Genomic DNA, 72,089 nt, shown 5'->3' on the forward strand with positions numbered 1-72,089 from the left:
GCCACGTGGCAGGCTGGGGTTGGCCACCCAGGGACTATTTAGGTCGTGAGCGGGCTTTCCCCAGGGTCAGAAGATTGTTCAAGGTTCCTGAGTAAACTGCTGAAAGAAGAGCTCGGTGTTGTGTCTTCCTTGCTGGTCGAGGCGGTCGTGACAATATTTGATTACACTGTGTAAAGATATGTCACTGTGATCAGGTTAATTTAAAGCTAATCGACCAATAGCTAAGCGGGAGGCACAGCAGGGACTTCTGGACAGAGAGCTCTGGGAAGGACGGCAGAGTTGCCAGCCAGATAAGGAGGGAGCAGGATGGGCAGTACAGAGATGAGGTGATAAAGCCACAAGGCAGAAAGTGAATTAATAGAAATTGGCTAGTTCAAATTGTAAGAGCTAGAGAAACAAGCCTAAGCTGTCGGCCAAGTTTTCATAGTTAATAATAAGTCTCCATGTCATTACTGGGGAGCCAACACTCCCAAAGAAAAAGTCTGACTACACATATACATATAATTAGAAATAAATTAAAGGTATGGAGAGGTGGCTCAGAGGTTAAGAGCACTTGCTTCAGAGGACCCATGTTTGGTTCCTTGCACCCTCACCAAGAAGCACACAATGGCCTGTAATGCCCTCGGGACTCCCGCGCTCCCTGGATCCTAGATTTGGTTACCAAAGATCCACTCTACTGTCCCAGCCCCTGCATCCTGCCTCATCGACCACCCTTCTGATGTGCCCCTGGCCCCAACTCCTGGGGACTTCAGCTGCTCAGTCATAGCCCACACCAGTCAGAAGAACTGGCACAGGCCAAGCAAGCCAGAAAAACAGATAGGTGAAGTCAGGCAGAGACTCCTTGCTGGACCAGAGACCCATCAGCCACCCAGAATCACAGATAGGCAGCACACCAGAGGACCTCTTCGACTCACTCAGTGCCCTCAGTCCCCACTCCCCTCCTCATCACCATATCCCATTGCCCAACTGGGGCAGAGACCCCCTGCTGCACCAAAGGCCAAGCTAGGTGCCAGAAAGCCAGCCCCCAGTTTGGACAGAGACTTCCTACTGGATCAGAGGTCATACTGCCACCAGAAATCCAGGCCACAATGCTGGAGTCCAGCCTCAGCTTGAGTTCAGGTCCTGAGACTGGGAAGGGGCTTCGGCACAAGGAAAACTTCTCACCGCCAAGTGGGTTGCACTCAAGTGGCCCCGAATAGGTCAGGCCATCTTTATTTATACTTAACAGGGTTTTTCCTACCAGGGCTACACAAACAGCTCTATTATTGGCTTCTATTTTTTACTTTAATAAATACATCACAATTTAAGGAATACATGGTAATCATTATAAAAAAAAACCCCATTGTTCCCCTTTATGCTTCCCACCCCCAAGTAACCTTATTCTAGACTTAGAGTTCAGTATTTTTTCAGGCTTAGTTAACTATCAAGCTAGACACATCCTGCTCTGACAACACTTATGTCAGCTGTCAGCTACTTGCGGTTACAAAGTTAAAAGGTAATGGACATGGGTACAATGCTTTAAGGACAATATTCAAAGCCAGACAAGTCTTTCATGTCTGCAAGATATATTTTTAGACAGTTCCCTTTTCTACAAGAGGGTCCAATGTCTCAATTTCTCTGTAAAAGGCAGACTTGGACAAAGCATTCATTTTTCATCTCATTTTACCATATTTCTTCCATCAATATAAACTATCCATCCCCTATTTTGTATTGTATTTTTCCCTCTTGGAACATACCAGATCCTGCCAATGATTCTATGCTTGGTGTCCAGGGAAGTTACTCTCAACAGGTGGCACCACAAGTATTCCCGAGGCTTTCTCCCTAGTCTGTGTATGCATGCCCTGCTCTCCTTTCCCAAACTGTGAGACATGGTTAATGTTCCAAGTGTTGTGTTCTCATATGTACCTAACTATCTCTATTGAGTCAGAAAAATTTCCAGGGCTGGGAGTTGTAGTTAGTAATTCCAGATAAAAGATTTAAGAAGCATTCACACCCTGCTGGATCTTATGGGAAAATATTTGAAAAGGAACAGAATTTCCAGGGAAAATTACAGCTGTTGCATGTTCAACTGAAAAAGTAAAACTAAGAAAACCGCCCAAAGAATCATCAATATAATGAGAGAGAAAAGAGTCTGTAAACTGCAAATTCCTTTGCTGTCCTATGGACGACCAGTCCTTGCCAAGTGAGAATCCATTTCCACAGGTGCCTTGCCCTGAGGACACCCATTGGGCAGGTGACGTCATATGCTGACCTGAGACTAAGCTGCAAGGCTCCCAACATCTCTCCCTTTTTTATTTTTTAAATAATGAAGCAGACGTTACAGGTCACGTCACACAAGGCAGAATTCAAATGTTTGCTGATGACTAGAAAAAGAATAACAAGGATCAACATAATCCTACTGTAATGTCCAGATTAACAACAAAAGTCCTAAAATCCTCAGCAGAAACACAAGACTGGATAGAGGAAGGGAAAGAGGCCGCAGAGTGAGCGTGTGATATAGTAGACATCTGATGGTGTTAATCATGACTATTAATATCTAATCAGAACTATTTCAAATTCCCTTAATATGTGCCTAAATCTACTTCCAAGTAAAATCAGTGTCATTATATTGCAAGAGTAACATAAATCCATTTATATGCTACATGACAAGAGACCATGAGTCTGACTTTTATATTTTGAATTTGAGTGCCCATGCATAATGTGGCCTCTTCTAAAACATTAACCCTACCCATAAATCTTTATCTATACCTTCCTGTGTCACAAGCATCAATGTTGATAAAGTATTAATATAATCACTGTATGTACTTGCTGTACCAGAGCAGTAGTAGATGCTGCCCCAGAAGCCACATAGATATCAGGGCAGTAATGCCCCAAATCAAAGCTGCAACAAGTCGCTTTGGAAGAGAAAAAGCTTGAGAAATAGTCTCCAGTACATCAAACCAAGGCAAAGATAAGTTTACAGGCAGCAAAACAAAAAGAGGTTGTCTAACAATTAGGAAACGCATCTTGACTCAGGAGTGATATCTGTTGAGAAGTAGACAGGCAAGGCATCTGCATGTCCTGTATAGTTTAGAAGACCAGAAATCTTACAATGAACAAAAACACTTATATCTCCCCTCATCAACCTAGAGTCATTAACCATCACTCTCATTTCCTCAAAATCCCAAGTTGCAGGGTGAAACAGAGGTAACCCTGTGACATACGTGTCCAGAACTGTCCCTGAGCAGCACATATTGGTAATAAAGACAGTAGTATCTGCATGCAGAGTAGAGTAATCATAGCCAAAATCGGAGAGGGAGGAGTGACTTCACCACCTTGATCAAGGCCGTCTGGGGCTAGGGAACAAGCAGGCAACAATCTTTTGTTTTTAATTGGAAGTCTGCTGGAACAGATGTATGTTAAGGGCAGGAAACAAAGTTTTGTTTGGAAAGACTTTGGGGGGGGAAATTTTCCTCAGGTGTACATTTGAAATTTCCAGGTCCACAGTCCTGGTACCTGGGGGAGAGGGTGTCTCAAAATCAGGGAAGGGAAAAGAGGTTCTATCCTCCCAGGGGTAGGCAGGTGGGGACAGTTTGTTGATTGGCAATACTTATCTGGAGTCCATTTTGACCCCCAGGAGACGGATCCAAGTCGATTTCCTGAAACTCATAAGAACCTTTTCCTTTCTTTTTTTAAAAAAAAAGGCAAAAGTTTTAGCATATTAGCATTATCATTGTTTGCAGTCTGTACTGAAATTCACATTGTAGAGAAGGCAGTAGATTCATGTCTTTGAATCAGCAAAAGTTTGTGAACGTAAAATAATTTTGGTTAAAAGCTTTAACATTTTTTTCTAGAAGACTGGGTGTGTATATAGATCAGACAAATGTTTTTAGTACATTGAGAAGCATTTTTAACTCCATATTTAGAAAACAACCAAAGGGAAATTTAAAATATTAAGCTTGTGACTCTAATAAGAAGTAGTCAGTGTTTGCCAGAGTTAGATTAATAGATTACCAGAATTTATTGGCTAATGTTAAAACACTGAACTTTTGAAGTTTTAATATAACAGTAGCATAGTGAGAGAAAGAAATCTAAAACATTTTTATACACCTTAAGCCATCTTGTTATATCCTTATAAATTATAGTCATATACCTCAAACACCTTTTTAGACCTTCACCACCCAAGCCTTCATGTCCTTAGATCTCCATAACTTGTATCTACATACTAAGTTTTTTTTTTTTTTTTTTTTTTTTTTTTTACCTCAAACAGTTTTTAGATCCATATAGCTTATGTTTATATCTTTAGACCTTGTATAAGGTCTCCATCTGGAATACCAGTATGGCTTTCATAAGTAAAAGTAAACAAACCAGGGTGTACAAGGGAGAGACAAGTGGTTAGAGCAGGAAGGGAGGAAAAAGCTGGAGAGATGAATCAGTAAAATTGTCCCAAGTGCTGGGATTAAAGTAGGGCTTGGGGATCATCCACTGGAATTTCCAGTTTAGTGTCGGGGGCTGTCATAGCACCATAGACACTGTCAGCAAGTCTTTCTTGTTAATGTCAGCCAAGCAGCCCTTCCAAGCCATTTCCCAGACCCATAAGCATTTCATGAGTTAACTCTTTTCTTTCCCCAAGGAATCACCCTGTGATGGGCCTGACACACGGCATCTTGGGAGCAAATCCTATTGGCCCCTTTTTATGTTTTTTTTGGGGGGTGCATCGTGTGGAGTGACTTACGGCATGGTATCACAGGCAGTGCCAATCAGAGCTATGCTCCTTTGCTGCCTCCTTCTTAGATCCTGAATGAGATAAAAGCAAAAAAGAAACTTACAAAAGAGATGTGAAGTTTACAGGAGTGAGAGACAAAAAAAAAGCTTAAATTATTTATTTATTTATTTAAGAAAACATTTTAAGGTCTAAAAGGATATTTTTAGGTTGGTAATACAAGATATAATAGAAGATGGTTTAGGTATAAAACTTTGGACTCATCAAGATAGGATAGATAATACAGTATTTTCTCTGAAATTGTCAAATACAAAATGGACTGGACAATGTGATTGTAATTCTTACTTGGTAATTATTCTTATTATATATAGTTTTACTGTGTTAGAATTGAACCCTTTCTTTTTTTTTTAGACAAAAAGGGGGAAATGTTGTGGAACTGTAAAGATGTGTCTCTGCCTAAGGCGCCTTCCGATTGGTTTAATAAAGAGCTGAATGGCCAATAGCTACACAGGAATTTTGGAATTCCCAGGAAGAGAGAGGAAGAGGAGGATGAATCTATGCCCGTGGACTTTCACCAGCCGACTCAGAGCAAGTCAGATGTGCTGTACTGAAAAAAGGTAAATGCCACATAGTAGAACATAGATTAATAGAAATAGGTTAATTTAAGTTATGAGTTAGTTGGAGGAAAGCCTAAGCTAAGGCCAAGTTTTTATAATTAATAAGAAGTCTCTGTGTCATTATTTTGGGGGCTGCCAATCCAAGAAAAGTCTGCCTACAAGAAATGGAGAAGGACATTTCATACTCATCAAAAGAAAAACCCACCAAGATGACATTTCAATAACTATGCCCCAAATGCAAGGGCACCCACATTTGTAAAAGAAACATTACTAAAGCTTAAACCACACACCAGACCTCACACACTAATGGTGGGAGATTTCAGCACCCCCCTCTAACCAGTGGACAGGTCATCCGGACAAAAGCTAAACAGAGAAATAATAGAGCTAACAGACATTATGAATCAAATGGATCTAAAAAATACCTAGAAAACATTTCACCCAAACACAAAAGAATACCCCTTCTTCTCAGCACCTCTTGGAGCATTCTCCAAGTTGACCTCGCACTCAGTCACAACTGCTTTAAGTCTCAGCAGTTAAACATCGTACGTCACAACCACCATTCATTCTTCCTCTGGTTCAACGGATTAGAATCAATGTACAGTTCCTCATATGAACAGGCTAAAGAAGGAAAGTCACAGGATCACATCCATGGATCCAGAGAAGCATTTGACAACATTTGACTCTCAGCAAAGTCAGACCAGAGGAGAACTTCTTCAATTCGCTAAAGAGTGTCTGTAAAGAACATACAGCTAGCAGATGTGAGAGAGAAAATTCACAGAGAAGAACAGATCAGAAACAGTGCAGAAAGGAGAGTGGGTGGAATACTTTACATGCTAAGAAAGAAGAAAACATCTACCTTGGAAAAACTATGCTTCAAGTTACAAGTGAAAGTCTGCTTCAACTTTTAGTGGCCACACCCCCAGCATTGGCTCAGAGAAACATGAAGAAAACAAGAAGGAAAAGATGAGCAAAGCCATCACTGTCAGAAAAAAATCTGTGTGTTAATATGATGATGTCTAAGTTCACACTTAGTCCCAGAGCTAGGCTTGGAAGCCAGTAATTCTGAACTCCCAAGTTTGCCCTCTTAATCTGATGCCATTGAAATGAGCTTTTTATATTGAAAGACAAGGATGATACAGATAATTGCCTGAATGTTCCACATCCACCCTCGAATGTCCCCAATCATTTTAGTGTATCACTACTCACTATATAATTAAATGCAATTAAGGATAAAAATAGATCGCATTTCTGTTTAAAAAAAAAAACTCATGACATTTCTCCTCCAAATCACATAGTATGTTTATGGATTTCAAATGTACCACATTAAAATGCCCCGACCTGATCAGGTATTCTAGCCTGATCAGAGAGATGTTCACAACGCTTGTAAGAATAAGGGAGCTACAGATAATTTTCCCTTCTGTATTTTGATCGAGGGGCTCACTATGTATCCTGGGGTGACCCTCAACTTTCTCTGTCACCTAGGCTGGCATTGAATTTGAGATCCTGTGTCAGCCTCCTGAGTCCTGTGACACCACACCCAGCTGAGAAATATTTCTTCTATATAGAACCTTAAATTTTTTATGAGAAATACTCTTCCCATGTAGAAGGTTAATTTTCCACACAGAAACATCCTGAATAGAAACCCATTCTGCAGTATATAAACTGTCTGGCTTTTAATAATATTAAGATTAAGATAATATTAAATTTTCTTTAACACTGCCTCAGTGTTTACAGTTGTCCTATGATTTTGTTGTTGTTTTAGTTTTCTTTTGGTTTTTTTCTTTTTATTATTAAAAAAATTTCTATTCATTTTACGTACCAATCACAGATCCCCTCTCCTCCCTCCTCCCCAACCCACCCCCCATTCCCACCTCCTCTAAGGCAAGGTCTCCCATGGGGAATCAGCACAGGTTGGTACATTCAGATGAGGCAGGTCCAAGTCCCTCCCACAACCACGGCTGTGCAAAGGTGTCCCACCATAGGCAGTGGGCTCCAAAAAGCCAGCTCGTGGACTAGGGAGTCCAGATTCCCCTGCCTGGGGCCTCCTATACAGTTCATCAACTCTCTCGGCTATCCAGAGGGCCTAGTCCAATCCTATTGGGGGCTCCACGGCTATTGGTCCACAGTTCGTGGGTTTCCACTAGTTTGGCTGGCCATCTCTGTACATTTTCCCATCATGATCTCTGTACGGTTTCCCGTCGTGATCTCCATGATCTCCATGTCCCTTGCTCATAGAATCCCTCCTCTCTCTCATCGATTGGACTCCTGGAGCTCGGCCTGGCTCCCTGCTATGGATCTCTGACAGTGTTTCTTTGTATACCCTGGCTGTCCAGGAACTCAGAGATCTGCTTGTCTCTGCCACCCGAGTGCTGCGATGAAAGGCGTGTGCCACCATGTCCGGCTTGTCCTAAACTTTTGATAAAGCTGGGAAAGAATTCTCTTCTCCAAATTCATCTCCATTTTAATGTTTTGCCGATCTTAAATCCTGGTTATTCAGTGGTGTCCTTTATTCCAGATGCTGAAATGCGACATTTTTCTATAGCACAGCAATTCAGCTAATAGCAGCCCCAAGTTATTTTACAGGCTGGAAATGTAGTTAATCATAGCAGGCATTCTTTTACTAGTATGCACAAAGCCCTGGGTTCCCTCCCCATTAGGGGCAGCAACAACAACAAAAGTCATTTTGCATTTGTCAAAGCGTTTCTTCAAGTGAGTTTGGACCTCACCTCAGAGTCCTGCAGATTAGATTTAAATGGATGTGAAAGACTAAAATTAAGTAACCATCGGTGTACCCAGTTATCCTGTCTACATAGGGAGGGCTCTCAACACTCCCAGTCCCTTCTAGGGATAAATTAATTTATCCGAAGTGCTGGTGGCAGAGCTGGTACTAAACACCGCGTTGACTAAAGCAGTCGAGTTTCCGGGGCTTTTCCCGGCAGGAAAGCTGTGGAACCCGCCGGGGCTGCAATTGCACCGGCACCTGCCTTTCCGGGTGGCTGCCAGACTGCCGGAGTTCAGGGGCGTTTAAGGCAAGTTCCCCGGGAAAGCGACACCCGGGCCAACTCCGGTCTCCGCAACAAGTCGCCGGGGAGCCGCCCCACGCGGTGGAACGGGAAGTGGGTTCGGAGCGGGGCTTGGGGTCAGCGCTGCGGCTGCGGGCTGGCCGGGGTGGCGGGGACCGGCCCGGGCGGCGGGCGAGCGGGGCGGGGCGGGGCGGGGCGGGGCGGGGCCGGTCCCGCCGCCGCTGCTGCCTCCGCCGCCGCCGCGAGCCCCAACCTGCCCGGCCGACCTGGCGGCGCAGTCTCGCGGGATCGCCCAGCTCTCGCTCCCCGCGCGGCCCCGGAGGCGGTCGAGGCCCGGAGGCTGCCCCCCTCCCCACCCCACTTCACCCCGCCCGGGTCGCGTGAGGTGGCGGGGCCGCGCGACGCCGAGGGAGAGCCGCCCGAGGTGAGGCGCTCCGGGCCCGACGGGGCGAGCGGGCGAGCGGCGGCTGGCGCCGCAGGTGCGTCCCCTCCGGTCCCCGCAGGCCCCGGGACGCCGCTGCTCCGCTGCAGGCCGGGGACAGGTGCCCGGGCACGGGGCAGCGGGTTCAGGGGAGTCCCCACCCCGGGAGCTGCCGACGGAAGGTTTGCACTGGGTGGAAGGCGGCGTGGGGAGGGCACGGGGTGGGCGCACCGCAGGGACCGCGCCGAGGTGAACCAGCCCAAGGGGATGGGTGGCATTGTGGAGTCTCCACCCTTCCTCGGGGACCCGGGTCAACCCCGCCAGGCAGATGGGCCTTTTGGGGAAACAGGAAAAGCGTATCCGCAGAAGACTGCTATTGCAGGGTGCTGAGTTGAAGAGCTCTGGGGCTTAGGGCTGCCACTGGGCTTCAGTTTCCCCCATACAGCGAGATGACCGAGTCTGCACGCCTCTCTGCCTTACTTCTAACCACCCACGTCCCCTTTCTCACCTCCAACCTGCTCATCCCACGTCTCTTGCCCGGCGTTTCATCCTAAACCTCCCAACAGCACTTCTCCAGAATTGAAGCCTCCTTAGCGAAATGATAACATTCCATGCCAAGGCAGGTGGGAACGGAGCTTGCGAGGGTGGAAATTTCCCGTCATTTCCCCCAGCGTCGGTCACCTAGAATGAAGTTTGGCGTAAATTTCAGTGTGTGGCAAATGTGGCTGATAACACACTTGGGGGTTGTTTTTACAGCAGTTGACCCAGAACTCATTTTCAGGAAACGGCTTCCTTCAGAATGGTCAAAATAATGGAATGAGGCATTTGGACGTTTTCTCTCTGAGCGAGAGTCTTCTGATGATGCAGGGAGTTGAAGATTTAATCCAAGCCATGTGGTAAAGTCGGGGATCTGAAGAAAATGGAAATGCCCCCGTTTCTGTGGCTGTGCCTTTTCCTACCCATGGTAAGAGGACACAGCCTGTTCACCTGTGAGCCGATCACTGTGCCCAGATGTATGAAAATGGCCTACAACATGACCTTCTTCCCTAACCTGATGGGCCATTACGACCAGGGAATCGCCGCTGAGAAAATGGAGGTCAGTGGTTCTTAGGCCTTTATCGAAAATTGCTTTATACATAGGTTTTTTTTTTTTCCAACTATTATTTTATCTTTTCTTTTTTTTAAAAAAACAAATCATGTTTTTAAAATTGCTTTTGAAAATTGAATCCCACCCCACTGTCATATTTTGTGTACAATTGGGGCTTCAAGTTAATTCGCTTAAAAGAAAGTTAGTTCACAATAAACAGTGATTACAGATGATTAAAATAGTTTGCTTTTCTGAGTTTTGAATGGTTGCGTCTCTAAAATGGTGAATTCTTTTAATGGTTAACTGAGTGTATAATCTGTATTGCTTGAGCTAAAACTGAAGAAATTTGCGTGTCTTTTAAAAAGTACTTGCCATTTGGTTTAGTTTTTTCCAAAGCAAATAAATTATTGGGACGCTTTGGCATTAAAGATAATGTTTTACTGAAAAGTGACTTTTTCAGGCACGGCATTTGAGTATGTGCTTTTTGGGTTGTTTTTTTTTTTTTTTTTCCTTCCTTAAGTTCCTTGTGAGAAGAAACCCTACTGGTCATGGTTAAGAACACAGTGACAGGAAAGATGGCCTTAGGTGCCTCAGTTACCTGCCTGTCTCTGGTTTAGAGATATGCAGATGTCTCAGGAGGTGTGGGAAGAAAGAGCTACCTGTGGAGGCAGGAACCTGCCCTGCCACACAGATCTGTGAGGTTGATAAGTTTCATGAAGGAAAAAAGAGACAAGTGTGTTGTTTTTGTAATCTCTCTGGAAAAGCTGAAGGCAGTAAAGGGTTTTCCTCAGGCTGTCTCTGAGAGACGGACCCCTAGAAATGTCATCTAGATAGGACTTTTTGAAGTGGCTGCGTTTTGCTCTTGCAGCTTTGAAGGTCTTCCATTGTTATCTGATTGCCTCATTCCAGAGTCCTGTCTGGGTAGGACACTTTTTAAATACTAAGATAGCATTTTAAAAGATTTACAAGTTACAGTATTGTGATCTTTCAGGGGTTTCCAAACCGATGCTAACTCTCCTTCCCGTTCGCCAGATGTGGAGGGGTCGCTGAGGACTGATTGCTGCCCCTCCCAAATGCATCCTCAAAACATCTCAAATGTTCTCCCACTCAGCTACATTCTCCACCCTGTGAGGTGTTCTTTTGAACACTCCCCAAAGGACTCGGGGACACTTCCATTGGTTAATCAGAGCCATGAGTGTGTAGTGGGAATACCATCAAGCGATAATTACAGCCTTTGTTCTTGCTTTCTCTGATGATAATGTTTTACAACCCATTTTTCAGTGAGTTGTTTCAAGCCTTTATTTTAATCTGGCTTCTTCTCTGTGTTTAGCTATGTACATTTTAAGTCTGAATGCTGACAGTGACTTATAAATTCCTAACATTTACCCTGAGTTCTTTCATGTTGGATGCCAGGGAAGGCCAGAAGGACACACTGCTATTTTAAAGGCCTTTTGAAGACAGTAACAAGTGGTTTCTGTTACATGCACTTTTATAAAAACAAGTGTTTGTTTTCTACCTTAAAAAGTTGTTGTTTTCCTCACCTAACTTCTTTCCCAGATAGTTTTAGTCTGGACCGCCTCAAGAAGGGTTTTTGCTCTTTATTCGAGTACTGACATTATGGTCTCTTCCTGTATGCTCTCCACAATACCAAGCATTCCTGGCTTTGGGGCTGTCCAGGTTTCCTGTTACATTTCCAGTGAATTAGTTTTAAGATATGGACTGAAGAATTTCATGGTAGCCTCTTGTTCCTTCCTTCTTTTCTCACCTTTTTGCAAAGACTTTATTTTGAGACAGAATCTTGCTTCGTTGCCCAGTCTGGTCTTGAACCGTCTCTGTAGGCCAGGCAGGCCTTAAACTTAAAAACCCTGCTCCCTTCTCCTCCCAGTGGCAGAGGTTAGAAGTCTGCCACTAGGACAGGGTTTCTTTTGTTTTTAGTGAACAGGGTGTTCTTGTGTTTTCCACACTGGCCTAGAACTTGCTGTCTATCCTGGGCTGGTTTTGAGTTCGTGATCCTCCTGCCTCCATGTTCTGAATTCTGGGATATAGGCACTTATCACCATGCCTACCTCAGATGTACTTTCTTAGCTCCCAAGAATTCCATGTTCAGTTAAGAGATCTATTTTATTTCTCTCTTTTAAAAATTAATTTATTATTATATGTGTGTATATGCACGGTGTATATATATATTACATTTTTAGTAATATGTTACCTAGGCTGTATCTTACTCACTTTCCATGTGAATTACTTATATATTTGTGTGTGGCATGAAGAGGCCAGACAGAGGAGTATATTGGGTGTCTTTATTGCTTCCTATCATATTGTCTTGAGATACGGTCTGTGACTGTACTGGAATCTTAATATTTTGGTTAGGCTGTCTGGCCAGCAGGCCTTTGGGATCTACCTGTCTCTGCCCCTATTGCTGGCATTACAGGCATGTACAGCCATGCTCAGCTTTTTATTTGGGTGCTGGGAATTAGAACTTAGGTTTCCATGCTCGCAACTCTTACTGCTTGTGGTGGTTTGAAAGAGAAAGGTTTTTTTGTTTGTTTGTTTGTTTGTTTGTTTGTTTTTTAAGAGATAGGCTTATATGTGTGAATACTTGGTCCCCAGTTGGTAAAACTATTTGGGAAGGATTAGGAGGTGTGGCCTTGCTTGGAGGAGGTATGTCACTGTGGGTGGGCTTTGAGGTTTCAGAAAACTGGCACCTTTCTCAGTATCTCGTGGATCAGTATGTTGGCTCTCAGCTACTGCCTTGCCTGCCTGCCTGTCATCATGCTCCCACCATAATGGTCATGGACTCTAACCTCTAACCATTAGCCCCAAATAAACTGTTTCTTCTATTAGTTGCCTTGGTCATGGTGTTTTATCACAGCAATAAAAAAATATCTAAGACACTCCTTGCGCCATCTCGCCAGACTCTGAATGTGAATTAAAATATTTTTCATGGCCCGGCAGTGGTGGTGCAAGCCTTTAATCCCAGGACTTGGGAGGCAGAGCCAGGCGGATCTCTGTGAGATCGAGGCCAGCCTGGTCTACAGAGCGAGATCCAGGACAGGCACCAAAACTACACAGAGAAACCCTGTAAAAAAAATTTATTAAAAAAAAATTACTATTTTTGAACTATGTGTATGTGCATATGTTTGTGTGAAAGTATTGCATGTGAGGGTAGGTACCCCCAGAGACCAGAAGAAGACATCAGATCCCCTGGAGTTGGAATTACAGGCAGTGGTGAGCTACTAGCCATGGGTCCTGGGAACTGAGCTGCGGTCCTCTAGGAGAGGCAGTAAACACTTTTTACTACTGAGCTATCTCTCCAGCTCCACCCTACCCCATCATGTAGATTTTGTTGTTGTTTTTGACACTACATGGCTTTTTCTGTTTTAGAACTTGCTATGTTGACCAGGCTAGCCTCTAACTCATAGAGATCCACCCACCTCTGCCTCTGGAGTGCTGGTATTGAAGGCGTGGACCACCATACCCCACTCTATATGAAATTTTAGTCAAATTTATCACAAGTCAAAATGATCTTACAGGGATATCATGGCTCTTCAATTTTGCTTCAGAAATTGCTTGAAATAAGAGATTTCAGTTTTTCTTCCTCATTTTATTAGCTAAGCATAAAATGATGTGTATTTCAAAGAGTTAAGTTATGACTCTGAATAGTAACTTGGCTTTGTAATAAAAGGATGTTGTGCAATTAAACTCTCCCTGGTGGGAAAACAAATGGCGGTTGGTTTTCCATTATGCTTCTCTTGTTTTCTATCAAGAGCATCGTTTCAGAACTTAGGAGGTTGACATCCTGTGAGAAGCTGATTTCATACGCTAGGACTGAGGTTGGTCTAGGGAAAATGGAAACAGGAATATTGTATTATTCTTTGTTGAAGTCCAGTGTGAAGCCGAGTCATGTGTTGTGTTTAGACCAGCATGTGGCCATTCTGCTTTTAAACAGTTTAAAGGAAGTAAGCCACAAAAAACCATCCTTTCAATTTGTTAGTATGTACTATTAAAGTGTCGATATTCAATTAAAAATAAAAAGAATGCACAGATACTGGATCAACAGACTTCTAGGAAAAAAATGTTTCTGTGTAGAGGGACTTTTTCAGACTTTTGCTTTTTTGTGCTTTTAGAGGAATCCAGTGGACTCTGTCCTGATATCATTTACCACCTTCCTTCATTCTTATACCCAAGTCTGTAAAGGAGAGCAGATGTTTAGTGTGGCCCCACTACTTTGCTTTAGGGTGTACGAGGTAAAACAACTGTGGCTCTCCCTCGAGTACTATAGGGTCATAGAGGGGAAATAAATAAACACCTGAGAGTTTCTCTGTCAGAAGTGTCGTAGCTGCTGTTTTAAGCAGAGACCCACAGCTCACCTTCCTTGGGATGTTGTAGACACAGGGAAAGTCCCCCGACTGCTTCTGGGTTTACTGAGTAAGGGTAGACCCAGTGTGAACAGAAGGCTCGGTGACTAGGCACAGAGCTCCTTTTTGTTTCTTGGCCCCCTGAGCCTAGGCTGCTGTCAGTCATGCCTCTGAAGAGCCCGTGCACAAAGGGAAGACTATGGTGATTATTTTCTTTCCTTGAGAATGGAGAATGCAGGTAATAATATGTTTTATTTCTCCATTTTGTGTATTTATAATGTATTCGTTAATATTTATTGATTATATACCTGAATGCATGGTTTTCTCAGAATTAGCTTTCCATGTTGGATATTACCTCTCCAATATCAGCCAGTAGTATGTACATTTTTCCAGTTTTCCAAAGGAAATACATTAAATGGTATAATGCTCCCTGCCAAGAAATATTTTTCAGATCCGTATGGAAACATTATGCATTTTTAATTTCTATTGTTTTAAAGCTTCACTTTACAATTTTTAAAGAAGCTGACTAGCCTGAGATTGAACTCTTTGATAAAAGCAAGTAAAGCATTTGTAACACAGCAATACGTAATAGATTGATTGTCTTAAAGAATTCACTCTAGGCCAGGCATGCTGGTACACACCTTTAATACTAGCACAGGGGATGCAGAAGCAGGAGGATTTGAGTTCGAGGTCAGCCTGGTCTACAAATCAAGTTCCAGGACAGCCAGAGCTACACAGAGAAACCCTGTCTCGAAAAACAAACAAAACAAACCACAAGAATTTTCTGTGACTTTTATAACCACCTTGACAGTGTTTCCATTTAATTAGCATTTTGGGACCTTCAAGAGTCCATTGTTCCTTTTCTCACTAAGGTCTGTCACTTTCTTTATCAGTCTCTCTGCAGATTTCTTGATTGTCCCTCAGTTCCCATCACCATCCCTAGACATCAGCTTTCTTTCTGGCGCCCTTTAAAGCAGAAGTGAAGCCTTCTTCATTCTGTGGGCGCTCCGAGTGTGACCAGGAGTAGAGAGCATACCTTCTGAAATGAAGATCAGATGCTTGGCTGCTGCCAACAGGATGCTGATCCGTGCGTCAGTAAAAGGACAAGGTATTCTTCAGCACTGACCGCGACAGCCAGGCAAAGCAGTGCCTCAGGACTGCCTGCCTAGGCTTCAAGGAAGTCAGACACTTCCTTTCGCTAGGCACCTCAGTTAAAACTTCTAGCCCACACTGTTCAGAACTTCTAGTACTGAACTCCAGGCCCTTTCCTTGTATACTTCACGGTGACTAGCAGGTATCCATCCATTCAACAAATTGAGTACATAGATCAGTAAATAACCAGAGACACCAGTCATACAATAATAAATCAGAGTGATCTCTGTGCTCTCATGGAGCATCAAAGAAATATAAAACAATCTACCTGGTTTTGTCTTACTATTTTCCATTATAGTTTTCAGTAAAGGTTTATATTCTTAGATTGCTTTCTGCCCACAGCTGCTCATTAAGCAAAATACACATTTAGAACTATTTTATTTTATTTTGGTTTTTCGAGACAGGGTTTCTCTGGCCTGGAACTTTGTAGACCAGGCTGGCCTCGAACTCACAGAGATCCACCTGCCTCTGCCTCCCGAGTGCTGGGATTAAAGGCATGCGCCACCACCGCCCGGCTAGAACTATTTTAATATTATTTTGATCTGATCATTGATTCATTTCTGTTATATGATTTTGATTATTTGCACTCTGTTTTTTTGTTGTTGTTGTTTTGTTTTTGTTTTTGTTTTTGTTTTTTGCCAGAGCTGAGGACTGAACCAAGGGCCTTGCACTTGCTAGGCAAGCACTCTACCACTGAGCTAAATCCCCAACCCAATTATTTGCACTCTGTAAAGGGGCTTCCTTGGGTTTTTTTCTCTCTCTTCCTAAGATAAGGCATCTGGACTAGTGAGGCAGGAAGGAATTGACTAGTATAGTGGTGAGCAACTTATTTAACAGACAGATGAGAAGTGGAGCCCAAGCTCCAATAAAATAAGCTTCACCCGAGTCGCTGGTGGAGGAGGAGTCTACCAGAAGAACTGCACATCGAGTTCATTGAGGGCAGATGCTTACTGGAAGGCTTACCTGACAGTACATAGCTGCGTGGTCCATCTGGATGTAGTGCCATATTAAGGGCCTACGACTCTTTGCTTCTCTGCTTTTGGCATCTTGACCACTCAGCAATAGCCAGGTCAACCTCAAGAGGAAGTCATACTATTGAATTTAGATACCCCTGCCTGCCACTATGACCCCGTTGTTCCAGAGCCTGACAATCAAATCTTGAAATAATGAGAAAAAACAAAACAAAACAAAGACCCGATTCTCATCCAGAGTGGATATTTAGTCTACATGGCTAAGAGTTTCCTCTGCATTGAAACCTTTTGGCTTCTATTCACACACTGTCAAACCACTGGATATTATAGGTTCCTTTTGGAAAAATGTGCTTACATACTGCTTTTCCAGATTTCTAGTCACAAGTTCTCCTATCTTCCTCTTTAAAATAACTATGTGGGGCCAGCGAGAGGGCTCAGCAAGTAAAGGTGACTGCCACTCAGCCTGATCAGAGCGGGTCCCTGGGACCTACATGGTACAAGGAGAAAACCAACTCAGAAGTTGTCCTCTGGCCTCCACATGTGCGCAGTGGCATTTGTCTCACACACACACACACACACACACACACACACACACACACGCTAAATTAAAACAAATTCTCTTTTAAAACTACCCCTATCTGGTTATGCTATTCGTCATTCTGTTACTGTACCTTCTCCCCTCAGACTACCTTCGGTAATATGGATAAGACACAACAGTTAAAATTCTCTTTACTTAGGGCTCTGTCGGATATAGTAGTTCACTCTTGGCTGGGCCGGCTTGTCTCTGGCAGGGAAATTGAGATGCAGACTGAAGAACTGACTTAAGGCAGTGGTTCTCATCTGAAGAGGTTATCAATAGATCTCTGGTCCCAACCCCAGTTCCCTAATCAGTAGATCTGAGATGGATGGCAAATCTGCATTTCTAAGAAGTTCATGGGAGTTGCTGGTGCCATTGATCTACTCTTTGAGAATTCCTTTCTAAGGCAAGTTAGCCTGGATGCACCACTGGCCCTCCCTTCTGTATGTGCTCAAGAGCACTGGCCAGGTTAGAGCTGCATACAAGTACCATGGCAACCCTGATTTGTTGTAGTGAGGAAACTACATCAGGAAAAGAACCTTACCCATGCACTTAGGGTTGCTTAAGATAACTTACTAAGAACACATCTAGTTTCACTAGGATGTTAAAATGGGCAAGTAGTAGGAAATACTAGTTTTATGGTGTCACTAATCTCAGAAAGCCCTATTGATCTACATTATTGATTTTTTTCTTTTAATTTTCTATCACGATAGAGAAAAGACCTCTTACTAGCTTGTGTTTGGCTCTTCTTCCCATGGTATTGTTTGTAGAAAACCAAGATATTGATTGTACTTTTGCTAGATACAGCTATTTAAGGCATACACATAGAGGTTTTACAGGTGACAGTGGGCTGGCTTTGTCCAGCCTTCAAAAACCCTGTTTCAGAAGCTACCATGCCAAATCTAGATTCTCTGAGAAACAAGCCCATATTATTGTTGTTACTTTTTGGCTCTTTTGGGAGCCCACCACCCAGCTCCCAAATAAACCACACAAAGTCTTATTCTTATTTATGAATGCCCAGCCTTACCTTGGCTTGTTTCTAGACAGCTTTTCTTAACTTAAATTACCCTATCTACCTTTTGCCTCTAAGCTTTTATCTTACTCTATTCTATATACCTTTCTTTACTTCTTTCTCTGTGGCTGGCTGTGTAGCTGGGTGGCTGTTCCCTGGAGTCCTCCTCTCCTCCTTTTTTCATTCTTTGATCTTTCTCCTCCCAGATTTCTCCTCCTATTTATCCTCTCTACCTGCCAGCCCCACCTACCATTCCTTTCTCCTGCCTTGCTATTGGCCATTCAGCTCTTTATCAGACCTTCGGTGTTCTAGGCAGGCAAAGTAAAACAACTTCACAGAGTTAAACAAATGCAACATAAAAGAATGCAACATCTTTGCATCATTTAACAAATGTTCCACAGCATAAACAAATGTAACACTTCTTCAATTAATATTCCACAACACATATTGGTATATAAAATTGTGTTCCTTTTTTCTACCTTTCTCTGGACCCTCAGAGGTAAACAGTGTTTTGCAACTAATTTTAGCTTTTTGTTTTCAGATTTTGTTTTGATTTGACCCTCACAGATTATGCCAGAGTGGAACTCTTGGTTGAAGCATTAAAGAGTGATGGGGATGGAGCAGAGGCAGTTTACTTTCTTCTTACAAAGTAAAACTTGCCAAGAAAGAAGATCGTACCTCAGAGGCTGTGGGTTTAGAGTACTGCATGGAAAGCAGTCTGGCCTTGTCACCATCCTCATTGGAACTCTGGGTCTCACTGCTTCCTAACCCTATCACTATGTGATTTCTGTGAAAGAAAGGCACACCCAACTGACAGAACTTGACACCCTGCAGGATCAACTGTGTATTCCGTTTCCAGCCTCTTCAGCTCTCAGTACTTTATTAGTTTCGTGTTTAGAGTCAAGAAATGAGAGTGCTATCCTGCTGTTCTCTAACTAAACGCGCCCTTAGAGCCTGTACTCCACACCACCATCTTCATGGTCTTCATTCCGATGTTTAGTTCTCTGATGGCAACTAGTCCGTTGATTCAGAAAGATCTAATATCTTTCCTCCATCGGATGGATCTTTCTCAGGTGACTCAGGATCCAAGAGATTGCAAGACTAATTCGGTTTGTCATTTATGCCCCATATGTTGCCAGATTTTCATCTCTAAATGGTAATAGGATGCTTACTGCTTTTGGCCTCCAGTTAGGCTGGAAAATCATTTCTAGAATTTGTTCCATTTACTGAGATCATTTATAGTCCATTCTTTGCGGAATTTCCATTCTAGTTAGTCATTTTGGCTGGTTTTAGGGGGGAAAATGGATGGAGCTTCAACACCGTATAGATTCCATGAGGCTGCTGGCAAGTCAGATTCAGATTTTTGGGGTCAGGGAGCGAAAGGAGCCAGAACATAGGTAAGATCATGCCAGAGGATGTTTGTCACCATGCCAGGCTTTTGGCACGACAGCGATGGTTGATCTCACCTCATCTGTTCCTCTCTTTTGCCCAGTTCCTTCCCAAGAGTCATAGACCTAAGGCACCCAAATGGCCAGGCCTGTGAGTTTGTTGCCAGAATGCCTCTCTGCACCCTCCTTAGCTTCCCTAACATCTCCCCTGCTTTGAGGTCCCCAGAGTGGAGCTGCTGAATAGTTGGAGAGTAAGTGTGGAGACTAGAGCTCATGCTAGACAGAGTTGCCTACCAAAAGCCCATGTAGTTGTTTCAGAGTTTAGCTTTGCTGCTCATGTCTCTGTTGCTTTTCATAAACTCTTGAGCTATCATGAATGTCCTTAGAGGTCATCTAGGAATCTTCTCTCATTTCACTCTGAGAATACCTTGAGACTCAGAGACAGAAAATTGTCCAGGAAGGTGACAACAGGTAGTTAAACAGTATGTAGAATTTAGTAAGAATTAAAGTACTGGTAGTATATCCTATCTGTTAAAAGATCATATAAAGCAGTCCTCTGTTCTTGTTCTCAGAAGGCTTTATTTTATTTTAGCTGGTTTTATTTTTGTTTTTTCAGAACGGAATAGAGGTGAATTCCCTTTCGCTTGCCCTCTCCTTCCTGGTTTCTGCCAGTGTTAATAGTAGCAGCTCTGTCCAGGGTTTCAGCTGAGGATTGTACTTTTCATTTCTCTGAGCGTTAAAACTTCAGTTATCAGGACTACTTATGTATTTCTTGGTTTTTTGAGCCAGGGTTTCTCTGTGTAGCCCTGGTTGTCCCAGAACTCTCTTTGTAGACCAGGCTGGCCTCAAACTCACAGAGATCTGCCTGCCTCTGCCTCTCAAGTGTTCTCAGGTTAAAGGTGTGTGCCACCACTGCTCAGCTGGACTGTTTTAATTGTTATTAAATGCTAGACCCTCAGAAGTATCGGTGATACTCTTTGTTACTGTGTGACTTTCTTTAAGAATGCAGTAGAGAAATGAAAAATGCATGAGAGAGACCATGAAGACACAGGATGGCTGGCAGAGATGGGTATTTCACCAAGCAGGAAAAACAAATTAACGAGGCTGTGGAGTTTGACTGTTTCCTCAGTTCAGAAGTTTACATGGCACTTCCTGTGCAAGTACACATAATTACAGCATGGAATTCAGAGTATAAAACTGAAGGACATGTGGAATATCACAGGTCAGGTTTTTAGTATTTGCATCTAAAGGTTTGGTTTCCAAAAATGGAGCATGAAAAATGTTGATTCCTAATGAGATTTTTACTTCAAAAGCCTGAGAAAATACTCTCATCCTGTTCATGCTGTCAAGTGACTGCTCTGTTGAGTTCACTAGCAGGCTGACCCATTGTTTGAAGTAGTGCTTGTTTCTAAATTATTTGTTCCAAAATTACCTGTGCACATTCAGGAAGTCTGCACAATATTTGTAGTGATAAACATAACTTGAGGTTTTTGATGTGTGACCTATGAATTTGTGTTGTTGTAGATTTCCAGTCCTCTTCTAAGATATTCCTCCTCCTTCCTTGTTGGATTGAGGCATTTTTTACTTGTCTTGTGGCTTGAGAGTGTGATTTTCAGCAAAAACTGGGGTCATGATCCAGAGGAAAGACTCTGGGTCACATGGGCTACAATCCCTCCTGTTGCTCACAACTCTGTCACTACCCAAGGTTACGTCACCTTTCAGAGCCAGACCCTTCATCTGCAAGGCTGTTTCACAGGGTTATTGTGGTGCCTGAAAAAGATCACTATAAGATTTGATAATTATAAGATTTATAATATTATAGTAACAGTAGCAGTGAGTCTGGAATAAGAACATTTAGACTCTAATCCAGCATAGATTTGGGAATTTCCAAAATAATTTGCACTAAGAAGTTGGCACATTCTCTTTGTGATCCGAAGGCTTGGCCCAGCTCAGTGGTTGTGGGTCTGTGATGTCGGGGTGCTGTGAGGTCACTGTAGAAGGAAGCCCAGAGAAGCTTCTCAGCGGGGAGGGTTTCCTTCTGGGCCAGAGCAGCTGAGCCTTTGTTTGTTTGGTAGGTCAGGCTTTTTGTACTTCCCACTTAACCGTTTATTGGCTAGTTGAGGTGTACATAGATGTTTTGAGAATCACTGACTCAAAGATCCTTGCAGGCCCCCAAGACTAAGTCCTTTATCTGTTAGTCTGATCAATTTGCAAGTTGGTGGCTCTATTAGATCTGATCCAAAGATGTGTTCTCTTTGTCCTGCACAGTGTAAATTAAAGTGCCAAGAGTCAAGATTTGGGAGATTTCTCACCTAAAAACTGAGGTTCTCTTTTTGTATATGCAAAACTGATGTGTCTGACAATTCTGTGCTCATATCTCCAAGGAAAGGTCTGCTGGATCTAGGTGGCAGCCGCTGTCAGCCATTCCCCTGTCTCACACACCTTTAACTGATGAGCCTGACCTTCAGACAGAATTTCCGTTTTCAGTGTCTGACTTAGTCTCTTTTCTGTATATAAATATCAGTGTTGCTGTGGTAGGCAAACTATTTGTGTCAGGGCTCTCTAGAGGAATAGAACTCATAGAATGAATATGTATTAAAAGTAGATTCATTAGGTTGGCTTACATATGGCATACTGGGTAGTCCAACATTGGCTAGCTGGATGCTGGAGAGGCTGAGAGACCAGAAGCTGCTCAGTACACACATCTTGCTATGGTTGTCCTGTAAGAAAGTTGTAGAGCGGCCAGGCGGTGGTGGCACAGAGGTAGAGCCAGGCAGATCTCTGTGAGTTTGAGGTCAGCCTGGTCTACAGAGCCAGATCAAGGACAGGCACCAAAACTACACAGAGAAACCCTGTCTCGGAAAACAAAACAAAAAACAAAAACAAAAAAAGAAAGTTGTAGAGCAAACGTGTGTGTGTGTGTGTGTGTGTGTGTGTGTGTGTGTGTGTGTGTGAGAGAGAGAGACTTTCATCTTGCCATTGAGCTGGGCATCAGTTTTTAAATGTTGGCCATCAGCTCATTGTGGCAGTTGTGAAGTGGTTTCTCTGTTGGAACACAATACTGTACCCTTGCGTTCTTCCTACTGAAGAATCTGGTTATCAGACTTTACTTAAGGACCCTGTCATTTTCATAACAACTGTTTTGAAGTCTTTTGCTCCAGCTGTGTTGGACTGTCTAGGGCCAGCAATGGTGGGGTTGCTGGGCTCTATGGAGATGTGTTGTTCTGGCTGTTATTGTGCTTTATATGCTGGTGTCTGGACACCTGGGATTGGAAAGACTGTAATTCTAAGTGTTGGTATCTTGTCTTTGTTGGGTGGAAGTTTTGTTCCTTGGTTTCCTTTCTAGTTCTTAAGAGAGTGTGGTAGACTGTGTGTTACCTGTAGGAAAAATCTGGGGTCCTGATTGGTATGGGCACTGGGGGTTCCAGGTAAAATGTGTTTCTGGATATTGGGACCTGGGGCTGAGGAATGGGGAGGGGCTGGGGGCAATAGAGGGGTTTCACAAGAGAGAGAAAGGCAGGGTGTTCCACCAGGATCTGCTCAATTAGTCCACTGGGTATGCAGGCAGAAAGTGGGGGGTGCTACAGCAGAACGTTTGCTAAAGAGCTAGGGATGAGACTGGGGATTGGACTTTGAGGGATGGAGGGAGAGGTGAAGATCTGCAGTTAGCTTACTTGCTGCTCCGGCAGGAGTGGCCTGTGGGTTCCCAGAGGGTGCCTTCTGGAGTTGGGGGCTGGAAAAAGTCAATGAGTGGGGCATGGGAGTTAGGAGGGGAAGACCTGTTGGATCCACTGGAGATGGGGGAGGGCTGCAGGAGGTGTTCTATGCAGAGCTGGGGGTGAGACTGGGAGATTTGATTTGGAGGAGCAGAAGGTGAGGCCAAGGTCGCAGTCAGCCTACCTGCTTCCCTGGCCAGACACTCAAAACTATTATATTAGAATTAGACTTGTTGAGGACAGTATAAACAAAGAAATAAATTGGTCAGCTGTTCATGCCTCCTCACCAGAAGAGGATTCTCACAGGGCCTCAGCAATTTCCTGGCCAGGTGAAAGGTTGACCATTGAGTGCCTTTTTTTTTCAAGGTTTTTTTGTTTGTTTGTTTTGTTTGTTTGTTTGTTTGTTTTTTTAATTATTATATATACAGTGAGTGTTGGGCCTGTAGGCCAGAAGTCATTGTAGATGGTTGTGAGCCACCATGTGGTTGCTGGGAATTGAACTCAGGACCTCTGGAAGAACAGCCAGTGCTCTTAACCTCTGAGCCATCTCTCCAGCCCCGTTGAGTGCCTTTTTACTGGCAAAGGCTGGAAGAGAAATATAGAATACCAGCTGTGGGCTGGGAAGATGGCTTTGCCATTCTCAAAGGCTTGGCCCACAACCAGAATGCCAGAATTCCAACTGTGGTGGCCCTGTTTTTCCTTAGTCACTTTGCCCCATCAGGTCGGGTGAACTTTCTATGGGTCCAACATTCTCTAAAATTATTGTTGAGTGTGGATCTTCTAAGTTTTGAGATACCTGTCAGTGAACAACATTCTATACTTTTGTCTCAGCCTCTTTATTATCATGAAATTGTCCATCAGTCCATCACACACACACACACACACACACACACACACACACACACACACACACACACAATTTTATTTTGTTTTTTGACACAAGGTTTCTCTGTGTAGCCCTGTCCATCCTGGAACTCATTCTGTTGACTAGGCTGGCCTCAAACTCATGGAAATCCACCTGCCTCTGCCTCCTGAGTGCTGGAATTAAAGGCATGCGCCATCCCCGCACAGCTAGCGGTGTATATTTTAAGAAAAATGGATTAGGTATAAGAAGTATTCAGCAATGTATTTTAAAGTGTATTTGCACATCAGAAGCTATTTAGTTGGCCATACTGAAGAAAACATCATCCCTATTCCTTTTTATCTTCCAGAAACTTCTCAAACCTTATAATTCACTAATGAGAGATTTTCCGAGGTTTTTTTCCACTTGTTTGTTAATACAGCTATGCTTTTAGGATTTTTTGAATGTTTAAATAAAAACATCTCTTTTCAGTGGCATTAAGAGGATGGAGAAATGATGCTAAAATATAGGTTCAGTACATTCCTCTCAAATCAGAATGTCCACTCCTACTACACATTCTCTCTGTATAATGTCAGTTTTTATACTGATGACTTTAAGAGTATGTATTCTAGCTGGGCAGTGGTGGCGCATGCCTTTAGTCCCAGCACTCGGGAGGCAGAGCCAGGCATGAGTTTGAGGCAGCCTGGGCTACCAAGTGAGTTCCAGGAAAGGCACAAAGCTACACAGAGAAACCCTGTGTGAAAAACCAAAACAGAGAGTATGTGTTCTTTTTTTTTTTCTTTTTACAGAGCTGAGGACCGAACCCAGGGCCTTGCACTTGCTAGGCAAGCACTCTACCACTGAGCTAAATCCCCAACCCATGTATTCTTTTTAAAGATACATTTATTATTTATTCGTGTGTGTGTGTGTGTGTGTGTGTGTGTGTGTGTGTGTGTGTGTGTCCATGTCTTCTGGAGCTGGAGTTACAGTCAGTTGTGAGCTGCCCAGCATGGGTGCTGGGATCTGAACTCAGGTCCTCTGAGGAGCAGGCGTGTTCTCCCCTGCTGAGCCGTCTCTCCTGCCCAAGTCTATGTGTTTAAAGCATCTTGCCTGCACTGCTGTTTGTGTAGCTGCCTGTGGCAGTTCCTCTGCCCTGAAATGTCCCATGGACACTGTCAGCAGTCGAGTGGAGGGGCAGCAGATGGGGCAGCAGTGCAGTAGATCCTACAGCAGCAGGAGGAAGGGACTATGGCTCCACGGAACAAAGTGGATGCATCTCACAGTAATGAGGATGGGGAGGGTGGTTTCGGGTCCCCATATCAAATGGCTCACAGCCACTTGTGACTGCAGTGCCAGGGAATCAGATGACCTCTGGCCTCCTGGGACACCTGCATACACACAAGGTGCACGTAAACTCACTCAGGCACACATCGCTAAAATCCAAAAATAAATCTTTAAACACTGATGATTCTGGGTTACAGAAGCTAAACAACAGAAAAGCACCCATACTGTGTGGTTCCACTGTAGAAAATAGAGAAGTGGTTGCAGGAATGGGAGTTACTGAGGCATGAGGTGAGGAATGATGGAGACGGGGGACTAGTTATAGTCACCTTGATAGAGGGATGGGGGACTAGGTTGTAGTCACCTTGATAGAGGGATGGTGACGGGGGACTAGATTATAGTCACCTTGATAGAGGGATGGTGACGGGGGACTAGTTATAGTCACCTTGATAGAGTGAGGGTGACACGGGACTAGGTTATAGTCACCTTGATAGAGTGAGGGTGACAGGGGACTAGGTTATAGTCACCTTGATAGAGGGATGGGGGACTAGTTATAGTCACCTTGATAGAGTGATGGGGGACTAGTTATAGTCACCTTGATAGAGGGATGGTGATGGGGGACTAGTTATAGTCACCTTGATAGAGGGATGGGGGACTAGTTATAGTCACCTTGATAGAGTGATGGGGGACTAGGATATAGTCACCTTGATAGAGTGATGGGGGACTAGTTATAGTCACCTTGATAGAGTGATGGGGGACTAGTTATAGTCACCTTGATAGAGGGATGGTGACAGGGGACTAGGTTGTAGTCACCTGGATAGAGGGATGGTGACAGGGGACTAGGTTGTAGTCACCTGGATAGAGGGATGGCGACAGGGGGCTAGTTATAGTCACCTTGATAGAGGGATGGTGACAGGGGACTAGTTATAGTCACCTTGATAGAGGGATGGTGACGGGGGACTAGTTATAGTCACCTTGATAGAGGGATGGTGACGGGGGACTAGATTATAGTCACCTTGATAGAGGGATGGTGACGGGGGACAAGGTTATAGTCACCTTGATAGAGTGAGGGTGACAGGGGACTAGGTTATAGTCACCTTGATAGAGGGATGGGGGACTAGTTATAGTCACCTTGATAGAGTGACGGGGGACTAGGATATAGTCACCTTGATAGAGTGATGGGGGACTAGTTATAGTCACCTTGATAGAGGGATGGGGGACTAGTTATAGTCACCTTGATAGAGGGATGGGGGACTGGGTTGTAGTCACCTTGATAGAGGGATGGTGACGGGGGACTAGATTATAGTCACCTTGATAGAGGGATGGTGACGGGGGACAAGGTTATAGTCACCTTGATAGAGTGAGGGTGACAGGGGACTAGGTTATAGTCACCTTGATAGAGGGATGGGGTACTAGTTATAGTCACCTTGATAGAGTGACGGGGGACTAGGATATAGTCACCTTGATAGAGTGATGGGGGACTAGTTATAGTCACCTTGATAGAGTGATGGGGGACTAGTTATAGTCACCTTGATAGAGGGATGGTGATGGGGGACTAGTTATAGTCACCTTGATAGAGGGATGGGGGACTAGTTATAGTCACCTTGATAGAGTGATGGGGGACTAGTTATAGTCACCTTGATAGAGGGATGGTGACAGGGGACTAGGTTGTAGTCACCTGGATAGAGGGATGGCGACAGGGGGCTAGTTATAGTCACCTTGATAGAGGGATGGTGACGGGGGACTAGTTATAGTCACCTTGATAGAGGGATGGTGACGGGGGACTAGTTATAGTCACCTGGATAGAGGGATGGTGACGGGGGACTAGGTTGTAGTCACCTGGATAGAGGGATGGTGACAGGGGACTAGGTTGTAGTCACCTGGATAAAGGGATGGTGACAGGGGACTAGTTATAGTCACCTTGATAGAGGGATGGTGACGGGGGACTAGTTATAGTCACCTTGATAGAGGGATGGTGACGGGGGACTAGGTTGTAGTCACCTGGATAGAGGGATGGTGACAGGGGACTAGGTTGTAGTCACCTGGATAAAGGGATGGTGACAGGGGACTAGTTATAGTCACCTTGATAGAGGGATGGTGACGGGGGACTAGTTATAGTCACCTTGATAGAGGGATGGTGACGGGGGACTAGTTATAGTCACCTTGATAGAGGGATGGTGACAGGGGACTAGGTTATAGTCACCTTGATAGAGGGATGGTGACAGGGGACTAGTTATAGTCACCTTGATAGAGGGATGGTGACAGGGGACTAGTTATAGTCACCTTGATAGAGGGATGGTGACAGGGGACTAGTTATAGTCACCTTGATAGAGGGATGGTGACGGGGGACTACGTTGTAGTCACCTGGATAGAGGGATGGTGACAGGGACTAGTTATAGTCACCTGGATAGAGGGATGGGGGACTAGTTGTAGTCACCTGGATAGAGGGATGTGACAGGGGACTAGGTTGTAGTCACCTGGATAGAGGGATGGTGATGGGGGACGAGGTTGTAGTCACCTGGATAGAGGGATAGTGATGGGGGACAAGGTTGTAGTCACCTGGATAGAGGGATGGTGATGGGGGACAAGGTTGTAGTCACCTGGATAGAGGGATGGTGATGGGGGACGAGGTTGTAGTCACCTGGATAGAGGGATAGTGATGGGGGACAAGGTTGTAGTCACCTGGATAGAGGGATGTGACGGGGGACAAGGTTGTAGTCACCTTGATAGAGGGATGGTGACAGGGGACTAGTTATAGTCACCTTGATAGAGTGATGGGGGACTAGGTTGTAGTCACCTGGATAGAGGGATGGTGACGGGGGACTAGTTATAGTCACCTTGATAGAGTGATGGGGGACTAGGTTGTAGTCACCTGGATAGAGGGATGGTGACGGGGGACTAGTTATAGTCACCTTGATAGAGTGATGGGGGACTAGGTTGTAGTCACCTGGATAGAAGGATGGTGATGGGGGACTAGTTGTAGTCACCTGGATAGAGGGATGGTGACAGGGACTAGTTATAGTCACCTGGATAGAGGATGGTCTCTGTCTCCCACAGTTAATGCAATAGCTGTACTTCCCCAGTTCCTTTGCTGTCTGTACGTGTGGCTGGTTCTTTCTGATGTCTTAATGGTCTTCTCACACACCTAGCATCAATTTCTCGAGGTGTTTCAGGTACTGTACAACCTGTTTTCTGTGTGTGTTTCCTTTTATTTCTTCTTGGAGTTTTATTTTTGAGACAGAGCTTCATGTAGCCCAAGCTGGCTTCAGACTCCGTGTGTTGCCAAGGACCATCTTGAACTTCCGACCCTTCTCCCTCCACTCTTGAGCGCTGGGTTTGGAAGCCACCATACCTGGGTTACACAGTACTGGGACCTTATGCGTGCTAGGCAAGCACTCAGCCAACTGATCTACACCCGCAGCCCCTGCTTTCTGTTGGTTCCAGTACCCCATTCCCCTTCCTCGGCTCTTCCTTCACGCATCTGCCTCCCTATGCTCTGACGGCTTTGTGCTCTAGACTCAGAGCTGTGCTGCCCAGGGCCTTCTACTCCTCAGTGCCGGGCCACCTCAGTCCTGCGCCCTCCACCACTTTCCTTCTTCATTTTTCCCGTCAGTTTCTTCTTCAGGAATGCTACGTACTTAACTTTTCCACCCCTCTTATTGATTTTTCCCTCACATAATATATCCTGGTTATGGTTTCCCTCCCTCATCTCCTCCCAGTTCCTCTCCACCTCCCTCCCATCTAGATCCACCTCCTTTCTGTCTCTCCTTAGAGAACAAACAGGCTTCTAGGAGAGTATAATATAATATATATAATATAAGATAAGATAAACTAATATAATATAATAAAAACTAATATATTATATATTATAAAAACTAATATATTATATTATATAATAAAAACAAGTATAATATTATATAATATAACCAAAACTAACACTTCCGAACAGAACAAAACAGAAGGAAAAGATCCCAAGAGAAAGCACAAGAGACAGACTCACTGTTCGTATCGTATACTCAGGAATCCCATAAAAACAGTGAACTGGAAACCATAATGCATCTGCAAAGGACCTGTAGGGTAAAAGTAGAGAAGAAAAAGTATATGTAAATAAAATAAAAACGGAAAGCCCTGACAGGACAATATGAGACAAGCAACCTCTGAAGCTGCCGAGTCCACTTCCTGCTGGCCGTCTGCTGCTGGGCGTGCGGCCCACCCTGAGAGTAGGTGTTGTCCCAGTGAGACTCCTTTGGAGTAGACAAAATTTTCATTTGCAGGTGGTAGTCTGCTGGAGATGTCTCTGGGTTAGGAATGGGACACCTGCCCACTCTCCCTTTCCAGTCTAGGATGCCATCTGGTGCAGACCTGTGCAAGTTGTCTCTGTGCATTCATAGGTGCCTAGATCGTTGGCTTAGAGGACCTTGTTTTCTTGGTGGCCTCCATCCCTTCTGGCTGGTACACTCTTTCAGCCTCCTTTTCTGCCGGGGTCCCTGATCCCTGACAGGAGGGACTTGATAGAGACATCCCTTTTAGGACTGAGTGTCCCAAAATCTCTCTCCTCATAATGTCTGGCTGTGCGTTTTTGTATTTGTTCCCATCTGCTACAGGAGGAGTTTCTCTGGACACACTGTACTTTTTAATTTGAAAGTTAATTTTAAGAATTCCTTCCAGGGCCAAAAATGTCAATATTTTGCCCTAACCTAAATATTTGGCTAGATATAGAATTCTGTATTGAAAGTGACTTTCCATCTGAACTTTAGAATTATTGCTTCATTGCCTTCTAGCGCCTGATAGATATTTAGAATCTAATCCATTTGCATATGTCCTCCTTTGGACACAGTTGTGATCCTTTCTTTGCTGGCCTAATGTTTTGTTTTAGGCATGCTTTGCCATTGTCCATTCATCCTCTGCACAGGCATTCACTATATATGTGTGTATATGACATCATAGGGTAGCAGACACCACTGTAGACTCGGGATACAGCAGTGCCTGGAACAGACTTCCTTCCCTCCTTGAATTTCAGCTAGTGGTCAAGGCAAACGTTAAGAAACAACAGTATAGAACAACTCCTTAGGCAGGTAAGGACAAGCGCAGGAAGGGTGGACAGACAGACTGTTTAGATTGGTGGGTAGAAGATGTCTCCAGGAGACAGGCCAGCAGACTCTAGCGAGGTCAGAAGGCACAACTGTGGCACAGTGTAGACGGCGGCGGAAGCACCATGAAGACAAGCCAAGGAAGGGGATGGAGGAGATGAACAGAACCAGCAGTTGAGGCCAGCAGGGCACAGTAAAGACCGACGGTTCTGTTGGAGTCCTTGAACAAGGACAGACTTAGATCTTGAAGAATCACGTTCTGGGGAACATGGCTTGCTATGGATGTAAGATCAGCAAGCATGGGATAGTGAGGCCCATAGGGCCTCTGCAGTGGGCTAGGAAGGGCACCGTGACTTCCACTGGGTGGTAATGATGGAAAGTGGCTGAATTTGAAATATATTTTGAAGGAAGAATTGTAGGATTTGTTGACAGACTGGGTATAAAAAGAATGAATTCTTTCATTCTTTTCAAGATTCTTGGCCTGAACAGCTTGAGCATCATGAGATCTGGACGATTGGGGCACTGTTTGGAGGACAGTGGGTCTGAGTTGTGTGGTGGGTTTCCCTGGGACTGTGTTCTGGCACAAGAGGCTCAGGATCTGAGCTCCAGAGCTTTTCTTTACTTAGAATCAACAAATAGAAGACCTAATGGCAGTGAGGTGGGTAGGAATCCAGAAAATTGGTATTCTGTAAGACAAAAGGAGAAGATGTTCACAAAGAGGAATTGTGTTGGTTTTGATGTAAACAGAATAAAGACTCGGCGTTTGCCATTGGATTGGTGTGACGGCTGTCACAAGGGGTTTCACATTCTGATTCTTTCCTTCTGCCAGTCCTTACTTCTGACCTCGCTAGAGTCTGCTGGCCTGTCTCCTGGAGACATCTTCTACCCACCAATCTAAACAGTCTGTCTGTCCACCCTTCCTGCAGCTTGTCCTTACCTGTCTAAGGAGTTGTTCTATACTGTTGTTTCTTAACGTTTGCCTTGACCACTAGCTGAAATTCAAGGAGGGAAGGAAGTCTGTTCCAGGCACTGCTGTATCCCCAGAGTCTACAGTGGTGTCTGCTACCGTGTGTGTGTGTGTGTGTGTGTGTGTGTGTGTGTGTGTGTGTGTGTGTGTGTGTGATGAATGCCTGTGCAGATGGATGAATGAACAATGATAAAGCATTTCTTCTAAAAATAAAAAGGTATAACCTATAAAATGATAATTTCCACCTTGTATGAAGAACTCATACATAAATCTAACAGACTAAAAAGTTCCTACCTCAAAATGTAACCATATTGAAAGAAAGAGTTAAAGACTCATCTAGAAGATAAGTAAAAAGGTATATGCTTTAAGCATTTGTGATTAACATTTTTCTAACTGGGTCTTTCTGTTTTTGTTTTTGTTTTTTTTCTTAATAGCACTTTCTGCCTCTTGCAAATCTGGAATGTTCACCAAATGTTGAAATATTCCTTTGCCAAGCTTTCATACCAACATGCACAGAGCAAATTCATGTGGTTCCACCTTGTCGTAAACTATGTAAGACAGTATATTCTGACTGCAAAGACTTAATTGACACTTTTGGGGTCCAGTGGCCTGAAGAACTTGAATGTAACAGGTAAGTTATGTTTTTCACTGACAATGAAAAATACAAATGCTGAAGACTAACGGCATGTTACATTGTTAACTCTCCATGATTGGGCACAATGGTGGTAAGCACTGTAGACCTACTGGTCAGCCATAAACACTTAGTTCTTGCTCTCGGAGCCTACGCTGCCCCTCTCGGAGCCTGGGCTGCGGGAGAAGGGGCAGCTCTCGGAGCCTGGGCTGCGGGAGGAGAAGGGGCAGCTCTCGGAGCCTGGGCTGCGGGAGAAGGGGCAGCTCTCGGAGCCTACGCTGCCTACGCTGCGGGAGGAGAAGGGGCAGCTAATAACCAAGCAGTTGTGCTAGTAAATGCGGTCATGACCGAGACACAACAAAGGTGGGAGCGTAATTAGGACAGGTGCTGGGCTGGGGAGGGTCAAGAAGGAGTTGACTGTCACCTAAACTGGGACAGACGCAGCTGCGTTACTTCAGTGACAGGAGAGGGGACGAGCTTCCAGACAACAGGAGCGGCTTGTCCAGATTCCTTGTCAAGGGAAAGCGCTCGGCACAGTAGGGCGTTGAAATGCTGTGAGGAGCTGAGCATGCTGGCACGTGCCTATAATCTGAGTGTGCCAGGGGATCGAGACTTCAAGGCTCTTGTGAGACCCTGTCTTGAAAAACAAATCCAAAAGCAAGCTGCTGCAGTGATGAGAAGGACTGCTGTGGTACAAGATAAAAAGAGAGCAGCAGCAGTCAGGCCCTTCCCCGTGCATAACACGGTCTCCTGCCAAGGGCAGGGGTCGCCAGGTGTGCTAGGGTAGGAATGGCCTCTGTGCAGATCAGGGCGCTCCTGCCGCAGTCCCATGAGGGATGTTGGAAAACTTCCCTTGGCAGTTCACCTCAGGACTCCAGGCTACCTCCCTTTCCCAGCGTTGATGAGTAGGGAGTTCACCTCAGCGGCCTCTGAGAGTAGCCTTTACATCAGGTGTTTTGTTTTGTTTGTTTGTCCAGATGTCAACCATTTGGTCACACTGGACTAATAAGGGAAGTGTGAATGTGTGTCCAGAAGGGAGGGAGGATCCGGGGATGAGGGTTCAGCCACTGTGGAGGAGCAGTCACTCCTTTGCTGGAGAGGTGGGGGCAGAGGCTAGACTGTGGGGCTAAGAGTGATGGAGAGGATGGAGAATAAAGTGAGATGTGAACGGGCTTCAGGAAACCTGGTGTTGAAACAGAAAGAGGGTGTGGCCGCCAGAAGGACTCAGAAGATTTCCCTAATGAGATAAGTGGGGAGAAAGCACAGACAAAGTAAACAGTGGACTTTATCTGTGGTGAGAGTTTTATTGGACAGATTTAGTACAAGATAAAGGAGCAATCAATGACTACTGTAAGAACTTCAGATCAAGGGAAAGGCAGCCATATACAACAAGAAGAAACAATCAATAGAGTCTTCTGAGGAGGAGACAGGATCTCAAGCACCAATGTGACAGGAGGTGCCTCCATCCTAGTGGTGGATGGGGTCAGGGTGGCCCTGAATGGTAGGCTTGTATGGTTACCAAGGTGCTTGGAGGGCTCCTGCCTGCTAGCATCCCTTGGAAGTAGCTGGTGTCGGGGTCCTGTTGAGTCGGGGCGGTGTTTATAAATTTGAGAAGCGACTGTCGAGGCACTGTGGGTAATTCTGAATTTGTAGTGGATACTCTGGTCTGTTGAGACATTCTGCAGCAGTGGTGGGATGCTGGGCCCTATTACCTGGGGAGCAGATATTTGGGTTTAATCTGTGGTTGAAGTTCTATCAAGTAGATACAATGCAAAGATGAGAAAGGGTAACATGAGAGGCTGCAGAGATGGCTCAGCGGTTAAGAGCGTTGGTTGTTCATATAAACAACCCGGGTTCGACTCCCAAGCACCCACACCCACATGACAGCTCACAACTGTCCATTACTCTTGTTCTTTTAGCCTCTAAGGGCACTAGGATCCACATACCCACATGGACACAAAACACTCGCGTACATAAAATGAATAATAGAAAGAAAGAAAGAATAAAGTGAAAGAATAATGAAAAGGATATTCAACATTAGTTAGTCTGTGACTGCCTAAATATATGAGGACTGCGGTGGAAACAGGATGTCCCTGTGAGGTTTAAAAAGGCATTGTAGACAGTTTATAAACACACTGCAAGATTGGAGCTGGCAGGCCACTGACAAGATGCCTGAGCTGATTTTTGAAGCTAGTGTGCCCCTTCAGAAAACGGCCCGATTCCTAGGTCACCATAACTAAAGGTAGCTGAAGTGGCTCGGGATTATCTTTGGAGAGAAGGAAGTTAAGAAGCTGGAGTTTAATGAGTTGTCCACAAAGAGGTCAAGTCCCTCAGGATGTGCCGGCAGGAGGAGAGGTCTTCCTGGTCCTCACTGCCTTCTCACTGTATGCCCTCCGGGCCTGAGCTAAGATACAGCAGGGAAGAATTCCGTCCTCCTGGATCTTACAACCTAGCGTCAGGAGGACGACATAAATCAGTTCTAGGTGTACTCAGAGGTAATGTCGGGGAAGACGCTTGCTCTTTCTGGGATTGCCTGCACAGTTTTAAAGCATAAAGTCACGAATCACAAAAACGTGTGTGGTATTGAAGCTGACATTTCCCCCTCTTTTGGAGTTTTAATCCATAAAGTTTGATTTTGTTGAGAAACATTGTTTTCTTATACCAAATCAAATTTGCTTTGTGTTTGAAATACCTGATACATTGCATTGGGAAATAGAATCTCCATTTTTTAAAAAAAGTGTGTAAACCCAATGTCAAACCATATATATCACTAATATAAAGCTGACAAACCTCTCTTTCTAAACTACTGATGATTTGATCACTAGAAATACTCTAATTTCTCCCTGGATGTTAGAACAGTCTTTAAGGTTTTATGGCATCTTATTTCGCAAATACAAAAGCAGGAGAATTTCTGGCTAGAGCTCTTGTCCTCACCCGCTGGAAGCTTTCACACATCCACACAGGCAGCTTCTGTTCGACTCTGGGACTCTGGAAGAATGGCACACTCAGGCTCTGGGTTCCCAGGACAATGCCTCTGCCCTTCCAAGTGCCTTTGCTTTGGAACAGGTGGGGGAAGCACCTCAGTCCTTGGAGGCCCAGGTTCCCAGCTTGTCACGGCCAGACATGCTTCTTATGCAGGACTGTGTTGCCAGTGGTCAGTGTGTCTCCTAGCTGCACCTCCTCCTGTCCTCTCTCCTGTCTCCCCCGCAGCATGGCCTATCCAGTACACAGTGGGGAGTCTTAGGTCTTACTTCGCTTTCTTTCCCTCATTCTCAGTCTTTGACAGCCACACTGCCTCCATAACTGTGTGGCTGTCCTGTTTTCAAGACAGCATACTTGGGCCTCAAAGAGGGCTTGTGTTGCTCTTTCAGAGAACTGGAGTTTGGTTCCCAGCACCCGTATCAGGTGCCTCACAACCACTCGAAATGCAGCCTTCTGGAGGGGCTTCACCTTCATGGCACTGCAGTCACATGCACAGACGCATGGACTCACCGTGAGAGAAAACCCGCCAGCAGCAGGTGCCTCCACCGCCCAGAATACTGTGATGGAGTTTGAGATCATTGCTTGCATTCCAGAATAAAAATGGTGCAAAAGTGCTCACTTAGTGTGTTTTTATAATATGAACTATCCTACTGTGTCAGGATCAAAATGCTGCTTGTATTTCATATATATACCGTTACACAGTACTAATGTAATATATTTTGGCAAGGTAAAATTGTCTTTATTAGATATGAGTCTCAGGAATACATTTTTCCACCTAAATAAATTCCTTCTAGGCCTTTCTGTGACAGTGAATAAGTGTGATTAATGTGATTAATATTGTGTAGGTCTGACCAACCGCACTTATAGTTCATAGTAAGAAAACAGGATTTAAAGCTAGGCACAGTGGTGCACCCATGTAATACAGCACTCATGACGCCAGGGTAGGTGGATCTCAAGTTGAAGGCCAGCCTGGGGTGTATACTAGGTTTAGGCTTAGGCCAGCCTGGTCTACACAGTGACAGCCTAGAGGGGGTTGTAAGCACAGTTAACTTATAAATGATCCTTATCAATTCATTGAACTATACACTTTAATCTTTATTATTTTGTTTCCTATTCTGTAGACATTAGGGGGTTAGAATTTTAAATATTTTGTTTATATAGTGAAATCTCACACAGTAAGTTGGGGAAGCCTGGTTTTTTGTTTTGTGTTGTTTATTGCCAGGCTGAAGAAAGTATAGAACCTTTGTGGAATTCACACATTCTGGTAAATGCACAATCATTTTCCAGAATAATTTAATAATTGGTAAATTGTAAATGTCCATATCCTAAATTTGAGAAATTGTCTATAGAAACTCCTAACAAATTCTGAGCCATCAACAAGAATATCGGTTATTCCTTCTAAAAACCCTATTGTGATGGGTGATTTGTGCATGCCACAGTGTATAGGTGGAGGTCAGAGGATACTGTGGTGTCAAGTCTGTCCTTCCACCATGGGGGTCCTGGAGATTGAACTCAGATTGTCAGGGTTGGGCCCTAGCATCTTTACCTGTTGAGCCATTTATGGCCCCTCATTTTTTTTTTCTGAGACAGGATTTCTCTGTGTTGCTTTGCACCTTTCCTGGAACTCTCGTGGTAGCCCAGGCTGGCCTCCAACTCACAGAGATCCGCCTGCCTCTGCCACTGCCACCACCACCCAGCTGGCCCCTCATTTTTTAAAGTAGAAAAGTATCTGAATATCCATCACAGAAGAACATTCAGCAAGTTGTGATGTACTTACACACTGAACTACTACTATAAGGTTGATAAAGTGAACACAGCTGACTCACACCTGTCTATTAATAAGCTGAAAAAATTGTGTTGCACGTAGAAAGCGAAGTTATGGCATGATGCCAATTATATACAGTTCAGAACCTGTGGAACTACTGTACAAGGTTATGGCTTGTAAATAATACAGTAAAATCTCTTCAAATGCTTGAGGAGAATAAAAACCAAGTTTCTGGTAATGAATGCTCTTGAGAAGACAGAAAAGGGGAGTAAGACGTGACAGCAGGAAGAAGTCCTGGCCATGTCTGTGATGTTACATTGCTTTACTTCAAAGACACTAGCATGATGGGCGGCGGTGGCGCACGCCTTTAATCCCAGCACTCAGGAGACAGAGACAGGCGGATCTCTGTGAGTTTGAGGCCGGCCTGGGCCTCCAGGAAAGGCTCCAAAGCTACACAGAGAAACCCTGTCTCAAAAAAACCAAAGGGGGGAAAAGACACTAAGCAGAACTAAATTGAATGATGTTACATGTCAATAAAGTTGCAAGATTTTGAGTATTCGTTGTATAGGAATATATTTCTGTCACACTGTGTAGCCCTGACTATCCTGGATCTCACTCTGTAGACCAGGCTGGTCTCCAGTTCACAGAGATCAGCCTGCCTCTGCCTCCTCAATGCTGAGATCAAGGTGTTCACCACCACATCATTCACTCATTCTCATTCTCTCTCTCTCTCTCTCTCTCTCTCTCTCTCTCTCTCTCTCTCTCTCTCTCTCCCCTCTCTTTATCTCTTTCTCCCTCAAAAAGTATTTTCTTGGGGCTGGAGAGATAGCTCAGCAGTTAAGAGCACGGACTGCTCTTCCAGAGGACTCGGTTTCATTCCCAGCACCCACATGGCAGCTCACAACTGTCTGTAACTCCAGTTCCAGGGGATCTGGCACCCTCACACAGACATACATGTAAGCAAAGCATCAATGCACATATAAAATACATAAATTTTTTAAAGTACTTTAGTGATATTTATGAGTGTTTTGCCTGCATGTATGTCTGCACAGCATGAGTGTACAGTGCCCACAGATGCCAAAAGAGGGTGTATAATCCTCTAGGACTGGACTTACACAAAGCCCCTAACTGCCATGAAGGTGCTGGAAATCAAATTCAGGTCCTCTGGAAGAGGATCCAGTGCTTTTAACCACTGAGCTACCTCTCCACCCTCTTATTCTCTATTTTAATCTTAGTCTGTTTTATTTTGGATGCGTTCTCATTGCTTTTAAACCATATAGACCCTTCAAAGTAATATCAGTGTGCACAAATTCAGCTCAGTGTAAAGTTCTACATAGAAGAGAAATATCCGTGTGTCGCTCAAATTTGTCCACAAGCGAAGAGGCTAACAGCCAGTCAAACCAGCGATATCAGTCAAGCTGGTCCTCAACCTGTGTCTTCTTTTAAGAATGTAAGCTCTACCCTGTCACTCTCCTCAGCCATCCTAGCTTTAGTCCCCTTGGTCACGTGGTTGGCCAGGACTTGCTCTGAACATTAGAGAAAGAAAGTCGCGTAGGGCTGGCGCTCCGTGGAAAGAGCACTGGTCCAGCAGGTGCTGCTGTGTCTCACTCAGGTGAAGAAAGCCAGTTTCCTTGGGTTTTATATTTCATTCGCCGTTATTAGGCAAGCCAGTGTTTTGTCTGGAGATTACCGAAATAGGTAAATTATACGTTCTCTTAAATATTCAGTCTTAAAGGCCGAAAATATTGAAAATTATGACTTGACTAATTATTTTCCAAGGAATTAGATTTTTATGATTTTCTGTCTTCATGTTGATATATTTAAGTGAGCTGAGGCTTTTTGAACAACCACAGTTTTAAGTCAGTTTCAAAACTCTACCCAACCCTAAATCACTCAGCCTTGCATGTCTCCCATCAACTGTGAATGCAACAAGACCATGGTTTGTTTATACTGGGATAGGGTAAGATAAAGTGTGTGTTGGGGTGGGGGGGTCTGGGGGACAGAGAGGTAAATATGATCAGAATACCTTGTATGCATGTATGAAATTCTAAAGAATTAATGAAAAATAGTATTTAAAGACTGGTGACCTCATATATTGAGTTTTTGTGATCTTTACAGATTGCCACACTGTGATGACACTGGTCCCGTAACTCCTGATCCACACACAGAGCTCCTTGGTCCTCAGAGGAAAACAGAACAAATCCCAAGAAACATTGGCTTTTGGTGCCCAAAGCATCTGAAGGCTTCAGGAGAGCAAGGCTATAAGTTCCTGGGAATTGACCAGTGTGCCCCTCCGTGCCCCAACATGTATTTTAAAAGTGATGAGCTGGACTTTGCCAAAAGTTTTATAGGAATAGTTTCCATATTTTGTCTTTGTGCAACTCTGTTCACATTTCTTACATTTTTAATTGATGTTAGAAGATTCAGATACCCAGAGAGACCAATTATATATTACTCTGTCTGCTACAGCATTGTCTCTCTCATGTACTTTGTTGGGTTTTTGCTGGGCAATAGCACAGCTTGTAATAAGGCAGACGAGAAGCTGGAGCTCGGGAACACAGTCGTTTTGGGCTCGAAGAATAAGGCTTGCAGTGTGGTGTTTATGTTTTTGTATTTTTTCACAATGGCTGGCACTGTGTGGTGGGTGATTCTCACCATTACTTGGTTCTTAGCTGCAGGAAGAAAGTGGAGTTGTGAAGCCATTGAACAGAAGGCGGTGTGGTTCCACGCGGTTGCCTGGGGAATGCCTGGCTTCCTGACTGTCACGCTGCTCGCTATGAACAAAGTCGAGGGGGACAATATTAGCGGAGTTTGCTTCGTGGGCCTTTATGACCTGGATGCCTCTCGGTACTTTGTCCTCTTGCCTCTGTGCCTCTGTGTGTTTGTTGGGCTGTCTCTCCTTTTAGCTGGCATCATTTCCTTAAATCATGTTCGACAAGTTATACAACATGATGGCCGAAACCAAGAGAAACTGAAGAAATTCATGATTCGAATTGGAGTCTTCAGTGGGCTGTATCTTGTGCCCTTAGTGACGCTTCTTGGTTGCTATGTCTATGAGCTAGTGAACAGGATCACCTGGGAGATAACTTGGTTCTCCGATCACTGTCGCCAGTACCGCATCCCATGTCCTTATCAGGTAGGAGCCATCATTTGGATTATGCCTCTATTTATTTTTCGTGTTCCTGGAAATGCTCTTGTATTAGTCGTGGTCAGAAAATTAGACTTCAGTTTGAGAAGACCTAACAGATACAGGGAGTCAGTCCTTCCCTGAGCGCCAGTCAGGCTGGGCGACAGTCTAAGAGTTCACTCCTCAAGCAGTAATTCTAATTACAGTTATGATACAGCAAGTCTCCCGTAGTTATTTTAAGCACTGAATTGAAAACAACAATTAAATTGGGTTATAAAAGCAGATTAACAATTATGAAGAATAGGCCTCACCAGAGGGATAAAAGGAAAAGTAAATTCTACTGAATTGGAGAGGGTTTACTGTTTTTTCCCAACTCTTCCTTTGGTAGGAAACCCCCATGTTTGGGTTTAACCTTTTGTGCAGTGTGTGCTTCTAAAAACAGAACTGATTCAGCCCAGCCCATCCTGTCATTCTTAACTGAGAAAGAACACACAATTGAAAATGGGTTTCATGTGTCTCTGATGCTTATGATTAGTATAAAGTGCTGTTTTTAAAATGAAAAATTGTAAATTCCTGAAAATATATAATTTCTTAAAGTTGAGTTTTTAAGTGCTGGGGTAAATGTTACTAGTGTGCAGTGTGCCTATATACTTAGCAGGCTGGGGTAAATGTTAGTAGTGTGCAGTATGCCTATATACTTAGGAGGCTGGGGTAAATGTTAGTAGTGTGCAGTGTGCCTATATACTTAGCAGGCTGGGGTAAATGTTAGTAGTGTGCAGTGTGCCTATATACTTAGCAGGCTGGGGTAAATGTTAGTAGTGTGCAGTGTGCCTATATACTTAGCAGGCTGGGGTAAATGTTAGTAGTGTGCAGTGTGCCTATATACTTAGCAGGCTGGGGTAGATGTTAGTAGTGTGCAGTGTGCCTATATACTTAGCAGGCTGGGGTAAATGTTAGTAGTGTGCAGTGTGCCTATATACTTAGCAGGCTGGGGTAAATGTTAGTAGTGTGCAGTGTGCCTATATACTTAGCAGGCTGGGGTAAATGTTAGTAGTGTGCAGTGTGCCTATATACTTAGCAGGCTGGGGTAGAAGAGTTGTTGAGTTTGAAGTCAGCCTGGGCAATATAGTAAGACTCTCTCCAATAAATTAATTAAAGCAACATTTTAGGGTTCTGTCTGGCTGGGATGTAGCTTAGTGGCAGAGTCCTCGCATAGTGTGAGTAAGGTCCTGGGATGTACCAGACAGCTTCCCTCCCTCCTTCCCTCCCTCCCTCCCTCCCTCCCTCCCTCCCTCCACCCCTCCCTATTCCTCCTATTCTTTGGCTTCTGAAGAATCACTTTAAATATCTAAGGAGGAGCACTACAGCATTACTTGCCGTTGGAGCTATGCGGGAAGTAATCTAAGGATGTTGAAATAGGGTCTGATTGAGTGAGGTAGAACTCACGAGCCTTGAAAAGCAAAGCTCTGTTAGTGCTGGTGTGCGTGGGGCTAGGCATATTAATTAGCACAAAAAACAAGATTAATGCAATCTGCACAATACTTTTATACTTGAACACTTACTATAGTATTTGAAAATGTATGCTTTAAACAAAAGTGTGATTCTACTTTTTATGAAATTTCTACATTTTCACATCTTACTAATATTTGTTTTGTGGCAGCCAAACAAATTTTAATATAATGTTCATCGGTGCAGAAGGACTAGAAAACAGGAGTTTGATTAGTTTTTAGTTTTTCCTTTTTATGCATATGAGTGTTGGCCTGTATGTGTGTATATGGCCGCATGTGTGTATAGGAGTGTTTGTCTGCATATATATATGCACATGAACATTTGGTGCCACAAAGGACGGGAGAGGGCGCTGGAGCGGAGCTGTGGAGGGTCGTGACACACCTTATGTAGTTAGAGTTTTCCTGCCTGGCCCAGAGTCAGGACAAATCTCTCTTACCCACCAGTCCCACAGTCGCTCAGACCCAACCAAGAAAGCACACAGAAATTACATTGTTTAGAAACTGTATGGCCGTGGCAGGCTTCTTGTTATCTACTTCTTCTATCTTAAATTAACCCATTTTTCTTAGTCTATACTTTGCCACATGGCTTGTGGCTTACCAGAGTCTTTACATGTTGCTTTTCATGGTGGCGGCTGGCGGTGTCTCTCTCCACCCAGCCTTCCACCTCCCAGAATTCTCTTCTCTCTTGTCCCGCCTATACTTCCTGCCTGGCCACTGGCCAAACAGAATTTTATTTATACAGAGTGATATCCACAGTAACCGTATGATGCTAGGGCCTGAACCTGAGTTCTCTGCCAGAGAAGCCAGTGTTCCCAGCTGCTGAGCCGTCCTTCTAGCCCTAAATATATTTTAAATGTAGATTATAGTGAAGGAAAGTAGGTAAATACTTATGGACAAATACCTTAGCAATTATGAGAGGCCACTCTACTAATAGGAGAGGAAAAGGTTAACAGGTCATGCCAAGATTCTGAAAATCATAAGTATTTTTCTCTGTGAGAGCCATATTTTGATATACATATAAGTTCCTTGTTCAGAACTTCATAAAAATGTATTGAACTTAAAATATTGTTCCTTATATCATTTATTCAAACCTTTTGCCGTAAAACAGACTGAAGATTTATAGTTTGCTTGAACTTTACTTTGACAATGCAGATTTTCTTGATATTTTAAATATGTTCTTATTTATTTTGTTTTTGTAGGCAAACACAGAAGCTCGACCAGAATTGGCTTTATTTATGATAAAGTACCTGATGACATTAATTGTTGGTATCTCTGCGGTCTTCTGGGTTGGAAGTAAAAAGACATGCGCAGAGTGGGCCGGGTTCTTTAAACGGAACCGCAAGCGAGAGTAAGTGCAGACTGTTTATCCTCAGATTGGTCTAAAGTAAACGGAACAAATACCGATGTTTTTACCTAAAATGATAACAGTTCAAAATATTGATACTCTGTAATATCAATACATACTTAGGAGTAAATAGTTCATTTTGGTTCTTTATATATACTGTATATAATGTGCTGTAGATTTCTTTTATTTCCCACTGATTTTATTATCACACTCTTCATGTTACAGACTTCATAACTATAGAGGGACAAGTGGGGCCTGCCTGCAGCCTCCACACTTGGTGGCTAGAGGCAGGAAGATGGCAAATTTGAGGCTCACTGGGATAGCAAGACCCTGTCTCCAAAATGTTTTAATTCAGAACTATATGCTTTTCCACTAATAATTTTTGAAAACTGAAATTTTCGTTTAACTGGGCTTTATTATTTTCATTGTTATCCGTGTGTATCTCATATTTATGTATCCATACTAACTTTACTATAACTTGCCAACTTCAATTTTAGGAAATGGGGTCATTGATTATACTGTGTCCTCTTTCTTCTGGCTTGCCCCTATGTTTAGCATATTTCTGTGTGGTACAAACACAGTCAGTCTCATTGGGATGATTGTATTTCCTTGCCTTCAGTCTTTGGTTTTTGACTGTTTAATTTCTCACCAGTGTGCTGCTTCTGTTAGCAAAAGCAAAAAAGGTGTTTGCACAAAAGATTTCAGGATCTAGGAATCCCAGGTTTTTGTTTTTTCTTTTTTGGTTCCTGGAACTCACTTTGGAGACCAGGCTGGCCTCGAACTCACAGCAGAATCCCTGGTTTTATAAATGCTACAGACCAAACAGAGCTTCTAACTAACAAGTATGTCTGTAACACTTGAGATGGACTGAGCAAATTCTCCCCTGGGTTCCCCGCAGCCCCATCAGTGAAAGCCGGAGAGTGCTGCAGGAGTCCTGTGAGTTTTTCCTGAAGCACAATTCCAAAGTGAAACACAAGCAGAAACACTACAAGCCAGGGTCACACAAGCTGAAGGTCATTTCCAAGTCCATGGGGACCAGCACAGGTGTGACGGCAGACCACGGCACCTCTGCCATGGCAATCGCCGACCACGACTACTTAGGACGAGAAACTTCCACAGAAGTCCAGACCTCCCCCGAAGTGTCCGTGAAGGAGGTGAGAGCAGACAGAGCAAAGGACCGGGACTGTGGAGAGCCTGCTTCCCCTGCAGTGTCCAGCTGCAAGCTGTCTGGGGAACAGAACGACAGGAAAGGCCGAGCGGGCAGCGTGAAGGAAAAAAGCAGTGTGTCGGAAGGGGCTCCGAGTGAAGGAAGGTGAGGTCAGCTGTGCTGTGGGAAGTTGTCGGGATTCAACATAGTTCTTTCTTCATTGGCATGTACTGCATCTGGAACAAAAGCATTTTATGATGAGATACCTTTACTTTTAATTCAAGGAAGCTTGGTTTCAACCAATAAATATGCTACTTAATAGTTCAGTTCTTAGCTTTAAGAAGAGTCTTAATTAAGAGTTCAAGTTGGAAAGTGTTCATTTCTCATGATAATTGTTAAGAGTTATTTGACATTTAGGTAAGTGTTTAAAGTACATCTGAAGTACAGACCACACTATCATCAGACATCATAGGTGAGCGTGGTGGTACATGCCTGTAATCCCAGTGCTCTGAAGCTGGAGTTACGAGGGTCATGAATTTGAGGCCAACCCAGGTTACACACAAGCAAGTTCACGGCCAGCCTGAGCTATACTAGTAGCAAGAAAGAAACATCTCAAGGAAACAAAACACATTATTTCATTCTGTATCTAAGGTGCTATTGGATACAAAGATGGTTGTAAGTTTTTAGTTTCTGAATGTGAAAAAATATGGTGGATTTTTCCCAGTGGTCAAAAGTAACCAAAGCACAGGGTTGGTAATGGTTTTGGTTTTTGTTTTTTCTCAGAATGTTCACAGCTAACTATAGCAAACTCTTAAGGTTGTCCTAAGCCCTCTCAGACAGGGCTGAATATACTGTGTTCCCATAATGCTTCCGTATACCTGGCCGGAACTAGCTAGATGCTTTATCCTCCACTGAATTGGAGCTGAGGTCTCGGTCATCATTGTATTCCTAAACTCTCACACTGTGTTTAACACTGCTAGGGAATCAGTAAACTGGCAGCAGGAATCTGCCTTCGGAATTGTGTTCCCTGAGAATGTATTGTGCTCGGTCATACAGGACAGCACTGGGTAAAGTTTCTGAAGTCAGCAAAGGTTGTATCTGAGAAAAATGGTCTGTAATTTGAAGTGTTACCCAAAAGCTGTAGTGGATTGTCTTCTGATAGAGGTCGGAGCTGCTTGGGGGTAAATGAGCCGCAGTCAGGCGGATGATTGACATCCTCTTGTGCTTCCACATATATGCGTATCAACTTCCTTCTTTTCTAGGGTAAGTCCGAAGAGTGACATCACTGAAACTGCCCTAATGAAGAGCAGCAATTTGCAGGTCCCCAGTTCTCCAGAACCAAGCAGCCTCAAAGGTTCCACATCTCTGCTTGTTCACTCAGCTTCTGCAGTTAGAAAAGAGCAGGGTGCTGCCGGGCATTCAGACACTTGAAGAAACTTTTCTCTCCTTACCCCGGAAGTCAGTTCTTATTTTACTGGAGACGACAATGCATTTGTCTTTTTAAAACCACTGTTGAGCTGGGAGAGTAGTTCAGTGGGAGAACATTCACCCAGAATACTTGAGGTCCTGGGTTCATCTTCCAGCCCTGCAAAAAGAAAATTCACTGTTACATTCTTCTTTTGCACTTAAACCAGCTTTGTCTACTGTCCAGCTGTTGGTTTGTTCGGTTGTTTCAAGACTGGGCAAATCTGCGTAGCCCTGGCTGTCCTGGAACTCACTCTGTAGACCAGGCTGGCCTCACACTCAAAGCCCCGCCTGCCTCTGCTGGGATTAAAGGCATGTACCAGCATGCTGGCTGTTTGTCTGCTGTTATACTGGGGGGGGGGGGGCATATTTCAAGAATAATACAATGTATTCATACCTGGAAAAAAAACAAAAATATCCAGGTTAATAATATTTTCAAACTGTAGGGGTGGGGAGGGCATTAGAGGAATCTTCCTTCTATTTATGAAGATTCTTTCATTAAAGTATTTTAAGATATTTTATGCTGTTTCATTCTTTTGATATAAAACCAGGATTTTTCTTTGCTGAAGTATTTAAAACTTATCATTGATTCTTTATATGTGTGTGTGTGCACACACATTTGAAAACACACTTATATGTATTTGAACTTTTTTGAAAATCCTGGAGAATTGATTCAAATATTTTTATGATGTTATTCTAATATTTTAGCTACTTTGCTATAATGGTAGCTGTTACACTGACTTTTTAAGAAACTTACAGGGTTGGGGATTTAGCTCAGTGGTAGAGCGCTTGCCTAGCAAGCACAAGGCCCTGGGTTCAGTCCTCAGCTCAAAAAAAAAAAAAAAAAACCTTACAAAACAGCAGTCGTTCTAGTGTGAAGAATAGGTTTTACACTGGAAGGCTTGTAAGAAACATTCAACTTCAAAACCACGCCTCCTTGTCTTACCTGTGAGTTTGGTGAGCGTTGTCGACGTGAAGCGTTTCAAGGTCTCTGAAGGAGATGCTGTGGAGACAGTGCCCTCCTTGTTGTCCTGTCTCCTGCTGTCTGCAGCTGAAATTGGCAAGTTTTCACTTGTAAATTTTCATAAATTACACCAAGCTACTGAGTTCCTTTGTTGTTGTCAAGGTTTCATGACCAGTCAGGATTGAATTATGGCCATTTATAGTTGCTCATACTTTCTTATTTTATGATTTTTTAGCTTTTTGAGACAGGGTCTTACTATGTAGCTCTCTCCAATTGTCCTGGAACTCAGTATGTAGACCAGGCTGGCCTTAAACTCACAGAGTGCCACCTACCTCTGTCTCCCAAGTGCTAGGATTAAAGACTTGAACCACCACACCCAGATTTCTTTTTTTTTTTAATTTAAACATAAAACTTTTTATACTACTACAGACACATTGTGTTGTATCTTTCTCAGATACTATGTAAAGTTCGTGTTCACAACTGAACATACAAAAGAAAGTGTGCTAACCATAGCAGTGAGACATGGGGGAAATGAAGCAAATGATACACAAATGTAGCTTGAACAACACGCTTGAAAACAATAATGAACTTCCTTAGTTTTGTTTCTCATTAAATATTATTTCATGAGCAACATTTTCTTGGATGCTTTGGGCCTGTCAGACCTTCTGCTAAAGTTTAAATTAAAATTATCATGTACTGTATGGAAAATGTTGTAAATACTAACTTTTCCACATTTGTAAACTTTGTACACAGAACTTTTGTGTGTGATCTTTTCATCAATAAAGTTTTCTTTGTATAAAGGACTGTGTGGTATGCTGAGATGTATAGTACCGACACAGGAAATAGTGTAACTTTTTCAGGTTAATGACGGCATAACTAATAAACCAGAAGCTCCTTTTCAGCTGAGGAAGGATACTTTCTGTCACAATTTCTTTTGGGCCACCAACCAGCTCCCAAATCATGACATAGAGACGTATTATTAGTTTTGACTGCTTGGCCTTAGTTTAGGCTTTTTAAAAAAATATATTTATTTATTAAAATTTTTTTCGTTTTACATACCAACCCCAGTTCCCCCTCCCTCCCCTTCTCCTGCCTCCTCACCTCCCTCCCACTCTACCCCCATCCACTCCTCAGAGTGGGTAAGGCCTCCCATGGTAGTCAACAATGTCAGGCATACCAAGTTGAAGGAGAGCCTAGCCCTCCCCATTGTGTTAAGGCTGAGCAAGGTATCCCACCACAGGGAATGGGCTCCAAAAAGTCAGTTCATGCACCTGGGATAAGTCCTGGTCCTGCTGCTGTTTGGGGACCCCACAAACAGATCAAACCACACAATTGTCAACCATATTCAGCAGGTCCCATGCAGGTTCCCAAGCTGTCAGTCCAGAGTCAGTGAGCTCCAACTAGCACCAGTCAGCTGTCTCTGTGGGTTTCCCCATCATGATCTCGACCCCCTCTTCTTTTTCTTCTTCCTTTTTTTTTTTAAATGCCGTTTATTGAAGGAGGGAGGAGGTCTTAAATACAGGCTTACAGCACAATGGGAGAACCCTGGATGGCAGAAGTTCGCTTCTGATTTTTCTTTTTTTGGGGGGGCGGGGGGAGCTGAGGATCGAAACCTGGGCCTTGCGCTTGCTAGGCAAGTGCTCTACCACTGATCTAAGTCCCCAACCCCGATTCTGATGTTTTACAATCTTGCATCTAAGCTATTAACACCCAATATGCTGGATACACAGACAAGGAGCTTCCCTTAAGCATTCAGGAGGGTGGAATCTTGCGGGAAATTAGCATAGGGAGGATATCAAGGTCAAGGTCAGCAAGCAAGGCAACAGTAACCCAAAACAGGGGCCAGGGCCCTACAGTCCCCGCCCCCTTTTACTAAAAATGAGCTTCTGACTTAGGTTGTGTGGGACGTCAGCAGGTCACCTTACCTGTCATGGAGACACCTGCCCAGGCCACACAGGCGCTCTGTCTTAGGTTGGTGAGTGCCCCCCAGGTATTACCCGTCTCTGAATACTCATTATCATACAGGCTCAATTGTGTGAGAGCTGCAGAGTTAACTGTTGCCAAAGATCTCTAAGTGTTGCTGGGCTTGCAATCTGTGTGTTCGACACAGAAAAGACCAACAGAAGTCTTAACCCACCCATAGCCAGTAGGCTAAAGGCGACTGAGTGCTGTGGATATCGCTCTGTACAAATAAAATGCTGTTTGGCCAGTGGCTAGGCAGGAAGTATAGGCGGGACAAGAGAGAAGAGAACTCTGGGAAGTAGAAGGCTGGGGAGAGACACCACCAGCAGCCGCCATGAAAAGCAACATGTAAAGGTACTGGTAAGCCACAAGCCATGGGGCAAAGTATAGACTAACAGAAATGGGTTAATTTAAGATAGAAAAAGTAGATAACAAGAAGCCTGCCACAACCATACAGTTTGTAAACAATGTAAGTTTCTGTATGCTTTTTTGGTTGGGTCTGAGCGACTGTGGGACTGGCAGGAAAACTCTAACTACAACTGAGCCATTCCCTTCCTTAACGAGCCTTACTGCCAATTGGAGTCCTTGTAAGATGGTATCCCAAAAGCAAATGGAACTTGAGTTTGTAAATTTATAACTTTCAAAGCCAATCGAAATGTATATAACTATTGATTTAAATTTGTCATGCCCAATGGAATGAAAGATTAATTAACTGTGGTAGCTACTTTTGCTGCCAGGGTCTCCACTGTGCTAGCTGTAGTAACCAGTTATGAAATGGCAATCCCAGAAACAGTAGCAGTGGTGGTCATTGCTGTTATGACAGCAACAATGGCAGCAGCGATGTCAAATTCTCTTCTGGAGCCTGTGGGTATCCATTGGCATGGACACAACTCCAGGAACACAAACTGCCGAGGCCCATTATTCTTGATCCCAGCATGACTGAAGCTGGCAGCTCTGCAAAAGAACAACTAAGAACCATAAAGAAAAAACAGGGAGCTCACAAGGAGTTGAACTAATGGTCTTATAATGACTACATTCAGACTCACAAATTTTAAGGTGTCTTCAAAGTGGGCTAAATAAATTTCAGGAGGCCAAAAACTGTTGCACAGAGCCACTCCTGAGAAGTAGGTACTGCTCCAGCTTGAATAGGGTTGTGAGAATGAAAATGCTTAGCTGGCATGCTGCTGTTAATAAATGGAGGTCAGTGATCTTCAGTGTTATCCTTATCTCCTAGGTGCCTGGGTGACACATTCTCAAACATACTTGAAAAACCAGTTACCATACATTACCTTCTGGAGAATCCAACTGCATGGCTGCAGTTCCTAGGCTTACATTATTAATGCTTGCCAAAGCTGGCCATATTGGGCTTTCAATCCCCATTGGCATCGGGAGGGGAGAGTTTTTCATGAAGGCCCAATAGGTCTCTGCCGTGTTGGGCTTTAGCTACAGCCACAGGGCGCTCTCAGCACTCAGAAACCCAATGAGGAATTTTATTGTCCTGAGGAAAGACATAAGCAGAACCCCGGGCCCACCCCAACACCAGATTGGGTCCTAGGCTTGTTTTAGGATAGGTTTTTAAACTTAAGTTAACCTGTTTCTCTTCACCTGTGCTGTGCCTCAGGGCCTTTTACCTCTCATTCTGTATGTCCTACTCCCTGGCTGGCTGGCTCCAGGTGTCTCCCTCCTTTTCTCCCTCATTCTCTCTTGAGCCTAGATTTCTCCTCCTACTTATTTTCTTTGCCTGTCAGCCCCATCTATCCCTCTACTGCCTAGCTATTGTTATTCAGCTTTCATTAGACCAATACGGTGCCTTAGGCAGGCAAAGCAACGCATTTACATTGTTAAACAAATGCAGCATAAACAAATGTAACACATCTTTACATAGTTCAGGTAATATTCCACATTTCCCCTTTTCTCTAAATAAAAAGGAAGGTTTTAACTTTAACATAGTAAAATTATATACAATAAAACAGTTATCAAGTAAGAATTACATTTACAATATTCAGTTCCTTTGCATTTGGCAAATTTGGAGAAATCACTCTATTATCTATCCTATCTTGATGAGTCCAAAGCGCTGTACTTAATTTACTTCTATCATAAATAAGGAAAACTGTAACTATAACTATGCAGTCTTCCTCTCCATCAAAGACCCCAGAAGGATATAATATTACCTAAGTAAACAGAAAGTGAAGAACAAGCAACTTCCAAAACTATACAAACAACAGAGACAACTGGCTGCCTGGACAGTCACCCAGGATTCCTCTTCAATTTGGGGACATTGGTCTTTGGCCTGCAGGACTAGAATATCTGACAGACTTTTTTTTTTTTTTTTTAAAGTTTGGCAGTCGCTTTTCTTTGTGTCCTGCATGTCCAGTTTGTATGGCATGCTGTCAGCAGTCAAGGCAAGGGCAGTTTCTTGCCCAAATGACTAGCTTTGCCACAATGAAAGCAAACTTCGTGTGGAGGTTCTTTGATGCCCATCTTCCTTTCAAAAATTAGACTGATTTTACCAGGAGCAGACATGTCTCACTGTCATGAAAAGTCCTATGTTAACAAAACATTTTAAATGCCATATTCTGTAGGTCTTTGAAGCATTTGAAGATCACCTGTCTATCTAAAACGTATCTGTTTAACTTTGAAAACACCTAATTATTATTTGATTGATTATTATAGATGACTAGCTACTACCTGCGTTTCTTAATTACATTACATTTTTAAATAAGCTGCATAAGCACAATACCCCAAACATGCATAAGGTATAACAAAAATAACTTTGTATCAATATACCAAAATGTCTGAAACAAGTAGAAACATATAGAGTATATTCTAACAAAAATGACCTTAAATTTGTATCAGTATACAAAAATCTGTACCAATGTGAAATATGTGAGGGGAATAGTTGTCTTTTTATCCCATATTCCTGTGTCCCCACTAAAGGATGAAAAGCATCCATAACCCACCAAATGACCAAAACCACTCACCCCACCTCTTGAGAACGTGGGCATTGTGTTCTCCAGACTGCTTCCTGTTGTCTGAGGGCTACCGAATCTCCAGGAGACCCTGAGAAAATTGAGATAATGGTTAAGTCCTGAGAAAACTAGTTGTTTCCATGCAGAGGGGTCAGTATATATGGCATCTGTCTTATGGTTTTTCTTGGTTAATTTCTTTGTCTGTAGCCAAGATTTTCAGGAGGACTTCCATAATCAAACCTGATCTCTATCACCGTGGAGGAATCCACAGGTTTTCATTTCCTGTGAAAACAAAAGTATAAACTCTTCCCCAACACAATACAGTTTCTGAATTGCATTTTAAAGTTAAGATATTCCTGAAGTATCTAGGTTGGTTTTATTCAGCAGTTCCTTTTACAATCCCATGTCTCTCAGCACCTGTTGTTCACTCATCTGCATTCAAAAAAAAATCAGAGTCAACACAACACCATACAGGATCCAGACTCCCTGAGTATTTCCCATCTTTACTGGCTTTTCTTCTTTATATTGCTTTACTCTCTCTTTAAAGACTTTATTATTTTTAAACTATTTTTCCTATGATTGTCTATTCCCGTTTTCTTTCTTAAGCCGACGCATATTTTTATTAAAATGTATTTGATGTGCATTGGTGTGAATGTGTCAGATATCCTGGCACTGGAGTTACAGACAATTGTGAGCTTCCATGTGGGTGCTGAGAATCAAATCTGGTTCTCTGGAAGAGCAGCCAGTGCTCTTAACCACTGAGCCATCTCTCCAGACTTGTCTACACACATTTTTAAACACATTGTAACCTGTTTAGAGGATTTTTTTTTTTCCATCTGGACCTGTCTTTATTGAGTGTCTCATGTGAGCCAAACCTTAAACTGCTAAGGCCCTCCACCATGGCTCTGCCCCTCCTTAGGTCCGTCAGCGCTGAGCCTTAGGCCCATTTCAGCATTTAACTGGCACCTGCTTTTAACCCGCATCCCAGCTCCAGGAAGCTAACGCCCCCACTGTGGCAGGTGTTTTTACTTAGCTTGTTGTTTCTACTGACATGCCAACTACTCAAGTGCCGGCTGTATGGCAGAGCCTCTTAAAGGAGCCGTATCCATCTGGGGTCTCTTTGTTTTTTGTTTTGGTTTGGTTTGTTTTCAGCTCTCTCAGGCCTTGTGTGAAATTTGGGCCCCATGTTGGAATGTAGCAGGCTTTCTTTTGGGCTACCAACCAGCTTCCAAATAACGACACAGAGGATTATTATTAGTGATGAATGCTCAGCCTTAGTTTAGGCTTGTTTTGGGCTAGTTTTATTAACTAAATCAACATGTTTCTCTTCATCTATGTTTTGCGTTGGCGCTTTTTACCTTCATTAGGTAAGTCCTACTCTGTGTCTGGCGGGATGGTGGCTTCCTGATTGGCTGGCCTTGGGTTCCTCCCTCTCCTTCAACCTTGTTCTCTCCTTTCTGTTCTCTCCATCTCTCTTCTCTCTGCCCACCAGCCCTGCCTATCCCTCTACTGTTTAGCTATTGGTCATTTAGCTTTTTATTAGATCAATCAGGTGCCTTAAGCAGGCAAGGTGAAACAAACGCTGCACATCTTTACATCATTAAACAAATACAACATAAAACAAATGTAACACATCTTTACATTGTTAAACAAATACAACATAAACAAATGTAACCCATCTTTACATTGTTAAACAAATGTATCAAAAACAAATGTAACACAACTTTGCCTAAAGTAATATTCCACAACAGTTCCTTCCCAAAGTATAAATTATGTAGCCATATTTTCTATAATATGTTAGAGCCAATGGGAGACCTGCTAGGTAAGGCAAAGGGAGCCAGGATCCTGTGTGTCTGTTTCCAAGAATGGACTGGGTCATTTGAACAAACCTCCCCAGTAAATCAAGGCAGTGAAGCAATATTGCTTTCCGGATAGTGAAAAGCTGATAAAGTAGTGAGGAAATGTCAGGGTAAGATCTGGGAGAAGGGGCATTCCCGTCGCCAGCCCCAGTGTTTGCAGCTTCTTTTGTCTGGGGCAATTAGCTGATAAGAAGTGTTGCTGAGAAGTGGAAAAAGCCTCAGAGATTGAAGTTGTAACGAGGAGAAAAGGGCTAGTACCTGCCATAAATTTAGGATTGTGACCTCCTAGGGCTGAAAACAACTACTTCACACTCTCTGGTTAGGGGAGAAAAAACTCAGACTCTGACACTAGGTTAAGGTGGATATGCCTGAGGAACCCTCACATAACAGACAGCAGCAGATGAAAATCCTTTGGAGGAAGAGAGTTATTGTTTTTACTCCATGAATTTGTTTGTTTTGAGACAGGTTCACTGGCCTAAGGTAGCCTACATAGTAAGCATTATGTACTCCAGGCTAGCCTCTGGATTGCAATCCTGCCTATACCTCCTGAATGCTGGGATTACAGGCCTACACCACCATGCTTGGCCTTCCACAACCCCTTTTTAACGATAGTATCTAGGGGACTGGAGAGATGGTTGAGCAGTTAGGAGCACTTGTTCTTAGAGGGACCTAGGTTCAATTCCCAGCACCCACAACCATTCCTAACTCCAATTCCAGGGGATCTGATGCTGTTTTCTGTCCTTTGTGGGCACTTGATATGCAGGTGGTGCATAGACATACAGGCAAAACACATACATATAAAATACATAAGTGGAAAAATTTTTTTAAATAGTGTCTATTAGGCCAGGTGTGGTGGCACACATTTTTAATCCCAGCACTCTGTGAGTTCAAGTTCAGCCAGACCTATGTAGAGAGACCCTATCTCAAAAAGTAAAAAAAACAGTGTCTATTCTATAATAAATCAGGCATGACTGACCAAAATAAATCCATTTTTTAAAATAGTAATCTATCTTACAAAAATTTTCAAAAAACTAATGATGGGTGTAAAGTGTTACTAAATGTATTTTTCTATCAATATTAGTTAACATTAAACTAACTGCTGTAGTTAGTAAGCCTCCAAATCTTAGAAGTATAAATCTTACCTGTACCTAGCAGGTACAGATGTTCTTGATATTATTCAGCCCTGCTCTTGACCACACCCATCCGTGGCTGCATCATCTTTCCCTTGGAGAAATACAAACTCCCATCACTATTCCATTTGCCAGAATGTGGGCACAAATTCATACCTGGCAGCCAGAGGGGCTCAGAAATGTGTTCAGGGATGCTTGCTTGTCAGAAGAATCAGGTTTGGCAAGCCACCAGCTGCTGTGGAATAATCTTTGTACACTGTAAATATGTATTGCTCTCATTGTTAATAAAAAGCTGATTGCCAATAGCTGGTCAGGAAGAGATTGGGTAAGAGCCAGACACAGAGAGAATGCTAAGAAGAGGAAGGGCAGAGTCTGAAGTCACCAGCAGACCCTGAGAGAAGCAAGATGGGCATGCCATATTGAGAAAGAGTAACCAGCCATGTGGCAAAGCATAGATAAAAATTATGGGTTAATGTAAGAGTTAGCTAGTAACAAGCCTGGGCTATTGGCTGAGCATTTACAATTAATATTAAGTTTCTGAGTGGTTATTTGGGAGCAGCTGTGGCACAAGAAAACTCTGCCTACAACCAGCCAACATTTCAAAAGGGTAATTCAATGTGTTTGATAAGTCTACTAATGCAATGATATCCTTCAGTTCTTTTAATAGCCTTCCTTGGTCACAATGTATCATTTAATATATAACTGAATTTGAATGTTATTGAATTATTTAAAGTAAAAAATATGTATACACATCCACATATTGGCTTAGTACTTATAAATAGACAGCTTGAATTTTAAAGACATTCACTGTGAATACTTTGAAGAAACCTCTAAAGCATTATTTAATTTGAAATAAAACAGGTGTGTGTGTGTGTGTGTGTGTGTGTGTGTGTGTGTTTTATTAAATCAGTCTTTAACTTGAAAAGGGCCCAGTAACTTAGAGGTGACATTAATTTATAAGACTTACATAGCATTTTGAAACTGGAGAGATGGCTCAGCAGTGAAGAGTACTGGTTGACTTTCCAGAGAACCCAGGTTGGGTTCCCAGAACCCACAGGATGGCTCACAACCATCCCAGGGGAGATCTGACACCATTTTAGCCTCCACAGGCACCAGGGATTATAGATGTAATTCTAAACAGTCTTATTAAATAAGAAACACAGAGTCAAATAAAGAGTTAAAAGCCCAAGAGGTCAGAGCACTAGTGAATAGCCTTTAGCTTACCAGCCGCTGCCATCCTTCCCCTGAGAAAAAAGATCTACTTCTGTATGTCTGTATTTTTTTATTGACTTTCTGTTCTGCCTTCTCATTGGTTCTAAGCCCAACCACATGACTTCTTTGTCACTGCCTGTCTATACAGACCTCCAGGTCTCTATGGTTGGTACTTGGATTAAAGGCATGTGTCACCAAGCTGGTCATGTCCTTAAACACACAGACTCTGCCTGCCATGTGATTGGATTAAGGGTGTGTGCTACCACTGCCAGACTTCTGCTAAATGGCTTGCTATTAGCTCTGACCCCTAGGCAATTTTATTTATTAACATACAAATAAAATCACATTTCAGCACAAATAAAATATCACAATAAGGGATACATATGGTGCACAGACGTACATACAGACAAAATACCCATATGAATAAAATAAATAGGTAAAATTTTAAATGTGATTACATAGCATTTTTAATTAAAGAAATTTGTATTAAAATGCATAAGACCATTGGATTTACACTTACAGCAATAAAGTTTGCATGAACAGTGTACAACTATACTCACAGGCATCCAAGACAGGGTGAGATAGTCTCAGAGATCCTCAACAAAAATTATACGGAACAGAATGACATTTTAATGACCAAGAGCACCACGGAAATCCACAACTGCTACACTACTCATGTTCTGAAGAAAGCCTTCTTAAACTTTCCAGGTAAAACCAGTCTGGAATTTCCAGCCATCATCAAAATCAGTTTTCCTGCTGCCTCTGCTCCATCCAGAAATGTGCCACTGCTGGGTGTGTCCACTCGCTGCCTCTGCAAAGCACAGCGTTGCCAAGGTAACAGTTAGTGGACACACCCACCAGGAAATGAAAGATGTAATTTGTAATAACCACACGGAGCCCTGCTGCTTCCTTTCTGCTAGGAAAGCATAATCTTCAATAACTCTCTGCCCATAGTCGAAGTCCAAGAGTCTGATTCCAGGTAGCAAAGGCCGCCACTGTGACCTGTCATGTGCAGAGGAACCGAACTGCTGTTAACTCACCACAGCATTGTGTCCAGAAAGAAGGTGGGGAGCTTAGAAGGCTGGTCTTGGACGACCAAACACCCTGAGCTCCAGAGCCGGTTGGCGGTGGGAAATGCCACAGCAGAGTTCATGGGAGTCATTGCTGGAGGCGGGGGAGAGGGGGGGGCTGGGGCCACTGCAGAAGAATCGAGATGTGTGGTGCGGAGATGACTTAAGTTTGGAGCCGAACCTGAGCTTCCAATTGATTGATCTATCTGGATAGAAATCACAGACGGACAGAGGCTGCACTGACGGTTCCAGCAGCTCACGAGCTCGCCTTCCAAAGCCAGAAGCGTTTAGCCCCAAGCACTGGGCACTAGGGCCTTTTGGTTGCAAGCTTTAAAGCCAGGGTTTCGTTGACTGCACTCAGGGAGAGCGTTACAGCTCTGAGCCTGGGGACAAGGCCTCCACTTGGGTGTTGCAGCCCTGAGCCGGAACTGTCCGGGTTCCCACCCTCTAGGGGTTCTCTAGCTACCTCAGATACCTCCTTGTTGCTGCTCCCACCCTAGTTCTGAAAGCCCACAGTTTCTTTCCGCTCTTCATGCAATCATCTCAGCCCACTCTACACACAATAACAACTACACACAATATGCAGAGTAGAAGCCTGTACAGGGCCTAATGTTAAAACACAGATGTCTGGGTCAGAGGACAGGTGTCAGTGTGCCATCGAGAAGCCTCCCAGACTAACCCCAGAAGAGGGGCAAGCAGCCTGTTTATCCAGCCAGAAGAAGGGTGTGGCACGCTTGTACAGGAATTGTAAATCCACCAGTCACAGCCTGCCCCACGCCCACTTCCAGTTCCACCAGTCACAAACCTTCAACTCCTCACACGCGTTTCGCTAGAGCAGCCCTTCTTCATCCCAGACATTGCTGAGGACCACAGTTCTAAGCTCAAGCACCGTCAAGGGTGGGGCCTTCTGCAGCCATGGTAACTGGGAGGTTATAACTGCTAGGAAGTTTTCTGTCCCACTGTAGACTAAAACCCTGTAGCTAGGGCAAGGCCTAGTTTGTGTGTTCAGCAACAACCACAACTGTAGTGTTTCCTGCAGCCGACGTGGAGTTTCCATCCATGAAATTACTGAGGCAGAAGAGATGCCATGATGACGGTCAGTCAGCGGCTTGGGCAATATCTTGCCACTCAAGGCAGCCAGGCACAGCAGATGCAAGAGAAGGGCCTGATGTGTTGATCTGAATGTCAAATTGCCAGGGTCTCCAACAGCTTAGCCTACTTATTTGAAGGAAAAGTAATATTGAAGTTCATAATATAGACCTATTATTATTACTATCACTTGAAACGGAGTCTTGCTGTGTAGCTGAGGCTGACCTTGAAGTTTTGATCCTCCAGCCTTGTCCTCCTAGTTCTGTGATGACAGACATGTGTCTCCATGTTCTGTTTTTATAGTGCTGGGGACTGAGTCTAGGGATTCATACATGCAAGACAAACACAGCAGCAGCAGCTGCGTCCTCATTCTCTAGACTTATTGGTAATAGTAACATTCTCTTTTTTCTCAAAAAAGTTAGTTCTTTGAGGATTTCATGCAGTGTGTTTTTATCATATTTTGTTTTTGATCCTGTAACTTACTGCTCCCAGATCCACCTCTTCCCTTCCCAGCCAACTATGTCTTTTTTCTTTAAATACTCATTAAGTGCAATTTGTGCTGTCTCTATGTTCTTGTATGTGTGGCCTTCCACTGGAGCATGGTTGGCTCACCAGGAGCAACACTATCAACAAACAAACAAACAAACAAACAAACGGACACCCCCTCTCCTGGCAGCTGTCAATTTCCAATAGTTCCTTGGCTAGGGGTGGAAGGGACTTCTTGGCCACGTCCCATCCCCATGCTGGAATTCGGGCTGGCTTGAGGTCACACAGATCCCGCACATGCTGTCACAGCCACTGGAGTTCATATGTGACTCTACCCTGTGTGTGCGGAAGACACTGGTTCCTTGTGATCATCAACTGCCTCTGCCTCTTATACTGTCTGCATTCTCTCATGAGATGATGCCCGGGCTTTGGGAGAAAGGACGTGATCAGTATACATCCTAGTCAAGACTGAACAGTCTACAGTCTCTTATTCTCTAAACCTTAGCCAGTTATGGGTCTCTTTGTTAATTACCACCTACTAGGAATAGAATCTTCACTAATGAGAGTTCATGGATGCATTAATCTGTGACTGTAATCGTAAGCCATTAGGGCTCAGTTTAATACTTTGTCCTTCAGTAGAATAATAGTAATAGTTTCTTGCCTAGATCCTAGTGTAGTTAGAGTTTTCCTGCCTGGCCCAGTCAGGACAAATCTCTCTTACCCGCCAGTCCCACAGTCGCTCAGACCCAACCAAGAAAGCACACAGAGACTTACATTTTTAGAAACTGTATGGCCGTGGCAGGCTGCTTGTTATCTACTTCTTCTCTCTTAAATTAACCTATTTCTGTTAGTCTAGACTTTGCCACATGGCTTGTGGCTTACCAGTGTCTTTACATGTTGCTTTTCATGGCGGCAGCTGGCGGTGTCTCTCTCTAGTCTTCTACTTCCCAGAATTCTCTATTCTCTTGTCCCGCCTATACTTCCTGCCTGGCCACTGGCCAATCAGAACTTTATTTACACAAAGCAATATCCACAGCACTTCCCCTTTTCTTTTTTTTTTTTTAAGGAAGGTTTTAACTTTTACATAGTACAATTACATATAACAAAACAATTATCAAGCAAGAATTACAGTTACAATATTAAAGAAGATATCCTATCTATCTTATATTTGTGAGTCTAAGGTTTTATATCTAACTTATCTTTTATCATAATTGAGGAAATTATAACTATCTAGTCTTCAACCACATCAAAGACCTCAGAAGGATATAATATTACCTGAGAACTGGGAGAAGGATGCAAGCATTTTTCGGGAGTCTTGCAAGAGTAGACAGAGACAGCTAGCAGCCTGGACAGTCACCTAATATTCCTTTGTAAAGTTGGGGCATTTGTCTTCAACCCACAGGGCTAGAGTCTCTCGATCACTTCTCTCAGTGTCCTGTAGAATGTCTGGCAGTTTCCTCTGCAAAGCAGGAACCTGAAGGACCATTCTGTCAAGCAAAGTTCAGTGGTCACCTTTCTATGGGTCCTGCATGTCCAGTTGATCAAGCAGTCCAGGCAAGAACAGTTTCTTGTCCAAATGGCTATTTTTGTCAAGGTGAAGATAAACTCCATATGAAGTGTCTTCAGTGCCCATCCTCCTCTCTGAAGTAAAATGGTGCTGCCAGGAGCAGACATGTCTCACTGTCCAGAAAGTCTAAATTTTAAAAGTATTTTAAATGCCATATTCTGTAGGTCTTTGAAGTATTTGAAGATTACCTATTTATCTGAAATATCTGTATGTATATGTAGAAGACTTAAGTAATATGGCTACGAGTATGATTATCATAGATGACTAATTATTAATCTATTTTTAATTATCCATTACAATTTAAAATGAGCTATACAAACATAATACCTTAAACATGAGTGGAAATATGCACACAGTATAACAAAATTAAGTTTGTAACAATAGAGTAAAGTCTATACCAATGTAAAACATTTTAAACAAGTTGTTGCTCTTTAGAAGTAAGTTCCTTAATCTACCCTTTTATCCTACTGTATCTATATCATATCCCCTTTTTATCTTTAGAAAGAGATTGCATTTATAATTAACCTGTTTTAAATAAAATATTGGTTTTTCTCTGTCCCACACCAGAGGGCTCTTCTGATTTGGGACACAAGAATCTCTTAACCTTTTCTTTTAGCAATATGTCTGGGTTTAGAGAAGGAGTGAGCCAATTCCATCTCCAAAGCCAGCTTGATAATTTTGGGAATGTGGGCGTAGTTTTTCTTACTACTTCCTGCTGGAGGCAGGTGCTGTATCTTATGGGGACACAAAGAAATTTTTAGGATTATGGAGTAGTCCGTGAGGGTAAACCTCTGAGCCAGTTGCCTTGAAACCATTTTGGATGTTGGATCATCTGGGCCATGGTGTCATTGGAGACCTTTCAGGTGGTCTTGGCTGATCAAACCTGATGTATCTTAATCTGGAACAAATCCACAGCTTCTGGCTTTCTGTGGAAACAAAAGCAGAGACTCCTTTTCAAAACAACATATCCTTATATCCAAATTTTGAAGTCAAGCTGCCTTTAAAATTTACATATTTGTTTAATTCAACAGCTTTTATGATCAAATCTTTTTCTGCAGTTAAAAATCCCAAAGACAAGACAAACCAGATTCTCTGTGTAATATCCGTCTTTGTAAGACTGAAACACCTCTGTGGCTGCTGGCTCCGCCCAATTCAGCTTCCCAACATGGCGGTGGTACAGTTTACCACCAGCTCTGGGTCTGGAGCCATGTGTACCATCAACTATCAGAAGCAATTCTATCAAAGCAGCGCATAGCTCAGAAACTTTTTTTCTTTTTTTTATACTAGCAAAGGCTTAATCCACCATGCAGCAGAGTAAAGTGCCGCTTGTAGACTCCTCATTCCCACCACACTGCAGGTCAGACGCACACTCCAGGAACCCGCCATAGTAGCTCAAACCGGCAGCTGTTGCTAACTTGAGGGAGACAACTAGGAAGCTGTTTTTAGCTCCGTCTTAGAATCTCTTTTTTTCAGGTTTTAGGTGGAAACTCTTGCCCCACGTTGGGCGCCATTTGTAGTTAGAGTTTTCCTGCCTGGCCCAGTCAGGACAAATCTCTCTTACCCGCCAGTCCCACAGTCGCTCAGACCCAACCAAGAAAGCACACAGAGACTTACATTTTTAGAAACTGTATGGCCGTGGCAGGCTGCTTGTTATCTACTTCTTCTCTCTTAAATTAACCTATTTCTGTTAGTCTAGACTTTGCCACATGGCTTGTGGCTTACCAGTGTCTTTACATGTTGCTTTTCATGGTGGTGGCTGGCGGTGTCTCTCTCTAGTCTTCTACTTCCCAGAATTCTCTATTCTCTTGTCCCGCCTATACTTCCTGCCTGGCCACTGGCCAATCAGAACTTTATTTACACAAAGCAATATCCACGGCATCCTAGGACCTATCTAGTAACAGATTCTTGGGCTGACAGTGGTGTTGGGTGTGGGTTTCATCTTGGGGTGGGACTTAATCCAAGCAGAAAGTGATGTTTGTGTTATTAGTGCACCAATGGGCATGTCTTGCCAGGCCTATCATTATTGTAGCTTGCAAAGCTCACAGCTGGGTAAGACTGATGATTACTTTCCTCCTCCAGTGTGTGCAGAGAGATACCTGTTCATCCATGTTCACTGCCTCCCTATTCACAATAGCCAGGAAATGGAAACAGCCTAGATGTCGGTCAACCAACAAATGGATAACGAAAATGTGGTATATTTAAACATCAACGTTCTTCTGTTGTTGTTGTTGTTGTTGTTTTGAAATAGTTTCTTACTATGTGACCCTAGCTGACCAGGAACTCACTATGTAGACCAGGCTGGCCTTCAACTCACAGAGAGATGCCTGCCTCTCCTTTTCTAGTGCTGGGATTAAAGGTGTATGCCACCATCACCTGGCTAAACATTAGCATTCTTAACACTACAGCACCTAATAACTAGCCAGACACCCTGGACAGAGCTAGGTCCCTCTGCCCATCTCATGGGTAGGCTTCCTGGACATCCTATGGCCCCGAGGTGTTTTGTTTTGTTAGTGTTGCAGTCCAGGGCCTAGAGGTGAAGCTGGGGGCGTCGAGCACGCTCCGTGATTGCTCTCCCTACACACCTGGCTCCCCAGAGGTGTTTTCATGAGATGAGGGAGCTCCTGGCTACCAAAGCCAGACAGAACCTCAACGCTCACAAAATGCTCTAGAGACCAAGTCTCCACTCAACAAGTATACAGTGAGGAGAAAACTGCATTTGTGCATGCAAGAGATAAGAATAGATAAAGAATTGCCAGTTAAAAGAAATGAACAGAAATGTATGTGCCTCAATATAAATATCTCCAGGGACAAACTAGTAACTGAGTTATGCTTATATGCTTATAAATAACAGCGTGTGTGAGCAGTCCCAGGGAATGATATTTTAAAGTTTACTATGGTTACATATAAGTTTAGCAAACTTCTATTGTGTGCTTAATTTGACACTACTATTAAATCAAGGCACATTGCATTTTCTGTGTCTATTTTTTGTATGTGTTTATCTAGATGGATGTGAAGATAATTGGTTTAATGATATTCAGTATTTTACAATAATTCTAGAATTATTCACTAGATAAAAATATTTTTCCTTGGGTTGGGGATTTAGCTCAGTGGTAGAGCACTTGCCTAGCAAGCACAGGGCCCTGGGTTCAATCCTCAGCTCAAAAAAAAAATCTTTTCCTCCTTGTCCCCATTTTTCAGAAGATACAGCACATTTCTTTCTGGAACATGACACACAATTTTATTCATTCATTCTGCATATGGAGACTAATATAGGAACTATATGACTGATGTAGTTGATCCTTCTTCCTACTGTAGCTTGGTTTAAAAGTTAACTTAGATAAGTGACCTGTGTCTCTGGATAAAATGCTTAGAAATATTTGCCATGTCTCAGTCCTATGCTGAATTCTAAGTTAAATATTTCAAGATGCCTTTGGTCAGCCAAGCCTGACTCTTGGTATGCAGACATGAGCAAATCACTAAGAAAAATAATTAAAACCCGGTCTTTGGATATGCAACTTGGAAACCAGGGTATCTGTTGAACATATTAGCAATGACTCACAGCCACATGAGTTAAATATACTGAAGAATTAAGTGTTTAGCTCATAGTTCTGGATGTGCTGAGGTCTAAAATTATTATAACTCCAAAAGAAAATTGGGATTGAATTAGAGATACTGGACCTGATTCCTAACCTCAAGGCCAAGAATTGGCTAATAATGCACCCTGTTAGGCTCAGAAATGAGAGGAACGTCCCTGTCTCCCTCAGTCGCCTGAGTTCCATGTCTCTGTCAGGCAGGAAGGCAGAAACGTCTTGGAGGCAGCCTGGGGTGTGACTTGCATCCTCACTACTAGTGGAATGTCTAACAATCTCAGAATGAAAAGAGTTCTGGTGATGAATTGTGAAGGAAGGGAAATCTTTTGGGGGTCCCCAGGAGCCCCACTGTGTCTGGACTTCCTCCATCAGTCAGAGAAGGAGAGAGCTGGTCATGGGGACACTGTCCGCTTGTCTTAAGTACATCTTTCTCCTTGTGCATCACAGAGCTGCAGCACTAGGACTTTGGGGTTCTCTAGGCTCCTACGGCCAAACCCAACCCTTTAGAAAGGAGTTAATACACATGTTCACCTTAAAATATAAATGTTCACAAAGGATGTGATCTCAGATAAAAAGCAATCAAGTAATGCAATTTTACTCAGGGTTACTGACTCATATGATGATTGATGCCGAGTGCAGGATACCAGGATACAACTGTATACACTAAGAATAAGTGGCCTAGAATGAGGTTAGTGATGGTTAGGGTCACAAGGTTGTATTGGTGTGTCTAACACCTTTCTATCAAATGTCCAGGTAAATGTCTTCTACTTAAGCCTTATCCAAAGTTCTGACAAAAAATTAACCCATCTGTGTCCTCTACCAAAAGCTTTTGTTGCCAACCCAGCCTTCATCTGCCATTCCTGTTCAATGCAGAAACCCTGTCGCCAGCAGCTCTACTCTGGGTGGGAAAAGGATCTACAAGTTGCTTCTTGATTTGCCTTAGTCTGTCATGGTTGTCACGTTCACTGGCTCAACACTGCATTTGGTTGAATGTGTGACCAGCTCCTGGTCACTGAGGGGAGAAGTGAGTGGGTCTCCTCTCGGAAGGTGTCCCTTCCTCTCAAGAAGGGAATGCAAGAAGTCATTGCCTTCTTCCTCTAGGTGCTGCTGCACCTGGCAGAGGCATCTGGACCAAATGTTACCAAAGGAAGACGGCATGAAGACAATGGCGAAACAGGAAGAGGAGAAAGTCCTTGATGATGCATTTGAGCCACTGAGTTACTCACCCAACTCCAGATCTACCCTCCTGCTGAACACCTTTTTAAGAGGAAAGACTGTCTTATTAGTTGAAGTTGTGTTGAGTGCAATTTCTCCGTGTGTGTCTATGTGTGCATGTGTGTGTAAACGCATGTGGGGGCCAGAGGTAGATGCTGGGTGCCTTACTCAATTGTTCTCTCTTTTTGAGACAAGGTCTCTCGCTAAACCTGGAGTTCACTGATTCTGCTAGGTTGGCTGGCCAGGGCACTCCAAGGATCCACCTATTCTCACCCCTCACCTCTCTGCCTCCCCCAACTCTGCCTTACAGACGCACACTACTGTGCCTGGTTTTTTTTGTTGATGCTGGGGATCTGAACTCAGACCCTCATAGGCTTTCATGGCAGACATTTTACCAGCTGCGCCATCTCCCCAGCCCTGAGTTTCTATTACTGTTGCTAGAAGCATATTGATCAATTTAACAATCAGCTCCTCGGAAGTGATACTTATACCCCAATAGAGAGGGCCTGTCACATGAAAGACAATCAACGTCTATTGAAACATTCTAAGACTATCCATCAGAACCTGTGATGATTTCAAATAGAGGTGTGTCATTCCAACTAAGGAGCCTGAATTTCAGCTTTTTTATGCTTTCATGCCAAAGTTAGAGAGGGCAGTCAGGTGAGATATCTAAGCTAGTAAACGTGCTTGCCACCCTAACAACCTGAGTTTGACCCCTTGAACTCATGGTGGAAGGGACATACAGACTCCAAAAATATATTGTATTGGGGGGATAGTCAATCGCATGGTGAACCTCAAGTTTGCATTTGCGTTGATTAAATAAAATTAACCTTGGGTCAGGAGGCTGAGTTAGCAATTAGTTGACAGAAAGTAATCATAGAGCATCAGAGGTCATCCAAGAGAGATAGACAGACACAGGAAGTGGTAGGGTGGGGTTTGGAGCCGTGAAGCTTTTTCTGGTTTGGCAGGGGTTGGTACCACGGGTCTTTTTGGAGACACCAGCAAGAAGACAGGGTAAGTAGTTGCTTACCCAGCCTCCATGAGCTCACAGGTTTTCACTGCAGCCTTTGGACCTCGAGCCTTACTTATAAATAGAACGATAGAGGTTTAGTTAAAGCTCCCGTTAGCAGCAATGACAGGGCTGGTGGCTGGGGGAACAGAATTCCCACCAGGCTGTGACCTAAGTGGCCGGGTTGCTGCTAGAAAAGCAGACCAGCAACTGTAGAGTTGTAATTGCTAGCCAAAACAGCAGTAGGGTAAGGTGCAGCCACTGTGCAGCAGTTAAAACGACAATATTGTGTCATGTGCACACGCACACACACACGTAAAAGGTAGAAATAAATTAAGATGGCATGGTAGGATTTATGTAGATCGAGGATGTCTGGGAATCATCACTGCCACACTGCAGGAGTAACAGGGAAAGCAGCCGTTCCCATCTGGCTGGGGAAATACGCTTCATGCATACCGGGACTTCAACCTGAAAGATGAAATCATTGAAAATTCCGCTGTCAGCGTGAGGGAAGAGTAGTGGAATGTTCAGCGATGAGGGGCAGCTTTTCTCAGTATTATATCTGATGAGACGGTTTTTGCCGTACCCTGAGAGTCTACTCCCTTCAGCGTCAGAGAAGTACCACTCCAAGTGGGGATGCTTTGACAATTGCCACAGCTGAAGGGACTTTTGCAGCGGAGCAATGGCAGTCCTGGGGAGTGTTTGCTAAAAGCATGACCTCAGACCGAGGGTTCAGCTCAGCAGTAAGTGCGTCCTGGTATTCATACGGCCCTTGGGTTTTATCCCCAGCCCTGGCCCCACATATGACCCAGAGCCATGGATGGGTTCCTTTGTCAATACTGAACTATCTACCCAGCCATATCCATTTTTAAAAAGAGGTTTTTTTTTTTTTTTTTTAGAACAGTTTTAGATTTACAGATAAGAAAATTAGTGGATGGTGCCAAGCTTTCTCATGCACCCTGCCTCAGACACACAAAGCTTTTGTTCAATCAAAGTTCCCACCAAAGTGGTGTATTTGTGGCCACTGGTGAGCATGTTACTGATAACCTGTGATTTACACCAGGGTTCATTCCCAGTGGTTCTAAGGGTTTAGACAAATGCATCACAGCCAGGTGTCTACCGTCATGGCATCCCCCAAGGAGGTGTCCCTGGCCTAAAATGCCTTCCCCACATCTCCTCCACATGTTGCATTTTCTAGAGTGCCCTCTGGTTAGAATTATATGCATGTAGCCTTATCAGATTGGCGTCTTTTACTGAGGAACATGCATTTAAAGTTCCTGTGCGTCTTTTCTTGGGTTAACGCCAGCTGGTTTCAGGGTTTCATTGTCTGAATGCACCACAGCTTATTCATTCACCTATTGATGGCTCATGGTTGCTTCCAAGTTTTTGTAACTATGAATAAAACTGCTGTAAGCATACATGTGAAGAATTTTGTGTAGACATAACTTTTTAACTTCTTTGAGTAAATACAAAGGAGTGTAATTGCTGGGTCACGTGGTAAGAGTATGTTTAGTCTGAAGACAACAGCCAGACTGTTCCCAAGTGAGCCATTTTGCAGTTTCACCAGTAGTGACTGAGTGTCCTTATTTTGTTTGTTTGTTTTTGTTGTGTTTTGAAGACAGAGTTCCTCTATATAGCCTTGGCTGTCCTGGAACTCACTTTGTAGACCAGGCTGGCCTCAAACTCACCAAGATTGGCCTGCCTTTGCCTCCCAAGGGCTGGAGTAAAGGTATGCACCATTGGTATCCTGGTTCTAAAAGGCACACAATGGCATCATACTGCTTTCCTAATTTTTGATTACACAATGACTGGGATGCTGGGCATCCTCTTCATGTGTTTACTTGCCATCTGCTTATCCTTTTTGGTGAGGTACCTTTTAAGGTTTTATTTGCCCATTTTTAAGTTAGTTATTTTCCTACTGTTGAGTCAAACTTTTAACTTCATTTTAGTGACAGATTTCAAGAGATTGGCCCCTTCCCAACCTGACTCCACCCATCTGTTCGAGATGCTCTGTTACTTGTATGGAGACAAGGGCCACAATTTCAGGTCAATTTGATGCTAGTTATTTAACATCTAAGTGCCACCTCATTGTTTTAAATATTAGGAAAGATATAATACTCATCTTAGCTGTGTTTGGGGACAATAGTTTTGGCAATAAAAAATTAGGTAACACAGAAAGGCATCAAAAGCATGTTGGTAAAGTGCGGCATTTCTTGTAAGCATTTATCATAAAACTCTTTTAGTGTCAATCAAAACCCGAATCTCCTCTCTATATACGTTTGAAAGTTATTTTGTAACATTAGATAAACTGCTAAGACATTCTTGAGAAATATGTAAAGGTACAAACGGCCTACTCATCTCTCTGTCACCATGTAGTGAACTAGAGCAGGACAGAAGAGGGTTGGTGTCTGAGTGACAGCGGACAGAGGGTTGCGACGATGACGGTGATCTCGCATTGCTTCAAGCACAAAGACCAGAGGAAGACTATGTTATTTGAGCTTTATCAAAGGATTCAGATTGGTTTTTTGAGGCAAAAATACAAAAAGATCAGCATGGAAACAAACAGCCTTGGAGCTAAAGTGAGTTGTGTTTGCTGTAGTAGAGGCAGGAAAGGAATCTGAAATAGCAACTTGGAAATTAAATGTCTAATCATTAACTTTCTACCAATGACTAATACCCCCAGGGACTTGAAGACTGTGGGGAATACGGAGAAGAGCATGAGTTTGGGAGACAGCCTAAACTCTGTCTGGAGAACCATCAAGAGATAACCAAACACTACAGGAAAGAGACTGACCAGAAAATCTGGCCGGTTGGTGACATTTTCCAGACCTACTCGGGACTTCAGTAAATGGGTGTCATCCCTAAATGATGACTATTGAGACTAGAATCCTTTGGGAAGTAGAAAACAAACATTTTACAGAATGACCCCCAGTGTGCAAGGAAATTTGTACAAGTTTTGGGGATTCTATATAAAGCATTCACACAAAATGATTTCCGGAACATGCCATTGCAAGCAGAAATAAGCAAAGCCACTCCCTTAAGAACAAAACTGGAATTTCCAATTGCTTTTGTGTCCTAGAGAAACCACTGGGACAAGAAGAGATAGGTATCTCAGGTTGACATGGATAAATGGCACCTTGTGACACATCTTTTGAACCTGGGGTTAGTTACCCTGGTACTTTATCCTAAGCCTGCCCTCTAGAGGTTTCCTATTTCCACAAGGTTCCTAGACAGAAATTAATGGGGAGATTATAAAAACAAATCACATTTCTGGTTACAGGAGGGGGAATTGATAAGATATTCACCCATTCACCCCAGTAAGACTGCATCCTGTGGCAGACACTCCAAGTTGTCGCCCCAACAACTAACTTCCAAAGAAGTGTCCTTCTTCTTGAAGAACCTGAATATTGATCATTTTCCAAACAGCCATGTCCTTGGAAATTGACTTGCTCAGTGACTTGTTTCGGCAATAGACATGTGAGACAGTCTTGACCAATGAGACAGGGGGGAAGTCTACCAAGAGGATTCTGGAAAGAATTTTAGAGGTCTTGAAAGGGAGGATTTAACAGGGTCATTCCACATTTGGGAACAGTCAGGAAGGTGCTGTGGGCAGAGGATAAGGGCGAGGACGCAGAAGGAATAGAACAACGGCGGTGTTTCCACCACGTCGGTTCACTCCGAAGACCAAGAGGTTTCCTCCTCAGCCTCACACATCCACCCACCTCATCTTTTTCTGGCTTTGGTGCAAGCAGCTTGAACACCAAATTAACATCTCTTCCAGCTCTGGTCTACTTATGCATTCAAATCATACTTTCTGCAGCATCAATAAAGAAATTAGGGGCCAACAGTGTCCATAAACATATGGATCATTTATTTAATTGGGAATTGGAAGAGGCAGTAAGGTTTCTCTGATAATTTTGATAATACCACCCAATTACAATATCTAATAATATTGCTAAGAGACTTTTTTCAAATTATTGTAAGAAATATGGGAAGGAAATTTGTCAAGACTTAATTTTCTTTACAGTAGTTAGTAAGTCATATAGCAATGTAGTTATTGTTACAGTTGACAATAAAATATTTTGTTATGCTTGGTTGTTCTTATTTAGATAGTCACACATTTATTGTTTTGTCTCTAAACCTCTTGACCTTCTTTTTTCTCGTCACCAATCAAGTCCCATCTTGTCACTTTTTAGCATTCTGTATTGGACACCTTTAGAAGACACGGCACATCTGTATTCAGTTTACTCTGCCATTTGCTAAAAACCTTGCAAGTCACATTGCAGACAATATTGTGAGTCTGGGTTTTGTTTTATTGTTGTTTCAGGGGTTTTTGTTTTTGTTTTTGTTTTTGTTTTTTGTTTTTTGTTGTTTTTTTTTTTTTGTGTGTGTGTGTGTGTGTGTGTGTTTTGTTTTTTCTTTTATAATTTCCACTACAGTGTCTCGACTTTATATCCACAAAGCAAATGCAAGTTTATGGAGCTGAAGGAAGAATCACAAGAAACCACAGCTAAACTGATGGCAGTGAGAGCCGTCGGTCTATGGTGGGCAGATGGGAGAACTGGATATAGTTTGTAAACCTACATGTTTAGGGATGTGATTCCAAAAATCCCACTTACTTTGGCTTCCTTTTATCATGAAACAGGCAGTTCTTTGTACCTCGAGAGACACACAGGCTGCAAAGAGCCATCTGAACTGCTCAGAAATGCCTTTAATCTTGGCCATTTTCAAACCCAGATCTCCATAGTGAATTATTTTCTGAGGAATTCTTACAATGAAGAGTCTGTTCAGAGGATGCTGATTTAAAAAAAATCCTCCTGTCCATGGAGCATAATGAGAAGGGAAACTGGGCACAGCTTCAGGTAACTTAATAAGAAGGGAGAAAATTTGACAGGAAATGAAAGACTACCCAAGTTGAAAGTGTGTAGCATGCGGAGAAAATGAAATGTAATTCTTGCAGGCCTCACAGTGTTCTCCGCCCTGCAGCCCTGCAGCAGACGCCAGGTCCCAGTTGTATAAACATCTAGAAATGAAAAAGGAAGAATGTAGAGTATGCTTACCATAATTGCAGGTCAGGGACTTTGGGTCATCTTTCACCAATAATTTAGATTCTATAATTTTCCATCAACTTGTATTCTCTAAAAGTCCTGACCATTGGTGCTGGCTATCTACGAGGTGAGACTGTGAAAGGGCCAAACTGTCTGGCAGTCTAGGTATTTATGGCTGGAGGGGAAGCCACCAGAGTGATGAATTTTAAAGGGGACTGTATGACAGAGCTCAGCTTCTCCTTCCAGGGCTGCGTGGTGCTGTGTGCCGCCCCCCAGACCATTCTTCTCCTGCTGTGCTCTGCCCTCCACAGCCTGCTTCCCAGGCTTCAGCTGGGCTTGGCCAATTGCTGCATAGATCAGGTGCTATCCTTGACTTTGACTTATCTAATAAGAATAATTATAATTATTTTTCTCTTCATGCCATCCTATGAAGATACACTATCATGACCTTCATTCGCCAAAACTGAGCTTCAGATAGATTTTAGTAGCTTGCTCATTAAGTGCTTAGATCAGAATTCAGCCAGGGTCTATAGTTCTTACCTTCTATTCCATACGTAATGTCTGTGTGATACAATCGCTCTGTTATATGGCTATGAACGTGTGGACAAAAGTTAAATATGTTAAAATTACGACTGGTACAAATTGCTCTCGATTATGCATCTCAGTCATTAGATACATGGATTGAATTAGGTGATCTTAAAAATTCAACACTGCAATTCTTTGATTCAGTGGGGTTGTATCAGAACTTGAATTACAGATAAACGCTTCTAAATAATTCTAACCCACTTGCTTCCCTTCCTAATCTATCAGCAGAGTTTGTTCTTGTTGGTTTGAGAATGGGTACTGCATGTACATGGAAAAAATACAGCCTTCAGCTACTCTTATTTATTAACTACTTAAATATTTTTGGTTTTCCCTTCACGGTAGTGGAGGTTGAACCCAGGGCCGCACACAGAGCTTCAGCCCTTACATATTTAAATAGAAAAATCAAGTTTCTGGGGTTTTTTTTGGGTTTTGTTGTTGTTGTTGTTGTTTGTTTTTTGTTTTTTTTTTCTGAGACAGGGTTTCTCTGTGTAGCTTTGCGCCTTTCCTGGAACTCATTTGGTAGCCCAGGCTGGCCTCAAACTCACAGAGATCCGCATTCCTCTGCCTCCCGAGTGCTGGGATTACAGGCATGTGCCACCACCGCCCAGCCCAAGTTTCTCTTAAGGTCAACATAAAAGCCTTAGATTCAACTGGCTCAACCATTTACAAGGTTTAATTGTCCTAAAACTCAGATCTAATTAGAAACCAAGTTACATAAATTATTGTACACATTTTAAGCTGCATTTACAAGCTTATTGCACCCGATTTTCTCATGTGCAAAATTCCTGTCAAGGAAAGCTTGAAAATATAGTAAGTAAATTTTTTTTAAAGCGCCCCAGCACTTGTTCTAAATCCAATAGAGTAAGAGGCTGACAGTGTGGCTCAGAGACAGAGAGGCTGTAGCAAAGTAAGGCCTTGTATTAAACTCCCTGAACTCAAAGAAAAAAAAAAACCTTTTAATTTTCAGGATTATAATTGTAGTGACTAGGTCTTATTGAATATTTAAAACCTTTACAAATATGACTAAATGTGATTATTCATTTAGAATTAATATTACTATCCACTGTTAAATTTTCTTAAGAATGACATATACTCAGAATTAACTAAATCATGTCATTACAACTGTTACAAGACTTATTCCTGACATTAGACTTCAAAATTA

General features: G+C 43.3%; 1 protein-coding gene across 6 annotated transcripts; it reads left to right on the top strand.

Annotated features, from left to right (window-relative positions):
* Positions 1-8,557: 8,557 nt before the first annotated feature.
* On the top strand, positions 8,558-45,446 carry Fzd6 (frizzled class receptor 6). 6 transcript variants are annotated; one of them, XM_036208622.1, is made up of 7 exons: positions 8,558-8,945; positions 9,520-9,859; positions 31,638-31,834; positions 38,700-39,717; positions 42,416-42,564; positions 43,460-43,873; positions 44,971-45,446. In XM_036208622.1, exons 2-7 carry the CDS (start codon positions 9,683-9,685, stop codon positions 45,137-45,139), a joined length of 2,124 nt encoding a protein of 707 aa, XP_036064515.1. In that variant the 5' UTR covers positions 8,558-8,945; positions 9,520-9,682; the 3' UTR covers positions 45,140-45,446. The 6 variants fall into 6 exon arrangements, with proteins under 6 accessions (XP_036064515.1, XP_036064513.1, XP_036064516.1 ...); XM_036208620.1 differs by having other exon boundaries at positions 9,545-9,859; XM_036208623.1 differs by having other exon boundaries at positions 8,558-8,821.
* The last annotated feature ends 26,643 nt before the right edge of the window (positions 45,447-72,089 follow it).

The sequence above is a fragment of the Onychomys torridus genome, chromosome 16 (genome assembly GCF_903995425.1).
Source record: "Onychomys torridus chromosome 16, mOncTor1.1, whole genome shotgun sequence".
In the NCBI taxonomy this organism is placed as follows: Eukaryota; Metazoa; Chordata; class Mammalia; order Rodentia; family Cricetidae; genus Onychomys; species Onychomys torridus.

Bases quoted from the DNA above. Each gene is read 5' to 3' on its own strand.
- Fzd6 (XM_036208622.1), top strand. From the start codon at position 9,683: ATGGAAATGCCCCCGTTTCTGTGGCTGTGCCTTTTCCTACCCATGGTA. The intron at 42,565-43,459 runs GTAAGTGCAGAC...GGTTCCCCGCAG, and splicing joins AAACGGAACCGCAAGCGAGA to CCCCATCAGTGAAAGCCGGA. The intron at 43,874-44,970 runs GTGAGGTCAGCT...CTTCTTTTCTAG, and splicing joins GGGGCTCCGAGTGAAGGAAG to GGTAAGTCCGAAGAGTGACA.